We start from the raw sequence: 71,758 nt of genomic DNA, 5'->3' as shown, positions 1-71,758 counted from the left end.
AGTGTCTGAGGATGATGCTGTGAACAACTCACATCCTTGGTAGATGAGGCATGAAATGGGTCCCTGAACAGATGATTTGGCTTTCACACTGGGAAAGCATCGCACCAGATCCATGCAGTGGCTCGGTCAGGTGGGGCCAACAGTGTGGAAAGAAATTTCCTCTCTGCAGGCTGTGCTGCAAGAAGCCCCATGAGAAGCTGGGTACAGGACTGCTCTGGCCCATTCCCTGCAGCAGTTTTATGGGTCCCCACTGTGAGGATATTATGGGAGACAGTGTCAAAAGCCTTGCTGAAGTCGAGGTGGACAACATCCACTGCTCTCCCCTCATCTACTCAGCTGGTCATCCCATCATAGAAGGCCATCAGATTGGTCAAGCATGATTTCCCCTTGGTGAATCCATGTTGACTACTCCTGATAACCTTTTCTTCCTTCACTTGTTTAGAGATGACATCCAGAATGAGCTGTTTCATCACCTTTCCAGGGATGGAGGAGCTTTTTCAGTCTGAGGATGAGAAGGCTGCCCAATAGGTGGAGATGAAGCCAGACCCTAAACAGTGGTGCACGAAGAACAGCAATAGTTCAAGAAGAGGCATCAGAGACGCAGCCATTCCTCTGGAGAAGCAGAAGACCACAGATCTGACAGGAAGAAGTGCTGGTCTTCAGCATTAAGGCCCCTTCTAGCTTCTTTATTAGTTCTTTTCAAGATTGAGCAATAAAAAAAAAAATAAAAACCTGAATGCTAATGAAGACAGGCTTTATTACTTTTTCTCTATTACTCTTTTTTGATCTACTTGAGTCAACCTTAGGCATTCTTTTCAAGTAACCAACACTTAAAAAAACAATGAGCCTATATTAATTTGACAATTGCTTTATAATTAATCAGAACGACATGTACAAAAATCATAATATTTCTATAAAAGGTCATTACCAACTCATTTGAATTGCATGTCTGGATGTAGTGTATGGTTACCTTATCTGAAGCCTTCCTCAACTACCTCAGTTATCTAAATTGGCACACATTCGTTTCACTAACAGATGGAAAAACCTCTGCAAATGAACACAAGCTATCAAAGATATCCAAGTGCCTTTCTGCTTCTTCACTCTAAGAAGTTTAGACCCAGCCAGGGGCCTTGTAATACATGGGAATAATCAAATTCATGTTTTAAAAAACTGGTATTCAGGTTTTAGTAAAGATACTTATAAGTTATTTGTGTAAATAGAAAAACCTTGTTGAGTTGTTCTTTAAAACTTTTGAACCAAGAAACACTAATACACATGAAAGCATTTTTTTCTCTTAACTAGCAATCTCTCTCCTTTGGTGTGAGGACTTGGCTGAAGTTTGGGTGTCTACTGGTGTGGTTACACTATGATGGATAGTAAAACTGCATACACCAGAGTGCATAGCTGAGAAGTACTCTCAGCTATGTATGGGGAAAGGCAGGACCCATGTGGGGGTTTTTTGAGATTTGGTACTAGAGATCACCCTGCCATTATTTTTTCCTAAAATATAATCCAACCTGCATGACCTGGAGGAAAGATCTTTAACTAGTGTTTTCAAGAGGCCAAGTGGAAAAAGAAGCAAGAAGTGTCCTAAGTGGAGAATCAGTAGCATTTTAATCCTAGGCAGAAAAGAGTTGCAGCCACAGAGCAGGAAGACCGCAGAAGGCAATGGAGAATGAACGTATAAATGTTTGCATACATCCACTGCCTTCACTGGGCAGTGCCAATGTGGCTGAGGTGTGGTACATCCAAGGTATCCAACCTACAAGTGTTCTCAGCATCATTGACTTTCCCTCAGTTGTGAGAAGGAGCCAGGGCCATTCAGCACCAAGGAACATCTGCTGCTTCCTAATCTGTTTCTCTACATCTGCTTTGTCTGCCAAAAGAGCCAAGCTCTTCTTTGTGGGCTGAGTGTGACACCCAAGTTGTGACTAAGAGCCTCCGTCTTGAGTGTGACAGGATCAGCTACCTCCAACTCATACAATTTCACCTCAAAAGACTGGAGGAGAAAACAAGTCAAGAAAGGGGCTTTTTTCCCCCCAAGACACTGTGCAGTTAATGAAGTCCATGACTGGCTTTTTCCACCTCTCACTGCAGCCAGTTCACAGGTCTTAAGGCAAGGTAAGTCAGAAAGCAGCGGAGAAGGCGTCAGAAGGCAGGGGAAAAGGCATCAGAAGGAGTCACTGACCATGACGGTGCCAGAAATTTCAGGTTCATGTGTTGAATCATGGGTCATGCTGGTGTGAAGGCTTCTGGGAAAAAAAAAAGAAAGTGTTTATTTCCAGAGATGAGAACACAATGAAACACTGCTTAAATAAACCACTCTTTCCACCCCAAGTCTCCTATCCAACACACTTTCTAAGAGCTCACCAAAAGAAGCAGTTTCTGAAATGTTTCCAGAAGGGCATGCGCCATCTTTCTACTTTTTTACTTCAACTGTTCAACGCATCCACCGTTCCCTGAGCTGGCTAACGTGGGGATACACTTCCCTGGTATTCTAGGGACAAATTAGCTAGGACTGGTGTTACTTGGACTTCCAGGCTAACAGCCACAGCTTTTTGTGAGGGCTTTGCTACACAGAGCTGGACTGCTGAGTTGGACCCACAGCACGCTGCGTGATGAAACAGCAAATCACCTGCACTGCACCTCCAGAAGTTTTTCATAAACAGAAACACATTTCTCTCTTTGCCTTCTTCCAATACATCGATGAATTTTCTGTGAGCGTGTAACCAGAGCTGTCTGAAGTGATTGGTAATAGCAGCCTGGAGTAATGGGGGGAAAAACAGCTTTTATTCTCCTCGCATAAAATGTCAAAACATGGATGAGACTGGCTGAACATCCAGAAATTCTTTCCATCCGATCACTGGATTTGCCAGCCATTCTAGGATGTCTTTTTCAAAAAATGAAGACGACTTACAAAATTGTCTAGCTTGAGTAAATACAGATACTCTTTCCAATAGGAGGGGTGAGTTTATTTTGGAGTTTTAAATTATCTGTTTTTAAAGTCTTGTATTTAGCGATTGCTTTTCATTCCAAAATAGTCGAAGATACTTTATGTCATAGCAAAAGGTCCCCAAAATTGTCTTCTTTGTTTGTTTAAATGAGACGTTATCTTATTCTTAGCATTTCATATAATCCTTTTGGAGTCCATTTGATCTTTTCCAAGTTGCTGATCGTATAAAATTCCAAAATGTTTAAACAGAGGCCAGCAACAGCACAAGGATTAATAAATGAATTATGACTGGCCAGCTTTATGGGCAAAGCAAAGTGCCCATTTGGGTATTTTTTTTTTCTTATGTAGGGAAAAGGAACGGGCAAAAAAAGTTGATTATCCTTGCAGAGGACAACTGGTGAAATTCTAACTTTCATGGTAAATGGTTCTTTAGCAATGAAACCCAGAAGTGGAAAAATAAGTGATGTACACCCTTCAAAGATTTACCAAAACCTCTCTGTTTAAAATTTGTGTGCATGTCTGTGACAATCAGAATGAAAACTGGTATGTATGATTACTTACTGAATTTGATGTTGCATATAGCAGCTACACATGGTGGTGACAAAAATCTGTCAGATTTCTCTGCTCTGTATTCACATTCATCAAAAAACTTAGGAAAAACCAGAAGAGCATTTGGAGAGTCTGTGCTATGCATGCTTAGCAAATTTGAAGCTTGAACAAGCAGAGATGTTGCCAAAGAGAACAAAAGCTGCTGCATACATATATATATACATGCTGCACATACATGCTGCACTGAATGAGCAAAAAATGTCTGCCATCTGGAGAAGTCATAGATGGAAAGTGTTTGTGTGCTGAAAAAGCCATAAAATAGGAAATCTGACATCGTTTTTCCTGCCTTTGACAGTGCAGTTTGTCAATGTGTCCTTTGTTGGGAATGTGTTTTAGTATTGAGAAGACACCCAACCTTTGAAGCCCTCATCTTAAAGTTATTGCCTGCATTCTGCTAAATGCAACCAAAGAGCCCAGCTTGAACCCAAAGGAAAACCTCACCCCTCCTAAGCAGTCACCAAACCCTCAGAGTAGTTCCTCTGGTTAAACCAAGCCTGTCCTTCTACTTCGTTGTGCCCATCATCTTTTAATGCTCACCAGGATCACGTCAACGCTTAAAACCATCAGTCATCACCAAGCAGTATGTCGTATTCAGCAGCACCTCTGCACTGGGTCCTGCTCAGCTCAGCTTAGCAGGTGACATGTGGTTTGACTCAGCCTGGGCTGCCACCGGTTTGGCAGAGGTGTAGTTCCCGTGGTGGAACACACTCCTGTTTTGCCCTCACGAGAGACTGGATCACTGCATCAAGCAGCTTAGGAACTGAAGTACTGTTGGCCTGAGACTCCTGCTTCCGGTGTCAGTCTCCCACCTCATGGTGGGCTGCACCAGTCAACCTCTGAAACTTTCCAGACTTCAAAGCTGTGGGAAGCCAAGGCTGGACCAGATGAGAAGCCTGGTCAGTGGGAGGAAACATCACTGCTTTGTCAGCCTAGCTGGAGGCTTCAGGCCAGGACAGAAGGCCTAACAGTGAGTTACCGTGTGGGACAAGAGGAGTTGCAGAAGAAGAAGACCCCATGACGGGAGCACAGGAGAGGCCAAACATCAAGAATCTCATGCTTTTAGATTCACCAGAGAAGGGAGATGCCTAATAGAAAATAAGGGTATTTATTTTTGCTAAGTTACTCTTTGCCGGTTTGTTACAAATATTTTCTATAACAGGAACTTTAGTGCATATAGTGTATATGGTATATCATATAGGTCCTTTGTCCCCTGCTTCCCCAGATGCAGTTTGGAGCCTTAGGATAAAAAGTCAACCAAATGCAAATGTAGCATTAGCTGCTTTTATTCAGTCCTTCCCAAAGAAATGAGGTGGCCGCTTCAAGCATGCTATTTTTTGTCAGAAGACAGATTTACAAAGGCAAGGTTTACCTCAGATGACCTTAGACTAAAGATGAAACCCACTCCAATCTGCCCTTCAACTTTGTAGCAGCAGATTTCTATATGAGTAAACAAGCCAGCATCCAGGTTTTGACAGACAGAGAATTATTTCAGAGTGTTACAGGACACTGCTTTGTGCGTAGAGACTATCTAACCTGAGTACTTAAAATAAACTTATGTTTCTAAGATTTAGTATTAGCAACTTTTCCATAGGAAAGGTGATATTTCTACTGGCAATTTCCAATTGCAAATAAAATACTACAGCTGGAAAAATGTACATACCGGAATTCACAGAATTCCCATGAAAACAAGAGAGGAAGTCTTCTCCTAGTTTGAAGCTGTATGTGGAAAAGACATTAGATACTGTCATAATCTGAATTGAAGCCCGATATCTTTACCCTGTGATTAATGTGGAAAAACAATGACTTAACGGGTAAAAATAATGTCTATATGAGCAGTCTTCAGCTTTTTATTTCAGCTTCTTAGAATGTGGAACTTCAGGTACTGCAGTAGAGCACATCACCGGAAAAATCAGCCTAGAAATGCTACTGTTTAAAGAGACTATCCTAGGGAAACATAAAATCTGCTTGCTTTGCTTGCTTTTCTTTCCTTTCCTTTCTTCACAGCAGGATTTTAAGGTCATTGAGATCACAAGGAAAGAGAGATAACACAGAATTTTTTTGGTATGGTTAAGATTTAGATACTTACATAAGTCCTCAATAAAGATCCAGATTTTGAGATGGCAAGCCAAATCCAAACCTTCTCACGTCCATCCACGATGCAGGTGGCAGTCAGTATCTCACACAATAAATTGCCAGAAGAAAGTCCACTTATTCACATTCTGCTTTGATTTTATTTCCCAACAATCTCAGAAGAAATACAGACATTCTGATCTCACGTAAGGGAGTACGCGCTCTATGCTGCATGAACTTTGCGAGTAAGAGCTGGAGTCCAACCAGCAATCCTATTTAGTAACCATCAGTCAAAACCAATTGATTTCAGGAGGTTTTTCAGTCGTATATTTGGATCCTGTGGATTCTGCAAACTCCTGGTTAGCAAGAGCAGTGAAATTAAATGCATAATACTCTGGGGGCTAGAAGAACACAAAACTGCCGTGGCAAGTAAACAGAAGCAATTGTGCACCAAACACACTAAGCTCTGGAAGGCAGGGCTGCTTGCAGACTGCTTTTTTTTCGGTCTCAGTAGAAACCATGGGCATCTTGGAGGGGCTGACATTCCCTGGAGTCTGCAAGTAACAGTGCCCTCGAATGCCGGACGCCCAGCACTGGCAGAGAGGCAGCAGCAGAAGCTGAGGGTACTGCATTGTTGCCAAAACTGGTTTTAATTGCTCCAATTACAGAACAAGAAACAAGTCCAGGTACCATTGAAGCCAAAGGTAAATCATTGGGTTTGGCCCTACAGATCTATTTTCTCACTATTAAGTTGTCACTTTTCAGAAAATGGAGATTGCTTTTAGCGATATTCTAATTTCTCAGCAACGTGCTATTGTTACTTGTTATTTCTAGGCAATTCTACAGTCATGTATGATTCAATTTACAGAATCAAGTATTGGCCCCTGAACAACTTTTAGTTTTGTGCTTAATATCTTTCAGATTTCTCACTGCTTATACTTACAGCTCTTAGTGGTGCTCAGTTAGTTCTTCATGTTTTCCTACGTAACGCCACCCACTGCCATTATCAGCTTACCAGTAAAGACCTAAGGATTATATCATATTCTTCAGTATACCCAGCTGGCTAAAGGAAATTTTCAGCTCAGTTTTCACTGTGAAGAAAAGGTTTTGCTGGATAGCACATGCAATTCCAGATGTGACAAAGTCTGGCACTCAGACTCCTTGACACAAAGAACAGCAAAGTGTTAATAGAATTTGCTGAGTACTCAGCTTTAAAAGGAATTGGGGATTTAGGCCATCCTTTACTGGTAGAAACTCCAGACAAGTGGGCAACTCCCAAAGGTTTTTTGTGAGTTTTTGGTGCCTCGTGACCTATTGAAATTTGCATTTGTATTGCTCTGAGTGAACTTCTGTGGTTCTCATTACAGTTTATGTATAAACTGCACTGTTTGCAGCCAAGGCCTAAAGATGAGAACAAATCTCGGACAAGTTAAAAGTGGCAAAAGGGTAATCTGACCCCAGGGGCGAACAGGAGGAGAGTGACTGGGAACAGGGCTGGTTCAGGTAAATTCTGAACTGCTACCTATTAACCAGGCAGAAGGAAAGCAGACACTGGAAAACAGTCTCCATCAAGCCTGTTAGAAAAGGGACAAGACTACAGATGCTTCATGCTCAGGACAGGCTCTCAAAATTAAACCCATATCAATAAAAACCTGGCTATTCCTTCATCCTGTTTTCTACTCCCTCTACTAAAGCCAATGTCATCTGCAAAGGGTGTCTGGATCTTGAAAAGAGCTTTTGCGGGAGTGAGGTATCCTCCCAGCAGTTTCCACCCTTTAGTCCTGCTCTGCAACTCTATTGTTTTTCAATAGGTAGTTGATTATTAGTTCATAGAATCATAGAATTGTAGGTTGGAAAAGACCTCCAAGATCACCAAGCCCAACTGTCAATCCAACACCACCATGCCTGCTAAACCATGTCCTGAAGTGCCACATCTACACGTCTTTTGAACACCTCCAGGGATGGGGACTCCGCCAACTCCCTGGGCAGCCTGTTTCAATGTCTGACCACTCTTTCAGTACAGAAATTTTTGCTAATATCCAATCTAAATGTCCCCTGATGTAACTTCAACCATTGCCTCTCATCGCTAGTTCGTTGGGAGAAGAGACCAATACCTACCTCACTACACCCTCCTTTCAGGAGAGCAAGAAGGTCTCCCCTCAGCCTCCTCTTCTCCAGACTAAACAGCCCCAGTTCCTTCAGTCGGTCCTTGTAAGACTTGTTCTCTAGACCCCTCACCAGCCTCGTTGCCCTTTCTTTGGACAAGCTCCAGCAACTCAATGTCTTTCATGTAGTGAGGCGCCCAAAACTAAACACAGTACTCACAGTTCTTGGAGTCATAGGCTGTGAGGGGAATGACAGATGAAACATGTATTGCACATATCAGAAATTAACTAATTCTACTCCATTAAAAAACAGGTTTTGAACTTTGCTCAAGCATCTAAGGAGGAAGCAAACAAAATTCATTGAGTGACCAGGGCTCCTGACATACCTGGGAGTTAAAATGTAATGTGAAATACACATCCCAGATGAGTCTCCACAGGACCCCATAAATGGCACCCACTCCTCAGTGCAGCAGCCTGAATTTTGTGTTCACAAGCTCCTAGTTGTTTATCTTTCTTCACAGCCTGTTTCAGCAACAGAGACCCTGAAACACAGAATAACAGTGCAAAAGTGAAAGAAAAAAAAAACAAACAGGCACACCAAAACCGTTAGGAGACACTGTCAGGGACATAGCAATAGAGTTGGTGGAGAATTTGTTATTGAGCTGTGTCAGGCAGCGTGGGGACGGCGAGAAGAGGCTAAAAATTATTTCAAGGCAGAAAAACAACAAAAAGCAGTGCACGGAGTGGGACAGAAAGGAAGAGATGGGAATGTATTGCACTGTTTCTGGGGAGCTAATTATCAGGACTAGACTTGGGCTGTATGTGAGGAGCTACTATTCTAAGAAAAGGCCCACAGTACAATATATGGGAAGCCATACAGGAAAGATGAGAGTAAAGCAGTTCCAAAAGCAGGATACACTGCAGGAAGCAAATCCTCCACATCCATCTCCAGTAACTGTACACATGCAGCAAGCCTGCAGGATTGAGCTCCGATATGCCAGTTCTCACACAGAGGTAGTTCAAAAGAAAGAACAAAAACCCAGACAAGGAATGAGCCACCTTGATGTTATCAGTCCAAGCCTCAGCCCTGCAGCCTTCCCCAGACCCGGCCTCCCTTGCGCAATCCTGCGCTGCTGGATTTTACATCACCTCTTCCTCATCTTCTGCGCAAGAATGAGCTCGAGGCGGTAGGTGCCGCAATGCCGTGCACGTGCATGGCCTCCCTCCTCGCAGGCAGGCGCCGATCGCGGCAGCCACGCCAAGCAGGTAGCTACACACCAAGAGTCACGAGACAGAGGCGTCAGGAAACAAAACATTTCGTGTCACACCCCATTATTTTTCTCTCAGTGCCTCAAGAAAAATGCCTGTACCTTCAAACAGCGTTGTTCAGTTTCAGTGTCAGGCCATCTCAAACAGCACTGAAATGTCATGGGGCAAACAGACCCGCTGGCTTGAAGAAATCTTCACTCTGCTGATACTTTCTCTCTGTATTCTGCTGCACAAAGTTTTTTAACAGAAATCTTTCCACTCTTCCCCTGCTGGCCAGGTCCTGATGATATATACTGATCCCTCGCCCATCCTCAGCACACGTTTCCTGTTAGCTTGAGATACGAAATGCTAATCATCCATCAGCTTTGGAGTATGACGGGGTCTCCTTCGTCCTGGTGAGGAGGTGTGAGACGTTTGCTCGCAGCCGCCTGGCCAGCCAGGGAGCACAGAGGACTCCAGGGGTGGAGGAGCGAACACAAACCCATTTTCTACCACCCCACTTGTAGCATTTGCTACCCTAAAATACGTTAGATACTTGTTTGCTCCGGCTGTGAGTGTACAATAAGGAAGAGTTTAAGGACAGCTGGTCCTGCCTTTGGGAAAGAGGATGATGCAGAATACTCTTGCTGGCTCTTCCCATCCCATTTTTCTCCAATAACAGGATTACATGGACTGACAGTTCTTTGCACACTAATAGCACCAACAAGCACCCCCCAACCCTAGAAACAGCCTATATAAAAAGGCTTTTTGCCACTTCAGTTCCTCCCCATCCCACAGTTTTCCAGGAGATTCAGATGTTCCCAGAGATGGGCTTGGACCCCTGGGAGGAGCCGAGCAATCCAGCAGCCCTGCCAGGTACTCGCAGGCTTTGATGTGGTTTCTGTGCACTCCTCAAACCACCCGGCTCATCAGCGGGGAAAATGCTGGTCTGCAGCAGGTCCGCAGCATCACGCAGGAGGGGGCCAAAGGCTTTGGTACTGCTCTGGAAATCCTTCCACAGGCATGATGATTTCTTGCTAGGAAGCTAAAAATCTCCAGGCGGTCTTTGTGACAGCGGGGCTCTGACAGCAGACATCGTTTTGCGGATTATTGCCAAAAATCAGATGCCTGTAAAGCAAGCCGGGAAGTGTCCACTGGGGAAAGAAATCCCCTGCCTTTCATGAAAAGTTAATAAATGTCAGAGAAAAAAATCTGAAGACATAATAATGGCTGTGAGGATTAACTTTCTCTTATGGCAGCAGTGCCAGATTATTTATTTGAGATACATTTTTCTGTTTGTGGCTTGGGGTTTTTCTTTTTCTATATAAATAGATAATCAAGGGTTTATGAATAAAAGGCACACTGGGAAAAAAAATCAATTTGACACACAAAATTAAATTTCAGTGTCAAAAAGCTTGGATTTAACACAGAAGGAAAAGGAGTATTTCATGCAGGGATCTGCTGCAGAAAGGAGGAAACACATCGAACTAATCTAGGAGAAGTAAATAGGGAGGAAGTTTGGGCCATAAGAGATTAATGAGGCACACACACTTGCTCTTGCTTTGCCCCCAGACATATGAGCTGAATGTTTTACAGCTTTCAAGGTGAATAGAAAGTGGTAGAACAGCGGAGAAACTTCAAGAAGAGTTTTCACTCATCACCCTCCCGGGACTCTTTCCCTTGGGGACGAGAAAGGCTATATATGCCAACTCTGCAGACAATATGCTAACTCTGCAGTTTTTGGTGATGAGCAGAGGAAGTCCCTACAGATGGCTTCATTGGCACATGCTTCCTTCCTTTGAGCAGTGAAGAGGACTTGGTTTCACACAGAAGCCATTGAACTGCGACTGAACAGGCCTTAGCTAAGCTGCCTTTTAAATCACATAATTAAAAGTGGCAAAGAAAAACTTAAAAGGCATGACCTAGTCTTTATGTGTGCACAACCTCATGGGTGCACACATACACACGTGCACATGCTGCCAGAAAAAACTGCTATTTCAAAACAAATTTACCACACAGCTCCAGATACATATTTAACTGTGAAATGTCAAAAGACTTTATATATTTATTGTTCTGGAAATCACATTTTTTAATTTCTACATTGACCTTTTTTTTAAAAGAGCTGAAGCATATTTAAAATAATTTGTTCTGTTTCAGATGGAATAATATGCCTCAAATGAAGCTAAGTTAAAATGAATTCTGTGATTATCATTAAATCCGCTGTTTCAGTACCGATTTTTCCTCATCCCCAGCCCCCTCTACTCTTTTTCAAGCGTGCTCACCTGAACCAATTTCTGTCCCATCCACCATCTCAGATTTTGTCCCAGAACTAAAAAATGCTTTCCTGACTGAGTTCTCAACTTATTCACCATCCCTACTCATGACAGGGACCAGCCATAACCAGGGGTCCCCCCAAGAGTGTCTGAGACCCCTGGCTCTGCAGCATGGCAGCCCACCTCCGACTCCTTTGGTCACTCTCTTTCCCTGCATACAAGGGGATGTTTACAAGGGGATGTTCTGGTTTATTTGAAGTCCATAGCTGGGTGCCCAGGTGGGAGGAGATGTGTTTGAATTGCTCTGGTCACTATCGGAAATCTGGGCATCCTGAGAGCACCACGGGCAATGGGGGCAGCTGCCGGAGTGCAGTGTGGGCCAGGCACGAAGAAAGAGTGGACTTGTTGATACGGTCAGTGTAAAGAAAAGAGCCTGGACATGCCTACCTGCAAACCCTGTCCACCTTAGGTCCCATCATAAGCACTGTATGAAATCCCATAACCCGTATTCCCACCAAGTAACACCTGGTTTATTCCTACAGCTGCACCAAAATCCAGCTCTCCTTCATAAACAGAAAACTGGAATAATCTAGCTCTCTTGTAAAAAAGATTTCGTAAGCCACTTTTCTCCTGGTGCACATCCAGCAAATTAGGTGTGCATCATGGCTGCCACCCAGGTCAAGGCCAGCTGCTTGGTGACTCTTTGCCTGGCCACACTCCTTGCAGGCTCTTTTTGCCAGTGTCCTGCGAGGGCTGTAGACACTGAGGATGGATTCTGCCCACGAAGCTTTGGGGTGAATAGAAGTAAACAACAAAAAAGCAAGCTGTACTCTCTATTGAAGCCTCCTTCAGACCCAAAGGCACGGGGCCGGAGGCTTCCCGCAGCCCATGTGCTTTTCACTCTCATCTGTCCAAAGAAGAAAGTAGAAATGACATCAACCCCACAGTATGCAGGAAGGAGCCTGAGCCATGACCTATCACTGGTCTTCAGGAAAGACAGCTTAGACCAGCAGGAGCAGGACATTTCCTGTGATGGACTGGCCAGACCTCTGATTAGTGAAGCAGTTTCTTCCCAAGAAATCAGTGGGTGTTTAAGATTTGCCAATTTTTGCTTTTACTACGTCTAGGAAAAAATGGATCTAAAATTACTGGTGCAAAATAAATACATCCAAGCCCAACCATTCTGAATAAGAATATAAGAGCAATATTTGAAATACTTTTCACAAAAAGTTATCATTCTGGTCTTTCTTGGCATGTTTTTCAAACTATACCTAAAAAATGGACTCATTTAGAAATCCATAATGCCTTTCAGAGAGTAAATAAAATTCTTATCTGAGTAAGTTACTATATTTGTTGCCAAGCTCTCAGGCAAAATGTCCACTAATGTTTGTCACAACACCAGACACATGAGCCAAACTTTTGCCGATGCACTACATGATAATTTGGTGGTGGGGGGGGTTGGAATTATATATTAAAGAAATACCTCCTACTAGCCAGCTATCGTACTGTGAAGAGCTTCACAAAGGAGATCACCCACAGGCTGTCGTCCGTCGTGACAGGCAGCACGGTACAGTGCGATAGCCTGGAAAGGAGTTCGCCTTTAGAACTGGGGAGTTCCAGCCCCAGTTCTAAATTTCTTGCCTTTTGTGGGTTTAAGCCAGATGTGGAGTCACCGAGCTTCTGACGGGTGTTTCATAACCCCTGAAAACACAGGGTGATGATGGAAACACAGACTACCCCGTAACCACAGCACATGGCTCTCGCGGGCGCCGCCGTAGTCACAGGCTTACAGCTGAGTTTCAAATTATTCTATTGAATTACAGAAAGGGCTGTTATTAGGCCCCCCTCCCCTCGACCTCATTATGTGCAGCGGTTTGCCATCATTAAACCCGCTTTCTAACAACTTTTGTCTATAAACTGCTTAGCATATCAAGATTTTTCCAAACGCTGCAATTTGATATATTCAGGAGGTAATACACGTTCAGTACGACTGTGTGTCCCAGGATAATGGTTTCCTCCTGTCAGTTTACGGCTGGGACATTGTGGATTTGTGACAGCAAGCATTTTAGGGAGCTGGATACACTGGCCAGCTGGTAGAGGTAGTCCTGCAGGGTGGAGTTAATCTTTGCTCGTTAAGAAAATTCCTGAGCCTGATGCATTTGACTGGTAGCCAGGCTACCTTAAAAAAACAAGCAGTGTTGTATCATCTTCATAAAAATAAAAAGGAATAAACCCAGTCAAGGACACCCACCCATTTTGGGGAAGCTCAGTTTCAAGAGATGCTAAGTATGGGCTCATCTTCTTCAGCGAGTTTGCAAACTCTGGCTCCGCAGCCACTTAGTGTTCCTGCATGTTACTCCACATTTGTTTCATTTCACCTCCTGAAGTGATTGCAATTCAAGATGGAGGGGAGAGAAATGCACCTGTTTCTGCACTGACTATTGAGAAAGAGGACCGATTTCAGTTCTCAGTGACAGAAATGTATTGCATCAAGCACACAGCTGCCTACGAGAGCAAGTGAGTTCAGTTCTTCACAAAGACAAGAAGAGATTTTGGCATGACAGTCTTAGCAAGTAAACGAATTTACAGAATTCTATAATATTTCATGAAAACTGCCTCTTTGGGAACACTTTTTGCAGTGTATATCCCATTTCTTTGAAAAACGAGAGCTTGTCTTAAGCAAATGAGTTGACTTACTGTAAGACAGCTAAAGCAAAAGAATAAGCTCATTGAACTCCCCATGCGGAGAAGCTCGACGGGAAGGGACTCGCACGGGGGTGTTTGCACAGTGCCTGGTACAATGGGTCCTAACCTGGTCATGCCCTTTGGTTGCTATCACAGAGCAAACATTCGACAACAAAGAACTAGCAAGTACTGCTAGGGTCAAGCTCAGCTACCGAATCTGCATTGTGTGCTCCCTGCATGCCTCCGCGAGCGCCGAGGCAGCTGCTGCCGCTGCATCCAAAGGCCGGCTAAAGCCAAGGGAAAAATCTCCCATTGGCCCTACCAGCTTCTGCTCAGGTGTCTGGTGCGTTGGCCAGCATTTCATCGGATGCTTCCTGTCATTCATGGACATTCCCACTGCTGTGGGACGACATTTCTGGGATGATGGAAGATCTTTGTCCCATAGGAAAGACTCCCACACAAATATCTTCAGTGTCCAAAAAGTGAGCTCTTTATATAGGTATTCTAGAATGTCTGCTAGGCACCTGTGTGCTGCTTACAGAGAACGCCCTCTGAGTAGCCAAAGAGCACAGTTTCAAGAGTAATTCCATGTGCTTTGGTCAGTAATGTGCACCCACGACAACTGAAAAGCAGGTAACGAACCAGGTGATCTGCAACAGCTATGACGGCTGCCCACAAAACTCCAGAAAACAAAATTTTCACATTCAATACTGAGCCAGTACTGGGTGTGCATTTCACAGAAACATTGCCAGTAGCTCCTCACCAGCATCTGAAGCCCTTTTTTCTCTCTTCTTAGCAGATAACCTCTCGGACGGTACCAGTCCAGCCCTGCAGAGGCCCTGCTGCCTTGTGGGTTGTCTTCATGCAAGCAACTGCCTGATTCAAGGCACATGCTGCATTCCTCATTTGCATATAAAATACAGATATTCTTCTCAGGGTCAGAGAATGGCCAGTGACAAGCAGCATCTGTAAGACCCTGGAGACAAACCTGGGGCTGTCTAAGTTCAGGTGAAATTTGATTAGTTTCAAGTTCTTGGGACTTCTATGATTTTTGAATAACTTTATGAAATGTGGCATGTGTAAAGACCAATGGCAGCTGCAAGAAAGCAGCTGCTGCTCCCCAAGCATCTAGCACACAGCACGAATGCCTCTGCATAGCCCCACAGGGGTCCATAACTTCAGCAAAACAGGCAAGAATGAGTTTGGCAGACTAGAAAATCCTGCCTTAAATACTTGACATTGTTGGTGACAGAGGGTTGGGAAGAAATAAAAAGCACGTTGGAAAGCTCCATCTAAAAAAAAAAATGTGTGATTCAGTTTTACAGCTCCATGAAAAACACGAAAGAGCAGTTCACAGCTGGCGAGAAGGAAGGCCCAAGCTCTTGGTTTCACTTCCGCCACTGGCTGACATTTATAGGGTTACTTGTAAACAGCACTTACATAAATCAGTCAAGTCACAGTTCGCACCACTACTGCAAAGCAGAGAACTATCATGCACTACTTGTTTCCTAAATGACAAAGCCTGAAGTGAGGAACAAGAGATGTATATGATTCTCCAGTGGGTAGTTTAGCCCAAGGCCAAGTGTCTGGTTTGCAACGAGTACTAACCGCCTGCTACAACCCAAATAAAAGCCTTCAAGCTGAGGAAGAGCTTCTTTACTAGTCTGGATGCTGACATTTTTAATAAGTACCTTGCAGTGCGTTTTCCCCTGATTTAATCATCCTTTTTATTCTGCTGAATTTTTAATCCTTTTAACTGTTGTTCTGCACTCTTGAGATGTCCAGGTAGCTGCTTGTGCAAGCCTGTATGCATTATTGCCCCTGTCAAGAACTGCTAGTGCAGAACTTGAAGAGTTTCTGAAGAGCATTTCACAGCACACCTAGGACCCCTGTTTACACAGAGATGTTCCACACCTCTTGCTGAACCTCACCTAATGACCCAGCTAGCATGGACCTTACGTCTCAGTGGCTCTCAAACACCAGGGACCAGCAGGATTTCTGATAGCCTGAAGAGCACGTGGTGCTTGTCCCTCCACTTCTGCTGCAAGAACCAGGATGAGAAGGCAGCAGAGAAGCAAGCACAGGACAGCAATGCAGAAGTGAGAGCAAGAGAAAATACTCAAGAACAAAAGATTTAAAAAAAAAAAATACCGTGGCTTTACTTTTTCCTCAAAGCATGAGTTAAATTAAGAACGGTTGCAATTACAGAAAGATTTCCTTGCAATTATTTTTCCACATCAGAATGTGCTGCAGGAACTCCATGGATGCCTTGGATTGAGGAAATGACCCAGGCAAGGGAGTCACAGCTAAAACGAAGGCTATATGCAGCCACTGTGGATACGAGAGTGTTCTTCAAGCACACGTTCTCAAAGGAACACATACCCTGAGAGGAAATCGCTGCAGAGCCATGTCTGTCTCCCTCAGGAACGCCTGCCTTCCTGCTCCAGGCACTGCTTATCACCTTCGTTCAAATGGCAGAGAGGTAACCAGACACGCACACTGACAAGGATGAGCTAGATGTCTCCAAAACACATTCATTGTCTACTGTCTTTAGCTATGATTTTAGAAGTGATTCTGTTCCACACCCTCCAGGAGAGGAGCTAAAAAGAAAGCCTGTGTAGATTAGATACAGAGACTTTCACTTTTTAAAAGTCCTGGCTGTACCAGATTTCTCCATTTTCAGAATGACAATAATCAGGAGAGTTGCTCACCCAGAAGGGTTGTTCACCCCCAAGTCCAACAGAAGGCAAAGTCTGTTTGAGCACACTATCCTCTCAAAAAGCAGGAATTTACACCCTACAAGCCATTATGGGAACCTAATGGATGTTTTTACTGTGGAGACTATTTCTGCTTTGCACACTATATTTAGGTGTGTATTTAGGATGTAGTTTTTCACCCAAGCAACGCAAAAGGAAAATATTCTGGTGTGTACTTCAGCCTGAAGAAGAGAAGGCTGCGAGGGGACCTTATAAATGCTTACAAATATCTGAAGGGTGGGTGTCAAGAGGATGGGGCCAAACTCTTTTCAGTGGTGCCCAGCAACAGGACAAGGGGCAATGGGCACAAACTGAGGCACAGGAAGTTCCGTCTGAACATGAGAAAGAACTTCTTCCCTCTGAGGGTGACAGAGCCCTGGAACAGGCTGCCCAGGGAGGTTGTGGAGTCTCCTTCTCTGGAGATATTCAAGACCCGCCTGGACAAGGTCCTCTACAACCTACTGTAGGTGACCCTGCTTCGGCAGGAGGGTTGGACTAGATGACCCACAGAGGTCCCTTCCAACCCCTACCATTCTGTGATTCTGTGATTCTGTGATTGCACATCCTGATGAGAAAGTAGCCTCATGAAGCAGTGGAATTGTGCATCCACAAAACAATCATTCTAACAGCCTAAGGCTGTGTAGATGTGTAGGAGATGAGTTTTATCAGGCCTTTGAAGGGTTAGCATTTCTTCTCCAAAGTGTCGATTCTGATTTCGTGCTCTTGCTTCTTACATGCGGACTAAAGCCCCGCATGCAGAGCTGCTGCTGACACACTTCTGTAGATACCTAGTGGATTGCTGCAAAACCACACCAGCTCCAATGCAACGGTGCATGGCTATAGACTGTCCTTTACCCAAGTGCATATGGCCATGTGCACCGATTTTTCCTAAAAATGTATAAATAGAAGGGAGGACAATGCCTGGTGGCGGCTGCAGGAAGGCATGATCATATCCACACAAACACTTGGGAGCAAGGCGCACACGGCTGTGCTACAGCAATCTCTGCAGAGGTTCAGTGGGCGTTTCCCAACAGCAGGTTTATAAAACTGAACTCAGTATTATTAATTTATTGCCTTCCAGGGACTGCAGATACATTTACTAGAGGATATAGGATTGATTTAGCCTACACTCAGCTTCGTTCCGGGGCAAAGTGGTTCCTGGGGATTTTTTTTTTTTTTAAATGCAATAAAATAAAAATCTGTTGCTGCAGCCAAGAGAAACAGCAGACTATTGCTTATCTTCACAAGTGACAGCTTCCCTGATCAGACTCATTTTAGCAGGGCAAACACGAGTTTAAGAGTTGAGCCATTTCTCCTCTCTCGCTTTAATCTTTCAGCATGTCCTCCAGGTTTCCACGGTGTTGTTGCGCAGATGATTCCCATTCTCACACCTTGCTTTTGCCCTCCCTCTTCCTCAGTCCTGAACGCTCCTCCCTCCTTAAAAACACAACCTACTGAACTGCAGTGTTCAGCCGGCTGCATCCCCATCATACTCCTCCTTGGTTTGGGAAGGAAGACTTGCAACGCTCCAGGTACTCAAAAAAATGCCCCAAAACTCAAGCAGAGAGACTGGAATTAACTCGCTCCAAAGAATAAGAGCATCCATCCGGGCTTGGATTTTGAGAGATGAGCAAAGGCATTTGGATTTAGCTGGTTTCCAATCCCTCGATTTCCATCTGCGTCTTTGGGCGTTGCAGCCACCTCTGTCAGACTGCCTGAAATATTTTATAACCGAGCAAGTTAACGGGAGGAAACATTCGTCCACATCCCCCTCCCTTTCCTGGCAGTAACGTGGGAGGAAAGGCGATGCCGCACGGGCAGGGATGCCAAGCGCATCCCCGTCTCCCAGCCGGGCTGGCCGGCGGTCCCGTCCCGTGCCCAGCAGGTTTCAAAAGAGGTTCTGTGCAAGAAGGCACCCGGCAAGGGGGCTGCCCCTGTGCCTGGAGAAACGAGCGGCCCCAGCAGCTTGTTTGTTTGCTTGCCTTTACAGGGGAATACAGGTTCACTCATCACTACAATAAGCACATTCACACTCCTGCCCAGCCGGTGTGAGCCTTCCAAGCCCAGCGCCCGCGTATGAATGAGCCTAGTAAGAGCCACACACTGCAGAGTCAATGTTTTTCAAATCTGGGTCAGTCTGAGGCACCCTAGATGAAGAAGTATTGCCACGAGCATTGTAAATTAATATTTTATATTCCCTTGAAGTGCCTTTTGAGGAAATTGGCCTTCATTACAGAGGCATCTCCCCTGTAAACACAAGCAAACAGAAAATACCTCTGCCGACAAGGACAGCATTGTAGGGCAGGGAAGGAGAGTAAACGTGGAATCTGCGGGAAGAAATGGACCAATTCAGGGGCTGTGTCAGATGGGCATGTGCATCCCCGCTCCCCAGCAGCCCCTGAGCTGCGGTACCCCCCACACCCATCCGCTACAGTGGGCCCTGCCTTTGCACCCCGGGAGCAGCACCCCCAGACCTCCCGAAACAGCAAAGGGGGAGGCATCGGCCCCTACTGAACACAGCTCAGGGGCATAAGGACCCTCACATTACCGCCAGCACGGCGGTTCGCGACGCACAAGCCATGGGCATCATGCAAAGATCCCGGTCCCAGTATCTAAACTGGGAAGGCAGCAGGAGCGCGGGGCTGCTGCGGCGCTGCTTCAGATTTTGGTTTTCAAATTTCAGACCACTTGCACGGCCCGACCAGCGCGAGGGCAAGTATTTTTGGCACTGGCTGGGGAGGTTCCTCCGCAGCGGAGAGCAGCCAGTCCAACCCGGCTGGCACAAGGCAGGGCTTCTCAAAACGTCGGAAAGCGGCCGAACATCGCTCTTCTCAGAAAAGCGCTGCCCTTGTCCTTCTTTCACGAAAGCGAACTCGGTATTCATTAGGAGCAGGCCAGAGCTATTTCAGACACGGAAGACAGCAGACACAAATCAATAGAAAAAAATAACTTCTTTTTATTTACAAAAAAAAATCCAAATATTGGATGCTGTAAACAAAATTCACAATCTGTTCCCTCTAGAGTCTGTTTTCCATCAGCTCTTTCTCTGTCTGTGACAAAGCCTATAGTCAAAATGTTCCAAAAGAGCAATCCAAGGAGCAGTTTGCTGCAACAGGATGCCTTGCAGAAGGCAACAGTTGTAAGGAAATCTGAGGGAAAGCAAATCTACACAGACTCCTACAGACTGCAGGAGCCTGCGGTGCTTTAGCCAAGCTGTCTTGAAATTTGCAGGCTTCTTTTTTTTTTTTTTTACCATTTATTTTGTTAGCAAACCATTATTACAACAGCAAAACAGTACACTGATTTTCTTTCTTGCAAGGGAAACTCTCTGCATAAAGAAAACCATATAAAAGAATATATTCAAATAGGAGCTGAATATGCAATTACAGTTTTTCCTTTTCTGTGCAGTTTTATCTAACACACTTCATTTTCTCAATTAAAAAAAAAAAGCTTTCTTTTTGAACTGGTAGAGCTTCTGACATGATGTAAACCAAGCATTTAGTAAGAGGTGTTTAGAAGATTTGTGTGAAGGCCTTTGTGCAAGACAAAAAAATATTTTAAGTGCAACAAGAGAAACTAGAAAAATATCATCTTTTTGGTCTTCTAACTTCTATTTTTAGAAAAAATGTTCTTGCATTTGGGAGGACAGCTACATCTGGGGGGGGGAAATTCCATTTCAAAGCTCTCGGTTGTTTCAGGATCGCTGCTTTTGACCAAGTTTAGCGCCCTGTTGGTCAGCAGTAAATTCAGCTGCAGCACAAACAGCTTTACTGTAATCAGGTCAATGTTTTTAATCAGTTCAGCTCTTTAAAAGGGGCACTGTCTCTTGTAGCACAGGTTCTAACCTTACATCTGATTGGATGGGAAAACGAAGTCCACAAAGCGAGAACACGGCCGTTAACTTTAAAAGTACCACTGTGCTGAAGGTGGGGGGGGAAAACAGTCAAAAAAAAGTCAGACTTTATGGAGGGGAAGGTGTGCAAACCGCAGAAATAAACCAGCTTTGAAAAGGGGTTCTTATTTTACTCTTGGCCTGAACTCATGCCTTCTTCCCACCTCTAACACCAGGCACCTTTCAAGCTACCAGTCACAGATAAAACACAGCTCCACCAGTTCCACCACTTGATCATTAACATATGCAAAACAGATCCAAAATACCTATATAATATATATAAAAACATATTATATATGTATCAAAATGCAAACGCTGAAAGGTGCAGTTTAGCTCAGAGCCCTGTCGCATGCACTACAAGGTAACTAGCTGCTGTCAATCATAAAAAAAAAAAACACACACACAATAAAATTTGAGCTGAGAGGAAGCAAATCAAAACTTTCAAGCAATGGGAAAAAAAAAAAGGGGGGGGTCCTTCAAAGGAAAAAACGCATCGTGTCATGTACTATCAGCGTTCTGCGGTTGTGGCACAGCTATAGATTCTCAAACCCTTTTAAAGAGCGGATGACTCATTTATTTGCTGCAAATAGTTGTGGCCGGAGAAGACATACCACATTACCAGCTGATCCCATTTCCCCAGCCCGCCCGGTAGCTTCCGCTAGCAAACCCTGCCAGGAGCTGGGGGGCAAGGGGAACCAGCGGGCAGGGAGGAGACCTGGTGGGGACCAAGGGATGGAGAAGCCCAGGCGGAGGGGACCCGGTGGGGACCAGGGGATGGAGAAGCCCAGCCGGAGCCCGCGGCCAGCGCTGGAGGAAGGCAGGTGGGGACCAGGTCTGCGAGTCGACGCCGGGAACGGCGGTGAACCAGCCCTTAGGTTTCCTGAAGGACTCACAGGGAAGGTGCTCCAGTAAACAAACCGGGTTCCTCTTAAATCACCTCCAGAGCGAAAAGTACAAAGCGCGACAAAAATAGATGTACCTCGCTCGCTGCGTGGGGACGGCACACGGCCGGGACACGAGCCTTCTCCCTCTCCCCTGCCTCCTCCAGCGCCAGACCCTGCCGGCAACCAGGCAGTGCACAGCCACTTTTCGCTCAAAAACCTGAATTCCCTTTTGTTTCGGGACATTTTTTTGCTTTTCTTTCACTATTTTTTTTCCTTCCGTACGAAAAAGCGAAATATTAAAGTCAAGTGTCACTTAGTCATTAGGTTTTCAAAGCCCAACAAAGAATTTAACACCTTCAGAGATGGCACTGAAGTGAAAATAACAGCGGAGGTTGATTTTTTTTTTCCCCCCTGCTGGTCTTTCGGGAGAGGAAATGAAAGTGAATAGTTATTGTTCCAATGTAAAGTGATTCCATTTAAATAAAGTACAGTACTGAAATTGTAAATGCAGTGTGACAACCAGATCAAAGATGTTTAATATTTGCATAAAAATATATATATATAATATATATATAAAATATAATTTTAAGCAATCGTGCAACACTCTTAAAAAGGGTTCATTTCACATTTGCTAAATTCTAGTGGTCCTGGAATGCATAACGCATTCTATTAAAAATACTCCTTTAAATATTAACAATTAGTGTTCAGATCACCAACTAATACAATATCCTTTAGCTGTCAGGGGGGTTCAATAAACCTATCTTTGATCCACGTTCCACTGAATTACACATCATGGAGGTATGCAGTCACAACATTAGTGGGTTAAATGTCAAAATGGCATTACAGTACAAAATAGTTCAAAAAAAAAAAATCAGCTAGTCATATGTTTCTCCATCTGTGGAATTATTATGGCTCACAAGCAACCCACTGAATTACTGTAATCCTTGTTCTTGCAACCAAAGACATTATCTGAATCCCACCTCAATCCTGACTGGTTCATTTACTCCAAATTTCTCAGATGTGGGTTCAAAATTCACTGCAAGGCCCACTGTCCTATGACAACCTGCTGCAAACTGGAAAACACATAGTACTTTATTTAAACATTCCTTAATTGCTACATTTTCCTAGACCACATTAATATATATTGTGTGTGTATATATATAGATATACACCTATAACTTGTACATATATACACACACAAACATATATACACACATACACACACGTACCTAGGATAATAGCACACCGACATAACATTAACTCTATACAGGTATTTGCCAAGAAAAAAAAAAAATAGGGCATCTCCTCCACCACTTATTCACAAGCTTATGGGTTTTTTTTGTTTTTAATCCTTGTGTCCCTGATAAAACAAAATGCATGGTTAAACCACAAAACTATATTTTTTTTCTCACTTCAAATTTTATGAAGGCATCAGGCACTTTTGATTACTGTTGGTGTGTACAAATATAGCAACATCTTTCTTTTATATATATATATATATATATATATACTCTACTGTCTCTTCTTTGCTCGGATAACTTATTTGTGAAATCTTTGGTCCTTGAGTATGTTCTGTTTGCCGCAGCTGGTTTTCCTGCATTCTCACATTTTTAAAATGTGAGACATGCACACAGCTGGAAAGAATGGACTTTGTCATCTTACGTGTTTCTGTTTTTATAACTGTACCAATCCACTACTGTTCATTTGGAGCAAGCTGTTCCCGGTAAAGCATTCTAGTCAAGCAAGCTATACATTCTACACGGTCAATTCATAGACGGCACTTGCTGCAAGCCCCAAATGCAGTAATTCCAATATACATTTTTATTCAGCTTATCTCTGCTTTACGCCTCTAACTTTTAATTCCTGAATATATATAGAGCACTGTTTTTTTGTGAATTTTTTTCTTTTTTGTTGTTTTTTTGTTTGTTTTGTTTCTTTCATATTCTCCCTTTTGCAGATCCCATTCTAGAGTAAGAATAGAAATAAAAGAAAAAAAGGCTTTCCCACCTTCTCTATGCCAAAGCTATGGGAGCAGGTACTGCCAACCCATATTGTCATCAAGCATTCCTCCCTCGCTTATTTCAGGGGAAGCTGGTTGCTTTTAATGACAGGCCTCTTGTGCTCTGGGGTAGCATCCAATTATTTTGGGGTTCTTTCTCGATCATGCTGCAGTTGTGTATTAGAAGAACCACAAGCTTTCTCCCAAGCTTGAAAACTAGAGCAGATCATCATTGCACAAAACGCCCCATTTCAAGGGGACGCGTCGCCCCTTCCTACGTCTCAGCAAACGTTCTCCCCATCGGGTCTACTAATTGCGGTCCTTAATTACAGGGCAGCCAGGTAGAGTACGTGTGCTGCTGGCAAGGGAACACCGTCTGAACCTGGGCAATATAGTAATTGCTGAAGTTGGCATCTGCTACGTACGGGGCTGGCTGGTAGTAGCAGGTGACATTGGCCACATTGGGGATGATATTTTGCTCGGCCAGGACCCGGATGGCCAGCATGGTGATCAGATTCAGAGTCTGTCTCCTCTCATGCCCCATCAGGCACACTGTGCTCTCATTCACCACACCGTGAAGGGTCATGAGATAGTCATACTTGCGGTCCTCTAATCCCACAAAGTGGTTCTGCAAGTAGGACTCCAGCTTCCTCTGCTGTTCTCCGATGTCTGAGAAGTCAATGAAAAACCTCGAGCACATGTATCTCTGCAGGGACTTAATCTCGGATTCGGAGGCAGCCCTAAAGCCCCTTACCAAAAGGTTGCAGTACTTCAGAAGACCACCTCCTCTGATCTCTTCTGGGTTTCTGGTGGCAATTATCTTGTTGCAGAGGTGATCAAAGGCTTCCTGGAAATCCCCATAGACGCTCTCACCAATGATAGTCGGGTGAAAAGTTTCAGTCATCGGATTCTCTGAGCACTCATAAAAAAGCAGCAGGGAGTCCAGCTTGATTTGAAAGGAATCGACGCTGAATTCAAACTGCCGCCTCAGAGAGTCCACAAATTTCAGCTCCACGTTTTTGCCACTGTTGTTGGACAGGGAGATGAGACTCCATCGGTCTGAATCATTGCATACTTTTACCATTTTCTGCACATAAGCCTCCTATAAGCGGAAAGACAAAAATGAGCAAACGAAGACACAGACGCAAGACATCTCCCCTTTGCTGCATCCGTTCGCACCCCCACCTCCACCCCGTCCTTGTCGTAAAAGATGTCACGGAGCCTGCAGATACAAACCGGAGGAGAAATGCCCAACCTAAGCGCCCGGGACCGCGTCGCGCGAGGGGAGCGCATGGCAACGCTGCTTCTTTCAGCCACTTCTGAACACATCTCCAGACGGAGCCCACAGCACACACGCCAAGCATCCGCACACAAAAGGTCAAGGCTACAGTCAGACATGAAATCTTTTTTTTTTTTCGGTTTCCGCTTCCCTATCACTTCCCCACAACAAAAAAAAAAAACAAAACCAAAAACAACAAACTTCGCAAGCGCTCGCTCCCCTCAGCCCCGCTCTCTCTGTGCGGGTTCCACAAACCCACCCCACCTTCCAAGAAACCCCTCCAAACCAGAAACCCTCCGCAGCCCCCGGGCATCCAGCCCGGCCCGGTGACCCGGGGGGGCCGTCTGCGGGGGGAGACCCCACGCCCCTCGGCTGGGGCACCCGGCGGACCCCGCAGCTCGGGGTGCTTCCCCCGGCCCCGCAGGTGCCACAGCCAGCCCGGCTCCCCGCGGCCCCCCGAGGGGCCGAGCTGGGACGCCGGCAGCCCCCCGCACACCCCCGCCCCGGGTACAGCAGCGCTCCCGGCGAACCAGGCCGGGGGGAGCGAGGGAGGCAGGGGAGCCCCGGCCGGGAAACGCAAAAACCCCGCGGGTCTCGGGGTGCGCGGGGGAGCCGCGTCCCTCAGACCCCCCTCCGTCCCCCGAGGGGAAGGTGCCCGCTCCAGGGCGGGTTTACCTTGAGGGTGAGCGGCGTGATCTTCTCCTTGTTCACCCCCTCGGGCAAGAAATCCAAGAGGCAGTCCAAGACCACGTCCTTCACAGTCTGAAACTCGGCTTCCCCTTTCAGGTCGGCGCAGAAGATGAGGTCCAAGTCCTTGTAGCCCAGGCCGCTGTCCTGGTGGAGGACGTGGCTGGCGGCCGAGCCGTTGAGCCGCACGTCCCGCAGGCCGATGCCCTTCTCCTCCAGCCGGCCCCGCACCACCGTGACGATCTGGCGGGGCCGCATGGCCAGCGTGGGGAAGTTGCCGCGGCCGTGGATGGGGATGGTCTCGCCCAGGATGCGGTCCAGCCGCTGCACTTGCTCCCAGCTCAGCACGTTGCAGCCGGCGCTCCCGCAGCCCCCCGCGTACGCCCCGCCGGCCTTCTCCTCGTCCGCCATGGTGCGCGGCCGCCGCCTCCCCGGGCTGGGTGGCCCCGCTCCGGCTGCTCGCCCCGCCGGGGCCCCGCTCCCTCCGCGCCTGCCGAAAGAGGGGGAAAGGCCGGCGGTCAGCACACGGCGGCGGAGCTGCGCTCCCCCCGCTCCCCTCCCCGCAGCCGCCCGGCGCCCACCGCCCCTTCCAGCGCCGAAGGGAGGAGGAGAGGGGGGGGAAACACACACGCACCCCTACTGAGCAAATTAAAGGGGGGGGGGGGGGAAATAGGAGAAAAAAAAAGGGGGGGGAAAAAGACCCGTGCGGGGGCCGGAGCAGCCCCGCGGTGCCGGGGAAGGCGCCCGACCTGCAGAGCCGCCGCTCTCCGCGCCCCCGCCGGGGCAGAGCCCGCCCCGCGCCGCCCCGCTCGCCGCCGCCGCCGGCCGCCGCCGCTGTCTCCCGGAGCGCCGGTGGTTCTGCCCGGGAAAGGTCCCCGGTAGTTTTTTATACGGGGTTTCTCCGTTCTTCCGGGGCTCCGAGTCACGGCGCCCGCGTCCCGCCCCCTCCATCTGCATGGCCGGCCTCGCCGGTGCCCCCGGCACGCCCACGCCCCGCGCACCCACGGGCCGCCCCGCCGGCTCCCCCCGCACCCCCCGGGTCCGTCCCACGCCGCGGCACGGCAACGGCACGGCAACGGCGCGGCCCCGCGGGAAAACCCGCGCAGCGCACCCCCCCCCCACGTGTTTTTGCCGCTCGCCCACGGGGGGAGGCAACAAGTGCAACCCCCCTCCGTGCACCTGGGACCCCCCCCCCTCGCCGGGCTTCCCGGTGACCCCGGCGGAGCCGGACTCGGCGGCAGCGCGGCGGGGCTGGGCGCGGGCCCGCGGATCCGCTCCGGGCCGCCCGGCCCCTGCCCGCGATTTTCAAACCCGCCCGCGGCAGCGCAACCTCGGCGGCCGCGGAGCGGGGAGCGCACCGCGTGCGGCGGACCCGTACCGCATCGACACACACTTATTTTTATTTCCACTTAATCATTCTAATGTTTCACGTAACGACGACGGGTGTCCCCGCTCCTTCGTCACCTGTCCAAGCGCCCAGTGCGAGCATCGTTTGACACCGCCCGAGCGCAGCCCCGCACCCCGCGCCGCTTGCGCGGAGACAAGCGCGGACGCGCGGCGGGGGGGGGGGGGGGGGTGTTGCGTCACCGCTCTCAGCTTTGTGACGCGCGGCGGGAGGGCCCAATGGGGGTGCGCGGCGGCGTGACGCGACGCCTCCGAAACCAGGCCCTTCGCGGGGGGGGGGGGGGGGCGGTGTATGAAGGAGCCCGACGGGGCTTACCCCCCCCCCCCCCACGCTTTAGCACCCCCCAAGACCTCCCGCTGGGGGGGCGAGCTCTGCCCCGCCCGGCACGGGGAAACCCCTGGCCCTGGCAGCCGGCAGGGTTTACCCCCCCCCCCCAAACCCCCGGAGGTCCCGCTAGGCGCTCAGTGCCCCCCTCCCGCCCGCCGGCGGGAACAGGCGGGAACCCCCCCGCCCCCCCCCCCCGCGCCGCCTCGGGGCGCAGCCGTGTGGCAAGGGCGCCCCCTGCCGGGCGCCAGGCGCGCTCCCGGGGGGGGCACGGCGGCAGAAGCGCTTCTCTCGGACATTGGCGGGGGGCTTTGGGGTCTTTTTTGGGGCGGGGGGGGTGTTAAGCTTGGGTTCAGCGGCCGCGCTCCCCGTTCGTTCGTCACCGCGGCGGAGCGGCGCGATGTAACGCTGCTGCAACGCCCCTCGCGGGAAGCCGCTCCCGCCGCGGGGCTTTGCGGAGGGAGCACGGCCAGACCGGCCCGGCCCGGCCCTCACCGCACTCCCCCGCACCCCACCTCCGCACAGGTACCCGGGGATCGCCCCCCCCCCCCCTTTGGAAGAAGGGGGGAGAGCGTCCCCGATCAGAACCGGTGCGTTTACACTTTCTGAGCTCGGAAAGGTGCGCAGGGTGTTAATTGTCACACTGTTTGTACAAATTAAAAATTACTTGCGTTGATGTGCAATTCTTCTCACTTCCCTAATTAATGGACGCTAGACAGAGAGTGCACTTTTTTGCTTTATACACTGTCTGTGTATAGGGGGAAATAGAACTTTGTCAGCACCGCCCTTTATGTAGAGCACACATATACTCTATTTTTTTTTGCTCTTCTGCCCTACTTGAACATGAAAGCCCATGTTGCTTTAAGTAAGTAGAAATCATTAAGAACTGTAGCCAGAAATTGGATTATGGTGAATTACTCTGCAAGAAATTTAGGAATATAGAATCATAGAATCATAGAATGGGTAACAGTTGGAAGGGAGCTTAAAGATCATCTGGTTCCAACCCCCCTGCCATAAGCAGGGACATCTTCCACCAGACCAGGTTGCTCAGAGCTCCATCCAACCTGGCCTTGAACACTTCCAGCGAGGGGGCAGCCACAGCTTCTCTGGGCAACCTGTGCCAGTGCTTCACCACCCTCCTGGTGAAGAATTTCTTCCTCATATCTAACCTAAATCTGCCTTCTTTTAGTTTAAAGCCATTCCCCCTTGTCCTGTCACTACACACTGTTGTGAAAAGTCCCTCTCCATCCTTCCTGTAGGCCCCTTCAGATACTGGAAGGCTGCTATAAGGTCCCCCCGGAGCCTTCTCTTCTCCAGGCTGAACAGCCCCAGCTCCCTCAGCCTGTCCTCGTAGGAGAGGTACTCCAGCTCTCTTATCATCTTCGTGGCCCTCCTCTGGACCCGCTCCAACACATCCATGTCCTTCTTATGTTGGGGGCTCCAGAGCTGGATGCAGTACTCCAGGTGGGGTCTCACAGGATCAGGGTAAAATATTTGCATGAGTTACAGAGGTCATTCCAATTATGACTGATAGTGGTAATGCTGCTGCTAATAAAAGCACTAATTCAGCTCGTGAGCATGCGCCGTCCCTATAATGACACATACATATTTTTGGAAGGAAAAGGTTTTTTTTTCAACTTGTCAATGTGAGCAGCAATTCTTTGATGGAATTTTTGATCATATTACTCACGCAGGTTGTTTGTGGTGCCCAAGAAATTAATAGGAACGCGAGATGTGCGGTGTGAATCATGCCTTTCTGTGTGTTTGCACAATATTGTTCAATTAGTCCCTTCACCTCACCCACACTCCCAGTTCTGCTCCAGCACAAATGAAGATACACAGCAATAAATGTGTTTCTGTATGCATTTGTGTGTATTTGTCTGATAAAGCCCTCAGTGTCAACTGTTTGTTCAGCTCAGCCGCGTATCAGAGAGCGCATTCTCTAGGTGAATTCTGCAGAGTTTAAGAATTATCAGTATTTTCTTGACTGAACTGCATGTCCCTTGACTGTAACATCATTTGGCCTCCCTTCTGTCCACGACATGGTGCCTAAAACAGGAACATGCTCTTTTTGGCAGAGAAAAAATTGAAAAACTGTGACTCTTCGGCTGTGTCTGTGCTAGGAATTGGTGCCCATTTCATGCTCGGCTGGAGCAAAACTTCCAGCTGAGTTTTCTTCCGAGAGGAATCGAGTCTGTATGCCACAGCTGCTCTGGCAGCACAGCCAACATGTGGCACCTACGGAGAATCGGGGATTTACTCCTGAGCAGCGACACTACTTCAGTCCAAAGGCTAGTGTTGACTCAGCCAGAGGTGTTTGTTTTTCTTAATAAGCATCAGTACTTCCATCATCACTAGGTATTAAAAGCAGTGGCCTTCTGTCTCCCATTGACTTGGCAGTGACAAAGATGTCTAGTCTGAAAAACTCCCTCAGAAAACGTGGAAAAAAGACGCAGAGCAATTTTGTCACAGTTGTGTCATGAAAAATTTAGCAATATCATTCATCCTGTCTTCCATTTCTTTCTAATCCTTCTATCACGGGCAGTTACTCACAGTGCAGAGAGAAATGGCCGGTACCGTCACGATGGCTTTTCCTGTCTCCCCTCGACAGCATGAAGAATGAAAATAAGATGTTCAATACACCAAAAAAGCGATAGGCTGCAGCAAGGCAGACGTCAAGAGGCTCCATTTGCGGCGGGTGGCTGCGCAGCGTGCCAAGCACGGAGGAGCAGGCACAGGGCTACAGCAGCCTCACACCCTCCGGCCTCCAGCACAGGAGCTCTCTCACGACGTCTCTGCCTAATAACGCCGCGGCGTGGCTGGCTTGGCCTGTCTCGTGTAGAGTCCAAGGGCAACCAAAGCGTTAAAAATGAGATCTTGACCTGATTTGTTGTTCTCTGCCTGCTGGAGACAGAAAGACATCGCTGGGCAGCAATCACCGGGAAACTTCTTTATGTTGTTCACTGTGTTGCCGCACAATTGTCTTGCTGGAAACAGCAGCTACATGAGCGAAGAATGCTCCTAGCTGTCCTTCACCCAGAGAGCGCGTGAATGTCTCAGCTTATCTCCAGATACAAATTTCTGGAGGATTCAGGCTGACGTTTCCTTTTCCATCCCTCTCCGCCACCTCGCACGCAGCTGCTCGGGGCAGCCGCTGGCTCCGTCCCGCTCTCCTCGCAGCGCGGCTGGGCAACCCTCCGGCTCTGCTCTGCGGGGCACTACCCTGGACCGGAGGGCAGGGAGGTGCCGAGGAGCCACCAGCCAACAGGAGAGAAGTTCAGAAAACTCTGGACTTGGATGGGAAATGCTGTGAATTAACTCAAGGTTGCCAGATCCAAACACAGCCCAACCTTACCCTTGCTCACCCACACGTACGCACACACATGCACCCAAGAAATGAGTTTCATGAAAACAGCCCATGGTAAATGGAGACTTGCTGGAAGTAACACGGATCCCCAAAATGACTGGTACTGCTATTCACAACAGCGCAAAACAAAGTACTTTCAAAATGAACTTGAAGACCTTGTCCATACCAGACATACTTGCAGTCCTTTCCAAATCTTGATTCATTCGTATCTTTCTTTGGAACTAGTCTGGGCAAAGTTTGAGCACAGGTGTGGAAGCAGAGCTCAAAGACTGGTTTTCTCGTGTTTTTTTTTTTGTTGTTGTTGGGTTTTGTTTTGTTTTGTTTTTCCTCACAGGAGTACTCAAGTCTGATTTTAAAACTCTTTTCAAAGACCTTGCCTTTCTCTTGTATGCAAGCACAAAGTAGTCTTCTGATACCTTGATATTCTATACTTCACGCTGATTTATTTCTAAAATTTATTTCCGTGCTTGACATTACCAAAAATTATTACATTTCATAATGGAATAATCTATAGTAGGAATTCTTACTGGAATTAACACGAACTGCTGGAGTAGTCAATGCTAAGGTTCCTTGAGTAAAATGAAAATCAGGGCTATCTAGAAAATGATCTTTCACAGATAAAGAAATGATATCTTTGTGCTTTCAAAGTACTACTGTTCTATTAGCTTTATTTTCCTTCTGCCAGTTTCTACTGGAAAGATGTTTTACTCATCCTGGGAAAAATGTCAATGTTTGGACTAAATGCTCTGTTGTTTTGAAAAGGTGCAGTTTAAAGTAAGCCAAATTATCAGATTTTTCTGATGAGCCTGCCAGTAGCTTTTTGCAATTCTGCTGAGACAGTGTGTGTTAAATGAAATAGCAGTATTCAACACGTGCATGGCTGCAACAACCACAGGCCAAGTCAAGAGATCAGGGCACCAAACTGTTCATCCACCGAAAGACATCTCCCTGCCTCATCTAGGGAGTTCATAGTCTAAACAGACCAGTGAACAGCAGCATCTTCAATTAGATAAACCCACCAGCATTTTCTCCCGGAGGAAGGAGCATTAGGGTCACCTCCTGAGCAGGACTTTTCGGAGCTGGGGCTGTAGTGAGAGGCAGGGGACGGCGGAGGCACCAGCAAGCCTCATGTCTCCTCCGTGCCGGGCAGGCGGCTGTCCCAAGCAGTAAGGCATGGGGTGCTGCGGTCCTGGCAAACCTCTCTTGTCTAGTTCACCTGCATAAAAAATATTCGGTTGTGGCTTATGCTCAGATACTGTTGTGGTTTAGCCTATATTGGCCCATGGGATCTAAATGCGATGATTAAAATGAACTGTGTGAGATCCAGATATTCCTAATCATATGGCAGCCAAGAGTAAGACTTTTTTTTTCTCAGAGAGACTACGTTTTTCATTGATATGTAGGAGAGTTTAAAGCTTCAGAATTTCTATCCACATAGGAAAGACAAGCCCCCAGTGTTTCATGACTCATGCATTCATGCAATCCCAGTTGCTTATGGCTGGTAGGATTTTATGCCAATTTTACTTTTCTATGTTTTGTTTATTGTACAATGCATTAAGCTCGTGCGGGAATACTCCAGTGGATTTCAGCGCTCTGCCTTTTATTCAGGGGAGATAGAGAAAGGCATCGTTTCTGATTTAAACACACTGTCCTGCTTTTGGAACAGAGAACTGCAATGTGAAAATGCACAATGTGAACCAACAGAAATTGGGTTACCATTCATTCAAACAGAATTGGTTTCACAGATTCAAAGCCATAATTTAGTTTCACCTACTACAAAACAAAAGCCATTTTGCCAAGAAGTTTCAAGACTATGACTCCTGGTGGAGTCAGGGCACCTTTCAGTCTTGATTAAAGTCTGTAAATGCTGGAAATTAACTGAATTACTGCAGAAAATTTGTTCCATTACCTAACTACCTTCACAGTTGAAAATGTGCATAATGTTCCCAGTCAGAGGGCATGTTTGCACAGAACGGGAGTGTTTGCATTGAATTTAGAATCACAGAATCACAGAATCCTAGAACGCTTTGGGTTGGAAGGGACCCTTAGAGGCCATTTAGTCCAACCCCCCTGAAGTGAGCAGGGACATCTTCAACTAGACCAGGTTGCTCAGAGCCCTGTCCAACCTGACCTTGAGTGTTTCCGGGGGTGGGGCATCTACCACCTCTCTGGGCAACCTGTGCCAGTGTTTCACCACCCTCACTGTAAAAAATGTCTTCCTTCTGTGCAGTCTAAATCTACCCTCTTTGAGTTTAAAACCATTACCCCTTGTGCTATCACAACAGGCCCTGCTAAAAAGTTTGTCCCCGTCTTTCTTATGAGCCCCCTTTAAGTATTAAATGGTTGCAATAAGGTCTCCCTGTAGCCTTCTCTTCTCCAGGCTGAACAGCCCCAACTCTCTCAGTCTTCCTTCATAGGACAATTTAGTTGCTGTACACTGAAATGATGTGTATATTCCCAGGACGCAATTCTTAGCAACTATCAAAAAGTGAGATACACACATTCAGCGCTCGTCCTGTTTAAAACTGCCTGTTGGAGTAATACTTACAAATGTCTGGGCAGAGGCACAGTGTAAATTCCTCATCTGGCACCCCCCGCTGCTTTGCATCTCACCCAAGACTACTGAAGATGGCGGGCTGCTGTGGAGGAATGTTACATGTCTCTAGCTGCTCCCAGGGAGGCAAAATCCGTTCACATACATCAACAGCCAGTACATAACCATTGCACATACTAGAGAAGATTTTGATCATCTAGAGTTTTATGGATGCTCTGGGCCTTTGGCCTAGAGGCGAAGAATCAAAGTGCCTTGAAGATGAAAAAATGAAATCCAACATTTTTAGGGCTGTGCAAAAGGGAACACAATCAAATCACTTTGCAGCAATGGACCAAAAGGATGTAAGAGCCGTTTTCCAGGGAAGCGAAGAGCTGGAAGGAACCACAGTCCATTTGTGCATGTTAGGAGAGACAGGTTGGGTTTCTGATGGCCTCACTATGCCACCATTTGAAAATCAGAGTTTGTGTCAGACATCTTAGCAAGCAATAACTTTTCTGGTGCCCAGGGGATGCCACCACCCTGGGCTGATGTGCACTGGTACCCTGCATGAATCCTGGTGCTATCTTGGCTTTTCCAAAATTGCAAGAAGTAAGTAGGAATCTGTTCTTAATCTTAATATGATTTGCATGTCTTTCATTATCCAGTCAAATTGTTACCCAAAAAATAAAAGGTCATCCCTTTCTTCTTTGTTTCCTTAATCATTTTTTTTCCCCCACCATAGATGCTTTCAGCTCTCCACATGCTAACAATGGCAGCTGGAGCAAGGACCTGGTTTGGAACCGCGCTGCTGTCACAAACGAGAAACGTACTTTGCCAAAGCACCAACCTGCAACCCTACTTGTTGCTTTCATGGGTCTTCTTTTCCTGTGTGGGAAACCTTGCTCCTCCACACCCTGCACCGCTTTGGTAGGCTAGATTCAAAGAGCAAAACACTGTCAGAGAAGAGCATTTAGTCAGAGTACAGAGAAAAAAGGAACTAGGCAATTTATCAACTACATTTCCAAGCAAAAGTAAGGTATTTTTAAAAAAACAGCTTTTTTTTCCAAATTAGAAAGGGGAGCATGTTATGAGTGCAAAAAAAGTCAGGTGTTTTTTCCCATGCAAGATTTTTCCTCCAGGAATGTGAAAATGGTACGGATCGGTGCCCAAAGCAGGTTATTACGTAGCAGTACGCCCCACCACCACCTCGCTGGGAAAGGCAGAGAGCCCCTTATGCCGAGGAGAAGACTCCAATCTGTGCTGCCACTGCTCTCGCTGAGACCCCACAGCATCCCAGACGGAGCCAGCGGCATCAAGGGCCATCGCCTCCCACAGCTGCAAGTTGCCACTGGTCTTTGTGCGAGGCAAGGCAGGGACCCTGGGGCTCCAGCCCTTCCTCGGCATCACTGGAGCATCGCCAGCACGATTTGCTGCTGGGAGGGATGTGCAGCTGCACGGCAGCGGCTGCCGCCCAGTTTGAGCTCAGAGAGGGCTACAAACTCCTGCTGTGCAGGGCTGAAAGTTGCTGCTTCCCTGAGGAGGAGTTGCTGGAGCAGAGCAGTCTTCTCTGGGCTCTGCCCCTGAGCCCAGGATGGGTCTCACCTCGGAAATCAAGCGAGACCAAGGAGCCGGGAGCATTTTCCTGACTGGGAAAGGGCCAGACCAGCTCCTGCTCCCAGCTCTGGCTGAGTTTGGAGCTGAGCTGCTGTCCTCCTTCTCAAGAGGCAGAAGCAGCCCTCCCTTCAGAGCAACAGCTTCGGCTCCTCGGTCCTGCTGACTTCAGCAGTAGCCCAGCTGAGCTCTGAACTGTAAGCTGGCTTTGTGCATGGGTAAAAATAGTGAGGCATGAATAACATTAACACCAAAATAAGGGCAACTGTCACATTTTTGTTCTTTCTTTTTTTCCTACTGTGAAGCCCTCACAAGGGGCGGAGACTAGAAATCCAAGTGCAAAAACTCTCTTAGCCACAGCACTGCACGACCCTTTCAGCTCTCATTTGTTCCTGGACAGGCTCCTTGGGCATGCGAAGCTTCAGGTGGCTTCTGCTAAGGAATAAGGAGGAGGCATCCCAGAGTGTAACCTCAGCCCACCACTGGGATCGCAGGAAGGAGCCGAACTGGGGATGGAGATGCCCTTTCCAGCTCTGGTGTTTAAATGTTCCCCATCACAGTGGAAAGCTTCTAAGACAGCTCATCTGAGCCAAAATGTGGAGAACAGTTTGTGAAATTTCATCCTTTTGAAATAGAGCCCTGAGCTTGCCGCCTACTCCTACCCAAACCTAATCTTATCTTGAGCAACAGCCTCAGCTCCCTCCCAGTCCAGAGTTGGACACCATCTCCTCCTCACATCTTTTCCCGACATTCAGGAATTTGTTTGTGGTTGTACGGCTGTGCATCTCAAAGTGCCGTCGAGTGTTACAGTCCTGTGAGGTGACCTGGTAAATGAAATCAGAGTGAATGGCAAGCTAATATTATTAGTCCATGTCTTGCTCCTCTGCTGAGGACCATTCTTGCTTTTTCAAATTAAGCCCCAGAGGTTCTTATTTGCCAGCGTACCATTTGTTTCCTTTGCCACTGAATTCCAAATAATGCTTTGCCCAGGAGACCTGTTGTCCTAATGCAGAGCTTCAAAGAAAGATTTATATTCCACGTGCCAAATGCCACTGTCATTCCCACTAGATTAACAGAGGAAGGATTTCGACTTTAGATGTACAGAATTTTGTGAAGAGAAAATCTGTGCTTTGACGCAGAACGCCCCACAAGCAACACTGGATTATTTCTTGAGGTGGACACAGAAGTTCTCTGTTCAAGAAGCTTGATTCCCCACCAGTCTCTTCCCAACAATCCCAGGATATTGTTTGGGGTAGGAGCCCTGTGTCTCTGATCAGTCCACTGATGAGGCAACCTCTTCCGAAAAAGCCTCCCGTGGTAGGCATCGCTCCACCAGCCATCCAACACGGTATTTCACAGCAAGGAAGGAGCGGTGCGTTATCCCTTTTGCTCTGATTACATCACACTGTGCGCCTGCTTGAGGCATCTTTCTAGGATGGCCAATATCCACCGCATAATTCACGGCACTTTCTTGCTCTGAAAAATCGCACCTTGATTGCTGTTAAATAGCACATGCCCAATAAATGTTTTTGTTTCATGCATCATTCCAGCATCTGTCTTTGATTATATCACCTGTGTAAGCAAACCAGTAACATTTTGAAAGCAGCAGATCCCCTGCAGGCGAAGTGACTTCGTTCTCTTGTTAATTGAAGCGTGCTACTTTTCGTCACTTGCTACCTTCCTCACCTAAATTTCAGTCTCGCAGAAGCTGCGCATTTTATGACGAACCACCCTCACCCTGGATGTGCCCAGACACCAAACGAGCCCCAAGCCCTGCTGTGCTAGTCCTGTGAAGAGGCAGGAGCACAGGGCATCCCCACTGACCTCACGGCAAGTCAGACAGAAAGCCCAAAGCAAGGCAGCAGAGCGGGTGAGCGGGCAGACAGAGGAGGAAGCCCTGAGGCTCAGGAGAGCGGGTTGACCAACGAGGCGGTCGCCAGGAGCAGAGGAAACCCAAATCTATCTCAGGAAAATGTCAAGGCCGCTTCTGCTTTGACGGCAGCTGCCACTGATCTGCCAGCTTTTGTCTCTGGCTGCCTCCTCCTACGTTCCCTCTCCCACAGGTGACATGCCGGGGACTGGGAGGGAAGTGCCAGGAGGCTCCTCGCTGCCAGCAGCTACGCTGCCAGCAGCTACGCTGCTCAATGGTAGTTGCCTCCAGTTGCTTACGTGCCTGCGTACTAACAGCACAGGATTATCCCATGCCCTGCAAAACACCACACCCCGTGAAAGCACAAAACTAGGGATGAGCAAAACCGCGCTCTGCCAGTGACGGCATGGAAGTAGTGGGTCAAAAAATAGCCTGGAAACGATTTTGCCATTTTGCCCCTAATACACTGTAATCCTGAGCTGATTTGTTTTTAAGGAGTTCTGGCGTTGCGCCAAAGGGCTGCATTTTCCAGAGATGAGCTATCCATTTCCTCTGGTCTTTTTAACATGGCTGCAGCTGAACTTTTAAGCCAGATCATCCCAATCTGCCAGGCATGAGATTATTGCTGGTGCGCAAAATGTGGCAAAGAATTAAAAATAACCGTGCCAGTAGATGTGAAGTCGGTTAGTTTAAAGCTTAGTTAGAGGTTTATGTGTCATTTGCGAGCACTTGAGTTCCAGAATAGGCTGTTCAGTAAGTCTGTGCTGTAGGGGGACACGCACTACAGATCTGACTCCTTTGCTTTTCACGGGTCATCTTAGGATACAGAAGCATGAAAAAACACCCAGGCACTCATTTTAGAACTGAATTGGTCGCTGCTTTAACTGCACATGATGAAAGCCAGTAGCGTTCTTGAATATACTTAGCTCAGCTTAGCTCAGAGTGATTGTATTGTGCACGTGTCAGGCTGCAACAATACCGTGCAGCACAGCAAGCGCGTGGTCCACAAAGGCAGAAGTGATTGACGCCAGCCACGCTAAAAAGGTGCAGGTGATGTTTCAAAGATCTAATTTCCTATTGGCTTACTTACTTTTGTAAAGTGCATTTTTTTAAACGTGAGCATTTGTGGCTAAGGAATTAGTTAAGAAAGGAGAGATCTTCAATCAGCCATCCAAGAGGAAGAAAGCAAAGTTCCAGGGTAAAAAAAGAGCATGTTCTTCCTCCCAAACCTTATCATTTTTAACACGAACACAATTTGTTTCTTACTTTTTCCAGAATATGTGTGGTTCTTCCCTTTTATCGCTGGGCAAAAGCCACAGATTTAAGTGCAGTTCATAACCCTGCTGTGCCTACCAGTGAGGAAGGCGTTTGCAGCCCTCAGACACAGCCAGACAAACGACAGTCACACAGCAGCAGAAGCTGTTCACATATCCTAAGCCGCTCTTATTCAGTTTCTCTTTTTCTCGTGTGTGTGGTTTTATTCCTGCATAAAGAAATGGGACTTTCTATGGTCTTTCAGTGCAAATTACATCCAGAAGGAGATTTGCTTCACATACCTCTTGTGCTGTTGAAAAGAGGCTCTTTAAACTAATTTTGGATGCTTTAGAATACATTAACAATTCATCACAAAGCAAGTGTAATTTCATGTATCATTTTGCATTCAGATATTAGTAGCTTTTCTTCACATTAAAAGAATTTTCACATTATGGCCTGCTGCCAACCCAGTTAAAAAGCTCTTCCTTAACTTTTGCTTTTAATTATACCTGCCTGAGGCTTGTGCCTGGCCTGTGCTTGGAGCCGGTGGTTACTGTTTAGCAGGCAGTGGTCCTTTAGAGGGGAAATGAGGGATGTTTAGCTGTTAGAAACAGTTTAAAGTGGAGCTGATGTCCTAGTTTCGTCCTTCTCACTTAATAATTGCCCATTTTGTTCCTCTTGCTAGCTAATGTACGTCTTCTTTTGGTGGCTGAGATGCCCAAAGTGTTAAAACTGACTGTCCTGCTCACCCTGAATTGTACAAATGGAGCATTCGCCATTAAATGTCTGACAGTTCCCCCCTCCCGCCCCCCCGCTGCATCTGAAATATGCACAAAGAATTTGCTATTCTGATACTAAGGAGAGGAACAAACTGCTGGTGGTTTGTTTGTTGTTGGTGTCCAACGGGCAAAAAAATGCCCCTAGGAGAGGACTCAGGATTTCATAAACTTTCTGCTTAGATTATTTCACTTCTAATTCTTTCTCTAATTCTTTAGGTTTTAAGGTCTTCCCCCAACCCTGGTCCTCCCCACCCTGAGCAGAGTGAACACCCATCTTTACAGCCCCTGACGGTTCCTGCCAGAACCCTCGAAGCGGCATCTGCCCAAGTTTTGCTTGAGGCCGCGTGCCGCAGCTGAGGTGGTCGGGGTGCTAGCAGCTCCCAGCAGAAAAGCAAGCTGGGTGGGTGACACAGGAGCCACACAGGTGGGTTATTGCAAGTAGCTCAGGTGAAAATACATCCATTGTTCAGCAGTCCCCAGAATGGCTAATCTTGTTCTCCCATGCCAACAGCTGTCCCATTGCATGTGTACTTTTCATAGATGTAGCTCTGCAAATTTCATGTGGTACGTAAATAGCAGTAAAAATAAGGCCATTTATCAACACCTCCTTCTCCTTCCTCCTCCCCCTCCCTGTCCTGCTGCCAAGACATGCCTGTTGGCAGGGTGAACCCTGCCTGTCATAGACTTTGTCCACTTCACTCCAGACCAAACAATAAAGTAGTGAAAGGCATAATGGTGGTGAGCAGTTAAAGGCAAAAAGAAAAAGGAGGTAAAAAAAAAAAAAGAGAAGCAGCTATAAACCTATTGGTGCATGTATAGCCCACCCAACATGGACTAGAACCACCAAATACATTTTCTGCTGTCTGGTTTCCAGTTATTGAGTGCCATACCCTTTATGGACTCGCAGGTATTTTCCACAAGGGCTCACCTTCTATTATATTTAATGTAACCTGTTGATTTCAAAACTTGACATAGAAAAGGTCCCTCTGGGGCCTCACAATTATAGCAAGCTGTGCAATCTCGATATCAGCTGTTTTGACAGAGGCTTCCTGCCGTGCAGTGGGTTCAGTTCTGTCGGGCTGTTGCTGTTATGGAGTAAAACAAGGACCATGTGTGAAAATATACCGTTGGCTTCATCTGTCTCTCTCATCAGCAGTCACACCAACTCTGGGCTTGGGTTTCTGACAAGACACCTGGAGTCTGGAGTGCCAAAAAGTAGTGCCTGGCTGGGCAGGAAGATTTGGGAGCTGTGTAGTTTGAAAGCCATTTGGGTGCTGGAAAAACTCTGATTGCCCATGTCATGGGGGAACACTGAAGAACAAGACGGCATTAGTGTGCTGACCTCTTTTTCTGCTCTTCTACCTTCCTGCTCATGTACTGTAGGTCAAAGTTGGCCGGAGGGTTGTCATTCATAACAGTAATCTGGTGCCAATCCTGTAAAAACTTCCTTTTAACAGAGATAAGATAATGCGGGCTAACAGTTCTTTAACTAAATAGGATTAATTAGCAGGAAGCTGGCTGCTTAATTCACCATTGACCTGCAAAACCTGGTAAGAATGAGGTCGCTGGACATAATAGAGCTACTTAGGAGTTTAGGTCAAACTCCAGTAACAGAAAACATCATTTAAAGGTCACTCTGATAGAACAAAATTCTGGGGTAAGAAAATATTGCTTATTGAGGAGAGATCTGATCTTTAAAAGAGTGTGCTCTGTATACTCAAAAGTGTATGGCTTCCAAAACAAACAATTGCAACATCTAAGCATTCAATCAGTGGACACCAGACTTTGACATTCAAACCCATCAAGCTTTCATATCCTTTCCCCCAAAATTTGTTATATAAAGCTCATTTTTTTGTGACCTTAAGATCTCACAGGAGTGTCACATTACGAGAATATTGTTCGTGTTTCAGTGCATAAGAACCAGCACTTCTCTATGCATATCCTGAGTAATCATCTTGATTAAATGAAGTTTGTTTAAGGACTAGAAAAATAGATATAGCACATATATTTCTATAGCTCCCCGATTTCCCTCCAGCTTCTACCTACTTTTTTACTTGTTGGTTTTTTTTTTTTTCTGACAGCAGCTGTTTGCAAATGACAGTTTCTATTACTAATGCACATGTGCATCTGTATCATTTCTGCCAAAACTAAGTTCCCGTTTTCCCCCAGGAATCTCTGATTTCTTCCCCAAAATTAAGTCCTGTCTCTTCCCCATATTAAGTCAGGAAAAACGGGCAGCGCTTCAACTGATTTACCTATTATAGTGTACACCATCTTCCAAAGATCTCAGTCCAGAACCATTTAAAGATCAGAAATATCACCTGAAGCCACTCTCAGGAGATAAATGAACCTATTTTAAAGCGTTATCGTCATGTGAAAACCAGACACAACATCTGAGGTATGGAACAGTCAAAAAAATGTATTGATTTTGGTGTATCAGGTCAATTTGTGTTTCTGCTTGCAAAGCACAGGGATGAATGGTTACCCCTTAACTACCCATTTGGGAACAAAAAGATTTTCCTCTTTAATTTTCCCCCACCTTTTATTATTCCCTCCATCTTCAAAGCCTTCATGTAGTAACTGGCTAGTGTCCCGCTTTACTTGCCAAGGAAGCTTGAACATGTTCCTTCAAATGGCCAAAAAGGTCGTTATGGTTTGAAAGAAAACATTTCTTCTACCCAGGAGCTCAGCACACCATGTCCCCATTTCTCCAGCCTGCTGCCAATACTGAGAAGCGAGATCGCTTTTCAAGCCCACAGCTCAATAACGAATAGTTTTGTGTGTCTACTACAAAAGATCAGGAAGCCAGACCCACATTTTTATTTAATACGTGGAGCCAGATTCTCAGCTGGTATAAGCTGAAGCAGCTCTACTGGTGTGAAGAAAAATACACTGATTAACACCTGCCAAAGTTCTGCTCTGCATATTATGTTTGCGGAGTAAATGGCATAAATCATGGAAACTGTACACATTTTTTCCATCTTGAGACATTCTTCCTCCAGTACACCCTGGGAAAACATTGTTGCCTTTGCTAAAGTGCTAAGGATTCAATTAAAAAAAAAAAAGTAGAGCCAAAATGCTTCCATAAAACTCCAAAGCTTTTCTAGCACCATTCATTACAATTACCTCCACAGCCACAGAGACAATGGGATGAATAGTTGAATAGTTCCTCGTCTACAGTTTTTGTCTCCTGTCCAGTATTGCTTTAATATGTCAAAACTGGATGCATGTGTGGAGGGAGGGATGCATGCACACACACACGATAGACTCTCCCTCACACTGCGCATCTCTCTCTTTCTCTCTGGTATAAAGGGCTCAGGCTACTGGAATTCCCATCAGTTTGGTCTATCCAAATGGCCAGATGATTCATTGTTAGAAAAGAAAGAAAATCTAAACTTTGCCTGTCTTAGGGAACAGTACATTTAAAAAATGTTGCGCATAGAAAAAAACCCCGCATTGCTAACTGTTGTTGAGTTAATCCATTTTCCAGAGTAACAGCATAGAAACTACATAGCTGCGCTTTTAAACAGGTGATGTCAAGGGTTATTAGAACTGAAAATTGATGTCGCTTGTTAGTCTTACGCTGAAGTTCATATCTTCAGCAGTCTGCCGCTCATACAGCATTTTGGAGTACGGATGTAGCTTTATAAATATGAATGCTACTCGGTGGCAAATTATTAATGCTTTGATTCGATTTTTTTTTAAAGTAGACATGCAAATTGCTGCAACATTTGCAGTGAGTAAACAAGTATTCCCACGCTGCGAGAGAAGATAGGAATATGTACAAAGTGATAGCACAGACAGTTTACTTTGAACCTCAGATGAAATAAGCGATTTTACTGTTTAATAGATATCTGAACTGGCAAAATGAGGAGAAAGAAGGAAAGGAAAGGCAGGGCAAGGGTAATTTGGAGAAAGACTGTGAATGGTCTTTCCAGTCACTCTGGCCTGCTTGGGACAGGGGAAGAAGGAAGCAAAGCCAGAAAGGGATTATCCTCATGCTGCTACAGTCTGCCCACAAGCAGAGAAACCCCTTCCAACAAACAGTGTGTCGAAATGGATACAATCCCAGGATTTCCAGTTGCTACACACATATCTGTCATCCTAATTAAAAAAAACCAAAACCAAGTAAACTGGCAAAGACAAGAAGTCTCACTGCTCTAGATGAATCCTCCCCAGCATGCTCCAGTTGCTCGGGCTATGGCTGGGTAAGTGTTAGTAGCCTCAGAGAACATCCAGGCTACGCCAGATGTGAAACCAATCGTAGCTGAGGACCAGGAACTCAGAAGCAACTGAAGACTACTGACATGCCTAGTTCATGCAGCGCCTCATGTTCAAACTGATCGCTTGCCTAATTCCCACTGGCATCAGTAGGACTCAAACAGCTGGTGATTGATTTTGTCCATCCCAGCAAGTTCGTCCATGATGATCTGGGCCTTGCACACTGAATTTCTATCGTCCAGGGGAGGATTATACCCCAAGCTGCAGCCAGCACTGGTAAACCGGATCACCTAATGGGAGACCTCCTGCCAGTGTCACCCAGCCTCCCTGGATGCTTCTCGTCGTGGTCAAACAGCTGTACAGGCTCCACAAAAGCACAGATGTCTGTCTTCCCCAGTCATGGCCCATGCTTCACGGCTGCCCTCTTCGTGCCCCAAGAAGGGATATCCATCCCCAGCTCCTCCCAGGCACTGTCAGGGCACGTACGCAGTAACCACATACTTAATGTCCAAGAAGACCTGGTGGGAAGTTTGGACCTCTGTGGTGGTTTAACTTCAGAGACACACACAGCCATTTGAAGGTCCCTGCTCCAGCTCTCTCACATCCAGCTCTATTTTTTTTTTCTTCCCTGCTGCCCAGGAGATAGTACGTTTGTCGACTCTGTCAGCAGCAAGGTTTTATTTTGCTCTTTTGTTCTTCCGCCTCGTTACCCAGCTCATCTGTTTTCCTCCTGCCGTTTCTTTGCCCTCGTGAACTCAGGAGCCTGGAAATAACGCTTATTTCAAAAGTGGTGGTACAGCCATCAGCTGAAAGCAAACTTTTTTTCCAAGCCTTGAACAGCAAACATTGCGGGGGAGTGCTTGTTACCGTAACAGGTTGTGTGGAAAAACACAGCAGTGCTGCTTGCACCTCCCCACAGTCTTCCTCGGATTTGATAAACCAGGACTGTACTTCATCTAAGACCCATAAAATGGGTAAACAGGGTTCTTTATCAAATCGAAATGAAGGGGGACATTTTAGAGAGTAGACCATACAGCTAAAGGGACTGTAGGGAAGAAAAGAACCCTGCTAGCTTAAAACCATCTAGCTTAAAAGACAGAAATTCTTGCAGCAGGCTGCTACTATCCAATCTGCAAGACATAACCTCATTAGTCAGCATGTTGCCACTTACGAGCAAATGAATGAAAATAGAAACAAAATCAAGTTTCAAAAGAGAAGTCCTGAAAATAGGTGTGTGATGTACCCCTCTGGTCATGCGCTTGCAGCTTGTAGGATCAGTTCTTTCCCAACACCTTGAACGTGAGAAACCCCAGTGATGAAAGGTCATCAGAACACACAAACCCTTAAGACGTTGGCTGACATATATCATTCTTACTTTAGACTTCTGTTTACTTGCTTTTTTTTAGCTAGAGATACAAGTTGGAAAGAAATAAGCTTCACAAGTTATCACACCCGGGAGAATAACAAAGACCTGATCTCATGCGCAGGAGCAGCCCTGGGTTTTGACTGTAAGGTATTTGACTAAATATAGTTTATTTAACCTCGAGGACCTTACATGAAGGTGCTCTGTGTTCTGCTGCAGCAATGGAAAAGTAAACATTGTTACTTTATTAAAACCATTTATTCCAGCCAGTGTCTTTCCTTAGGGTGTAAATGACCCATACCCTCCAGACATCACTTCTTGCACATGCACACGGAGTTTGCACTTGCACAGCAAGTGTTTTTATTTGAAAGAGAGATTTCCCCAAAATCCAGGGCTGCTACGGCAGGTCCACAGAGTACTCTGTGCCTGCTCCTCCCCGCTTACAGATAGGATCCAAAGCACACCACAACCAACGCGTGACTTTCTAGCCACTCTGTTGAGCTTTAGATCAGGGTATCTGCACCTTCATCTCTTTGGCTCCCCAGTGAATTTGGCACTAGACCTACCCAAAAATGGATACAGGCTGATTGGTTGGACTAGATGACCCACAGAGGTCCCTTCCAACCCTTACCATTCTGTGATTCTGTGATTCTGTGATTGCAGCTTGCATGGTCTTGGCTTAGAGCAGCCATCTTTGCCATGCCAATATTTAGCTACTCTTAGCTTACTGGGGGAGTTTGCTGCTGATGGCATTTTTACTGATAAATGTTTGCTGTTAGGAACAGCATGGTTCTCAGGAGCTGGCTTCCTGAGCTACGAAACGTCTGCAGGGTCAGAAGAGCTCTAACAGGGATTGCTGCTTCTCAGGGGTGCAACCAGACTTGGGACTATGTGAAGACAGCAATGGGGAAGGGAGGTGGCAGGGAGGGAAGAAGGGATGGCAGGGAGGGAAAGCGTAATCCCGACCGTGTTCATTCCCCTGCTCGCTTATTGCTTTCTGGACAGCTTTTCTGTAACTGGAGTTCTGTCGTACCAGCGAGGTCACAGAATCACAGAATCACAGAATAGTAGGGGTTGGAAGGGACCTCGGTGGGTCATCTAGTCCAAACCCCCTGCCGAAGCAGGGTCACCTACAGCAGGCTGCACAGGACCTTGTCCAGGCGGGTCTTGAATATCTCCAGAGAAGGAGACTCCACAACCTCCCTGGGCAGCCTGTTCCAGTGCTCCGTCACCCTCAGAGGGAAGAAGTTCTTCCTCATGTTCAGATGGAACTTCCTATTCTTCAGTTTGTGCCCATTGCCCCTTCTCCTGTCGCTGGATACCACTGAAAGGAGTCTGGCCCCATCCTCTTGACACCACTCTCACTGGTCTCTCTGTCCCAGTGCCAGAGAAGTGCTAACATTAGTAGATGACGGTTCTTTTTTGCATTGTGTGTGCCATAAATAATACAAAGACATGTTACCATGTTCTGCGACTGAGTCTGTCCATTTGCTGTTGCTGTTGTACCTTTTTCCTGAACCAGAAAGCAGCAAGCTTTGGCTGGATTTGTGGTTTAGGAGACAGATAAGACCCACAGCAGTACGGTCGGCGTTCGGGCTGTGCCCAGCATCGGTACGTGCTGCTCCAGCCCAGATAGAGGTTCGAGCACTTCAGCAGCTGTCTTCTGGGACACCACTAGCACCTTGGTACTCGTGACTCTGAGCAGTACAGTGCTGGTAACTTTTATGCCTTTTCCATCAAATTTTCTTAGCCTCCACATGTGATGGAGCACAGTCAAATGTAGACCATATTTCCATGCCAGGTCGTTAATCCATTCCTTCCTTGGCCCGGTAAGGTGCATATACAATGCCATTACAGTATCTGTGTATCCAAAAGTGCTTTGCCTTTAGTCTCCATGGTGAGTTTTCCAACCAAGGTAACACTCAGTTCCACGTGAGTGGTCCTTCAGCCATCAGGCAGAGCTGTCCTCGATGGGAGTGAGCAGAACTCTCTTTTATGCCTCCAGTCTCAACCTTTCCTTGGCAGGCAGCACAGAAAATGTGGCTTTGATTTTTTTTTCCCCCACAAAATCTTAAATGCCAAAATAAATTCTAGAAAAAGTTAAATCTGAAAGGCTCTGAAGGGCTGACAAAGCTGCTGTCTCTTATCTTCTCCTCGCCCCCAGAAAGGCAAGACCTGAAATTTTACATCGGATGCCAGAATCAGTTTTATTCAAGAGAAATCCTTTGGCTGAGTGAAAAATGCAAAATCAGACAGTTTTCTGCATGAGAAAATGCGAATCATAGCTGCCTTTATTGCTCATTCTGTTTATAAAAACTGCTGGGCCAAGATTTATTTTTAATGAACTCTGATCAGTCACAGCCAGTGATTTCATAATTCATGTTAGTACTGTAGATGTTAGTACTGTAGGCATTTGTTGCACAGCAAACAGCTCATTTTCTTATTTTCTGGAAGGTTTTCTTTTTTTTTTATCTGACTTGAAATTGGTCACACAGACCTCTGTGAGATTTTTCAGGCTAAGTATTTTCGTTCCCATGGATAGAGGCCTTATGTCAAAACCCTTTATTGTCACCAAAGACAAAAAAAAAACCCTCTTGCTTGTATTCTGCTAAGTCCTTTCCTTTTTTTTTTATTGTTTACTGTGCCCTGACGTCCTGCCTCACTAAATCATACTTCATCCTTCTGTTTTCTCTAATATGAATGTGTGTGTAAGAGAAAGAACATAATTTACAGATGGGTAAAGATAACACATAAATCAAACTCTATGCCAAAACAGAGACAATCATAATGAAAGTTGTAGAACCACGTGTATGCACCATATTTTCTTTCTTTATTTATTTTTTTTTAAAGGAGCTGAAGCAGAAATCAATGTACTTAGTCTTTAACCAAAAAAGCTAAAATGCCTTAAAAGCCTTTTGGTGGAACTGGAGCTTTTGGACTGGCTGTTAGAATGGCAAACTGCATATATTAAAGAGTGCCAGCACAAAAAATGAACACTACTCCCCATATTTTTCTTGGTTTTTGTTGTTGATTTTTCCCTCATAAGTATTTTATATTTCAGAAACACAATAAATGACTCATCAGGCAACGCACTTCAGAGCAATCGTATGCTTCAGGTGGTCTAAGCAAAGCTATAATCAGCCATAAATAGGCTGACTGTTGTGTATTTTGCTTAATGATATGGATAACCCCTTCAAAGAAATCAAACAGAGGCTTTATCAGCTTGGAGATACATGTACTTTAGGGTTTGTAACTCGGTCAGATCTTAGGCAGACAAACAAATTCTTCGTCTGTCCCACGACTGTGGAGTCTGGCTGAGGATTTTCTTCAGGCTTCTCTGTTGTGGAGCAGTGCAGAAGGGCTGCACAGCAGTGCTGGGGGCTGACACGAGGCCAGCGCCTGGCCAGCGGCACCACAGCCCCGGCGCTGCAGCCAGCTCCTTCGCTCTCTCCCTGTGTTCCCCGGGATCCAGGGGAGTGAAACCACTCGTTCCGGAGGGGTGTTTACTTTGGGTTTCTGAAACAATTTGAAAGCAGCTGCTTGAAGACGACTGAACAAAGTATTGCAAAAATGGCTTCGGACCAGTGCAGTGCTGGCACCAGGTGCCCATTTAGGACCTGGCTGCAGGCGCTGGTGGAGCAGTGGTGGTAGCCCCTGGCTCAGGACTGATGGCCAGCTGCCAGGCTTTGCTCACAGCCCAGGTAGTCCTACCTTAGTACCCTCCTCCTCTCCCAGGCAGCTATCAAAGGGACTTCGCTCTTTCAAGAAATCAATTGTACTACAAATCTGCACAAAGCACTGCTAGAAGAGGAGATTCTTGCCAAGCCTCTTCTACTTCTATTCTCTTGCCTCCTCCTGGCATGATATATCCTCGTGTTACTTGGGAAACCATGGCAATTGGATAGTCCAGTACAACAACTGCTGTATTTTAGTCATTCCTCACACCTTTTTCCCTTGTTTACTGTCTTGGTGTCTGGGCTGAGTCTGCCTGCACAGCAGACAGCAGTGGTATCTACGGTATAACAAAAGGGGGACAGGATTCGCACTTAGGTTTCATCTCTTTGTCTACTCGGAGGCTGAATTGTAGCCAAGATACGAATCCAGAGCATGTTGAAAGTTTAATCTCCTCTGTCCTCACAGTTCAGTCAAATACCTGTTTGCATCACCATAGACTTCAGCATTAATAATGTCGACCAGTTCTGCAAGATAATGGGTATCCACCAGTAATCTGAGTAAACTCTCAGTGAATGTAACGGCAGTCCCGGCCTCCCTACGAGGAGCCTGGCTTCAGCTAAGCCTCAAGCAGTGATTTGTCCCCTCTGCATCTGTGAAGATGGACTGGAGTGACATTCAGAGTGGAGTGAAGTTTCCAGCTTGCCTCTGAGCTATGCTGGAGGTACAGCCACCTTGTTAGTGGGCTGGGTTGCACTCCTCCTTCGACATCTGACCATCACCCTGAGATGCACAGAAACATGGACTGCCCAGCCCAAACCCAGGTGTCTGGCATTTTTAGCTCGCGATTTGGGATTTGTACTAGTTGAAGTTTATCTCATACTACCAGAACTGTTGGTTCCTGCTACGTAACTTTAAAAAGCAAATCAAACTTACAAAAAAATTAAAACACTTAAAATCCCATGTAACACCAGTATTTGCCTAGCAAAACGTTATTAAATAGATATATCCATCTATCTAAAACACTAATACTTGCTTTTACGTAGCAGTATTCTAGCACTTCAGAGATTTGAAAAATAAAAAAAAGTTGGCAGCAAAATTAGTGGTGGTGCTTGTGCTACAGAGAATAACGACTCTGTTTTCAGACAACAAATCAGAGGCATTCCTGTTTTGCTTTTTAACATCAGTGCATAAGGAGATCATTTGATATGGGAATACTTACACCTGGCCAAAGTTCTGATTATTTCTTGCTTTGCTCTTACAAAACATAATTATCTGTCAGACACAGAATTTTTCTGCCTTTCTTTTCTAAGATGTTTCGTGCTGACTCTTGAGGAAAAATCCACAATTTTCTCTTAATTTTTAGTGTCTTTCAGAGACAACTGTTTTCTTGTTAAAATATTAAAATAAACACTATAAATTTCAGCCTGAGAATCATAAATCATAGAATCATAGAATCATAGGTTGGAAAAGACCTCCAAGATCATCAAGCCCAACCGTCAACGCCACACCACCATGCCTACTGAATCATATCCTGACGTGCCATATCTACACGTTTTTTTGAACACCTCCAGGGATGGTGACTCCACCACCTCCCTGGGCAGCCTATTCCAATGTCTGACCACTCTTTCAGTAAACAAATTTTTCCTAATATCCAATCTAAGCCTCCCCTGATGCAACTTGAGGCCAATTTCTCTCATGCTATCGCTAGTTACCTGGGAGAAGAGACCAACACCTACCTCACTACAACCTCCTTTCAGGTAGTTGTAGAGAGCAATAAGGTCCCCCCTCAGCTTCCTCTTCTCCAGACTAAACAGCCCCAGCTCACTCCACCGCTCCTCATAAGACTTGTTCTCTAGACCCCTCCCCAGCCTCGTTGCCCTTCTCTGGACATGGTCCAGCAACTCAATGTCCTTGTAGTCAAGGGGCCTAAAACTGAACACAGTACTCCAGGTGCGGCCTCAGCAGTGCCGAGTACAGGGGCACAGTCACCTCCCTACTCTTGCTGGTCACACTATTCCAAGTTACTCGGAGTGCCAGATCTGCAGCTGTAGCCACAGTGTGACCAGATGTCCAGGGGCAAAAAAGAGGACAACTGCTTCTGCTTAGCGGGATTCCAGGACTGACACTACACCAGCGCTCCTGCAAAGCCAGTCAATATATGACCAGAATAAAAACCACTGCTGTTTTAGGCACTCCTTTTCTCCAAGAATAGCCTAAGTCTAACAGCGTAGAGCCGCTGAGAAGGAGTAATGCCAACGGAATCGTTTCCGACGCACACACAGAACGTCATTGCCGAGTTAAGGGATAGCCCTCCTAAACCTCTTCTCACATGGGTAAGTCCCTCGTCACTTAGGTAATCCCATTAACTTCCTCAGAGATCCAAACTCCCAGGCAAAGAGCCTGGAGTGTTTATACCTATGGTAATTTTTCAAGATGGGAAAGGGAGGAAGATTATAGGAGTTTTTAGGGAATACAAGCCATCAGGTGGACAGCAGCCTCTGTATTGGAAACATGGACTTTGCCACTTCTCTCAAAGCTGGTGGTGGCTTTGACGAGAACTAAACCCTGCTTGGCAAGTACTATGTCTGATTCAGTGAGAGAAAGGCCAGAAATGAGGAAGAACCTTGTCCTATGAGAGTGTCATCGGTTTTGTATTCCAGGGTTCATGGTTCTCTATTGTCTGAGATAGAGAAAGCTTTCGGATATGGACTCAGGCCAAGCCAGAAACCCCAGTTCTCACTCAGATGCTCAGCTTTATTTAGAGAACAGAAGAGGAGCTCATAAACTTTTCAATAAAACCCAACTGAATTTTAAATGTGTAACAAACCAGCTGAGTCTTGGATGGTTTGGAAAGTAACAATCTCAAATCTGAAAGTATTTTATATGAAACATGCAGATCTTTTTAAAACAAACAATACAATAAATTCAACACTGAAGTTGTTGAGCTACTTAATAGACCTAACTTCCTCCTCTATTAAATGGACTGTTTACATGGGACAATTAACCTGAGACTATGCAAAGAAGAAAAATTTAAAAAAGGGCAAAACTGCTTTCTCCTTTCCCCAATTTTTCAAAGCATTTCTTGTGAGTGTTATGGAAATCCATAGGAACTGACACAACTGTTTTAATGCTCCCCACTGCCTTCTTGTCTTCACTTTTGCAAATTGACTTGCTGCTCTATTATTTGCCTCTTAATATCACAAGTGACATTAATTAAGGCTTTAGGTTCCCCTGCTCGCCAAGTTTAACAAACAAGCATACAGACTAGAAGCTCATTTGCTCAAAGGGGCACATTTTCCCGTTCAAAGCCAAATTTCAGGCTGATCCACTGTGAAAACACTAAAAAGAGCAGTTTTACAATGGAAATCTGAACGCTGGGTGTTTTTTCTGTATACTACAATGATAATTCACAGTCTTGTTCTTTCTCAGCTTCAGTCTTAACTCTTATTTTTACAACAATCAGACAAGTTCCATAGGACTGCAAGGCAACAAACATAATTTATTAGTGGCTTGATCCTAGAAACCTCATTCAGTCAGAACTCCTACTGTTCCCTTGGAGATTTTGTCAAGAGAGGATTCAGGACAGAGTATGAAGATTTTCTCAAAGCACAGGGCTGAGCAGTCTTCATAGCATAAGTGGTGGTCACCAGCAGATCTGGCTAAGAATGAGCTTATCGCTAAGGGGTGTCTCATCAGAAACCACGTGCCCCAGTTTCAAAAAGGAAAGGAAGCTCTAAGGTGGCATTAGTGGTCAGAAAAGAAGGACAAACCACCTGGACCAGGGTAATAGACTGGCACCGGAAGCCCTGAACTTCAGTGCTGGAGACCATAGGCTCCTGCTCCTCACCAGGCAGAAAAAAGGCCGTGGAATGACTTCAAGCATCCTATGCAAGCCCAAAACTCTGGCTATTAATGAGTTTGATCTCTTAACATATTACTTGAGCTTCTTTCATCACAATGCAGAAAGGGCCTATGGTGTTGCCATTCACTGGAGGCAGCATGCCTTCAGTCCAGGGTTTAGGTGCCTCTTGTACAAACGAAGCAGCAAAGAAAATTTTGAGGTGTATTGGGGACTCCCCCTTGCAATGGCCTTTTTTGATGCCTTCAAAGCATTTTGCCCTTGGCATAACAGCACAATTTGTAACAGGGGTCAGAGGGGCTGGATTTCTGAAATTATTTTCATTGAAGGAATATACTGACACTGTAGAAATGAGAACCGTGAGATAATTCAGTCTTATTAAAAATCCACACATTTCAGTAAGTGTACAAACATTTTGACTGTAACTGGCAACATTTCTTTTGGAACAGATAGGCAATGCCAGTGTGCAGAACAGCAGTGCCCCTTCACAAGTGATTTTCTGCTGCCATAAATTAACTTCCCTTCTCCTCTCTCCATTACAAATATTAATCTGGGTGGTTCTAAAAAGCCCAACAGATAATTCTGCTTGACAAATAACTCTAGGAAAGCCTGACAAAATTATGGTAATGTAGCCTCGTTGAGTGACATAGCAGTTTAGCTGTGATGTTTCTGAATCAGTATTTATGTATTTCGGTCAGGAACAGTGCAATAGATGGTCAAGCAGAAATGGTTTCAGCAGGCTATAGATTGCTTGAGCTGTATGTGTGGTGTGCTAGTGAGACAGCAGACCCAAGAGGCCTTTCTGAATTTTTGTTTGACACGGGTAGATAATGAATGCTGGGAGTATAAGGCACCAGCTCATCTCTGAAACAACACAACATCACAGCCTCAAGCTGAAAAGCGTTTTACCATTCCCAAATGAACTTCTACAGTTCAGCACGCTGTCCCCTAAACCTGCCTTGTCACCCTTTGTCAGATTAGGCAGTTGTATAAAGTGTAACACAGAAACAGGCTGGATAAAATACAACTGGTATCTAAAAACAACCAGCAGCCTTTTCTTGTGCACTTGTCCAGCGGAGCTCAGGGAGAGCCTCCGGAAATGAAAGAGCAGAGCAACAGCCGCCTCCTCTTTGGCGTGGGGCTGCCCTGGGCAGTTTTGCTTTCCACGTCCCAGTTTGCTTGTGCAGAAGCCAGAAGGACTGGTGATCGGTGTCTCACCCCACATGGAGACACAGACAGAGGACGCTTTCAGTACAGCTGCCAACATGTGCAAATAGTTGACAGGCAAGAAAATACTGTTCTTTGCTCATGCTCCCTTTCAGCCACAGAGAATTGATCTTGTTGGCCAGGCTGCTTGCTAAGCATGGACACTTAGATCTAGACAGAGAGGCAGAAGATTACTGATATGCAAAAATTCAGTGCAGGACCTTACTAGGTCTTAATCCCTTCACCTGTTTTTGAAATAAATATTCCTTTCTTTGTTCCTTTTCCTGTACTTAATTATAGTTTTTCTTGTCACACCTAGGCTAATTCTGCTTAAATATTTATTTTCTTGTTTGCCTTGCACAATATGTTAGATACGTGGAAGAAGTAATATATGAAATAAAACCCAATAAAATATTTTTTTAAGGATGATTGAGGGCTTTCCCTCTCCGCTGAGCTTTAGTATCAAATGAGTGTAATTCACTGCCTCTGCACTCAGCATCTTCAAAGCAACTTGTGAATAAGTAGATTCCTCTCTCTTCCCAATATAATGATGCAGGAAATTTAATTTAATGGAAGTTATTCTGTGAAAGACAGATTATAGCCCATGAAGTTTGCTTGGCAGTGTTGTCATCACCAAGTTGTACTAGCGTAACTTTGCAGTTGGGCCTGAAATCCATCACTAGCTGGAGACAATGACAAAATCAGGGTTAAAGAGCATCAGGGCATTTAATCTGTTTCCTAGCATTTTAATATAGATATGATCTTATAGTACCCGGACAGTCAATCTATTGAAAATCCGGTGGTAATCACAGAATACTGAGAAAAGTGGTGATTATACTGTCTCAACATCTTAGTCTGTGGGCAAAGCCTAGTTAAAACTGATGAATCTGAAAGTCTGGCAATTTTGAGGGAAAGCTACATTTTGTTTGGGGAAAGTGCAAGCTCAGGAGCTAACGCACAAGCTGCAGTTTCAAACCAGTGAAATCATAATTGGGAGGCAGGAGTTTCTGCAGTTGACGGCAGGAATTGCCACACTCTCACACAGAGAGAGGAGATGAAGCACAGAGAAGCAGCTGCTTCGAAAGGGACTGTAGGATATTTAGGTCAGTAGTCATCCACTTAATATTTTAGATGAAGAAAGCAAAAAGAAATGTGCGTTTCATCTTTCTGCTGGCAAAATATGTACCTATAAAATGGTTGTCTGGGTTCCTGAGACCTGTAATCACATCACAGTTGATAAACACCAGCTAATGAACTGGCCCCATAGGAACAGAAGAGCCAAGACACCTCTAACTCCTGGAGGTCCCTACTTAATCCCAGTTTGCGGCCTGCGACAGAGCACAAAAGAACACCCAGTTGTAAGAAAATCTGCCCTAGATTTTTAGCAATTACTAATGAATCCACACACTAAATCTGAGCCCTGTATCGGTGAGCTTGGTTTTTACAGGGTGATCGGTGCTCCCTAACAATGAACTATCTTTCAAGTGCCCCAAGCTGAACACCAAACACTGTCAGTCAGTTCTAAACTATAATGCAAACAAGTAAAACAGATGCTTGCACAGATGGCTGCATATATGTGTGCATGTGCTTGCAGACCCTTACTTAGAGTGAATTTATAATGTGTTCATACGGAGTCAAGTAATTTGGTCATATGGGAGACTCACAACAAGACAATGATTGTTTAAATTAAATGTGAACTACACAAACGCTGTCAGCTAATTCTGAACAGCTACAGTATTGGCTAAAATAATTGTTTGAGGATTAGGAGGATTAGCTGTTGATATTCGGTATAAACAGATCACAGCAACAATGCAAATGCTCAGAGGGCTTTGCTCCAACACACACTCCTGCTGTGGCTGCAAAGTGTATACAGAGCACAAGGTCTAGAAAATACATGCAGAGGCAATGGCGATCAATGGCTGGATGCTGGATTTCTCTTCTAACAGGACACTGGTATCCTGAGTAGGTGTTATTCACCTCCTCACTTTTTTTTCAGTCTTTCTTAGGCTGGTATGGCAACGCAGGAAGACAGCATGTCAATAAACCTGTGCTAGATATGTATTCAGCCACATCTACTCCACCTAAACCTCATTATCTGCAAGGCTTCAGACTGGACAGTGAGCAGAAGGCAGCCCTGTCCGGCTGCAAAGCGCTGCACTTGGTTTGTGCTGCAGAAGCCACAAGCAAGGACCACCTCGGAGGTGGCCCAACGCCTCTCTGGATCTGTTCACATACATGCACCTTTCCGTAAAAAAGCTAAATCCTTAGAGCTAAAGTGCCTGTGTACAGAAAGGGTCTCTTTCTTGTTTGATCTTACAAGATATTAATTACAGAGAATAAATGCAAACAACCCGCACCATATTTAGGGTATTTGTTGTTAGCTTTAGCCTCTCTGAAATGCCTGGAGCCTGGTTGTTTTTGGCACAGGTCTGTGGTGCAGCACTGCATGGGTGAAGAACCTGTCCGAGCCCGAGACGTCTTGTAGGAGTACATTTCCTCCATAAGAAGCACATACAACAAAGCACAGAGGATTGCAGCTACTCACATGAAAACTTAATGAGCTCTGAGGGGCATCCATTTTTAATAAAATACCAATGTCTGTGCTCTCAAGTAGGCAGAAAGTAATTTTATTTCTTTTTAGAATGTTGTGGTAATTATAGAGAGGTTTCTTGGCTTGGGATTTGTCTTTAAAAGCCAGTTGATCTCCACTGTTTTCTCCCGTCTGGTTAGATTATCTTTTATTGCGTAAGGGTACATAAAAATTTGAAAAACAAATGGAAATTCATCTATTAGCACAGTTAGAAAAAAGAAAGCAACACAAACCCTGGATGTGTTAAGCATCTTTTTCATCAGTCCACCCTCTTGTGTTGGACTGTGACCAATGAAATAATACAGTACATCAATCTTTTTCAAAAACAATGTAATTCTTGCAATGTCTAGATGGCTTCTGGGATTTGAGACTATTTACTACAGTTTCTAAAATGTTAAGATGATGTTTATGTAAATGAAAATATTTATCTAGGTTACTGCTGTCAAGTACCCGCTGAGAAACATTTTGCATTTATAGATGACCTTAAGCAACAATAGCAGCAGAAATTACCAGCAGCCAGCATTTGGGATAAGCATGAAACACTACATAAATCTCAAAAACAATAGTCCAGATTCTGCTGTTAGGGACCACCTGGTGCTCTTAGTTACACAGCTTTAATTCCCATTGGAAACACAGCATTTTGCCCTTGGATTGTAACGTTCAACCACAGAAACCAAACTATAGCAGCTTTCTTGACAAATAGAAATGCTGTTTCATGTCATCAGTGACAAGTTTTACAGAAAGTTGCTGTCTATCCATTCAGACAGAGTTGAGGAACCTTCTGCAGTATGTCAGTATATCAGAATTATCCAATAAAACCAAGAAAATAAATTAATGTCAGCTTACCTTGCCTGGACTACAGGACTGTAGGTCACATGAAATAAAGTTGTGACTGTTTTCAGACTAAAGGATGGGGTTTCATAAGCCTTATAAAAGGATTTACCTGGATGGAAAGAATAAAAGCAGTTCATCTAAGCATTTTAAGTGGACTAGCAAAACTTCATTAAAACAGTAAACGAACAGTGTGTTCAGAATTAGAGCAAGTCTTTATTCAATTTAATTGGTTTCGCTTCCAACTGAGCTGTCAACTGATGATAAATAAGGATTTTTTTCCATTTTGCAAAACTTAAAGAGGAAGAAAGCATTTGAGAGCAAGTTATAGGCCGACAGTGCTTTAAGGCTAGCACCCACTTCTGGCACATGCTCTCTGGCTGAAACAATGGAAAGACGTGGAGAGAAATTATGTATACTCATTTGTTTATCAGATAGAACTAATACAATTGCCTTGAGTCTTCTTGGGAAGCGGTGATGTTGTTTTCGTTTCTTTTTGGTCAAGAATAAATCATAGTTTCAAGGTGGTGGTCAGGGAGCTCAAAGCAGCTCATGCACAAAGAGAAGAGAAGAAAGTTTGGAAGCAGAACCTACATGCTCATCTCCATCCTTCCATCACGGAACTGCTCTCTGCAGAGCAATGTGCAAGATCCTCTTTTCCTTTCCTCAAGGCAGGTTTCCACCTTCCTTAACAGACAGCTGCAGAGCTAGATGTGTGTGCATGTGTGTAGCTGCAGGACTGGCCTGCACAGACTTTGCCCTCACCACTTCATGTTTCTCTGCCACCTCTACCAGCACGTGCACTTGCCCAGGCGGGCCAGGTGGGCAAACTGATCAGGTTAAATACAGCCAAAAAAGAAAAGCATGTTTTTTTCTCAGGGCGGTCAGTTCCTCAGCCTGGAATGGACAAGTCCCAAAACATGCTGGTGGCATGGTGGAGTGAGGGAGGGTGGGAGAAGGAGGAGCAGTGGCAGAGGGTGGTGGGGCTGCCTAGGTGGCTGTGCCTGGCATCGGGAGCCTTTTCAGCCCAGCGCCATTCTGTTTTCATCCCAGAGCTCCTATTTATAGCCTCTCATGCCACAACACACTTCCAAGTTTGACATGACACCAAAGATGTCTTTATTCTCTGTATGTATTTGCACAAAGTCATGACACTCACGCCTCTAATTATTATGTGGCACTCCTTGGAGTCCATTCCCTTTGGCTGACAAGTTTCCTGCCAAGGTGATGCATACCAAAAGCATCTCCCACAGCCCTCACGCCAATGTGAGAGAGAGACAGCCTCCGCTGAGCTGTGGAGCACTGTGCTGCCCAGGCACCGCTTCCTCACTTGCCTGGCAACACCTCCTGCCCTAACCTGCAGGCTAGAGACCCTGGCTGTGATCTTGGTAGCCTCAGCCTTTACTGCCCACAATAAGCTGTCCCGGAATAGGTGAGACTAAAGCTACAACAGGTGTGTCAGCACCCGTATCATTACAGGTGCTAGAACATTGACTGTATCATTGCTTCTAGTCATGTGACGAGATTGTAGGGAAAATAATGCTAAAGGTCAGAAAATAGAGTTTCTGCTCATAGCCAACTGCAAATTGAGGTGGTGTTTTGTTTTTTTTTTCCCAAGAAGAAGCTTTTTATATGTTTGTGTGTGTTTTCATATATACGTGCACATATATATAAGTGTATATGTATGTGAATGTGTATGTGACTCCACAGGTATGTGGATGTGCATCTGTGTATGTATATACGTGTGGATGTACAGACATATATGCATTCCCATACAGGCCAACAACCAAAGTAGTTAAATTCACAGTGGTGCCAGAAATTCTTACGAGATTTCTTACAGAGTGTTTTACATTCCCATTTCCATCTATGGACCGTTCCTCTAGCACCATAAACTGTTTGCTTCCCCTAAAATACGAGGAGTATATACACCATAAAAAGTGCATCATAGGTGTTGTCAGATGACCAGAAAACTTGAAGCCTAGAAGAAAATAGAAGTGTAAAGCCATTTTTCATGCCCAGGACATTTTCACTGGATTAAAAATAGTTGGTTTTGACTCTTCAAATAAACTGTCTTGCTGAGACTGTCATTTTCTGAGAAAATGTCACACTCAGAAAGAAGGCGTTTTACATAAAAGTTCTGGAGTTGGGAAATACATTTTTCAGTTATTAAACAATCCTGACTGAACATATTCATTGCCACGAGGGTGGTCAAGCAATGTGGCAGGCTGCCTGGAGCGGCTGTGGAGTCTCCATCCCTGAGGGTTTTCAAAACTGGCCTGAGCATGGCCCTGAGCAATCTCCTGCCTTGAGTGGGAGGCTGGACAAGCCCACCTTGCATTTTCTGTACGAGCCTGTGATTTTCAGCTAGCTACCACACAGAGGAAGCCTGCAGTTTATGCTGGTCATATGGCAGGCTTTTAGGGTTTCTAAAGTGATGAGCTCTTTCTGCAGTCCTCAGTAGTGACCAGAATATTTTTAAGCTTTCAAAAGATCCTGACAGATTCCTGTCCTCAGTTGTCATCTAATCCTGTCTTTAGCCATGTCCAATTTATTATTTTATGGCTAGCAGCAGGCTGAAGGATGAGGACCTGACCAAAGTGGTCCAAGCTTTTGTAGCTCTCAGTCTCACTGAGGCACATGGATAGGGAGCTGGCGGCAAGCCCCTCCGAAGCAAATTCAGCCCCTTCAACATCCTGTTTCGGAACAGAGACAGAATCACAAGCGCTGCTTGGTCCTTCTTCTGCTCTCACAAATCTCTGGATGTCAACTGTGAGACCTCATTCACCCCTCTCCAGCCTGATTTATCATATTTGTGACACCGTGGTCAGCGAAACTCACTCCTCAAATGCCCCAAATTGAGCCCAGAAGACCGCAAGGATAGCTGCAGGGAGCACCTGAAGGTCTGGCACCTCGTTGGGTCCATCGGGAGGATTTTTGAGGCCAACCCGCTGCCGAAAGGCTGAAGCATGTGTGGTACATACCTCGGCCACTCTTCACATTTTTCTTGATACTGTTCTGGTTTCCATCTCTTGCCGTCTTTTCACTTCAACATTTCCCATCTTTCATGTTCCACTTGTGCAAATAAACAAGACATAGCATTAACACTAACTCATTTAGCAAAGTTGTAGCCTTGGCAAAAAGGGCCATTTTCAAAGGGAGCTGGCAGCAAAATAAACCTGGGAGAAAATAAAAGGAGACCACTACCTTTTTCTCTGAGCTGCTGAAGCTGTCTGATCTTACTGGAGCTAATTTTTGTCCAGAAAAGGAAAAGGAAAGTCGAATGCAAGGTGGCATGGCTGTTTACCTAGAAACTGTACACCTCACAAGAAGAAAATCATCTAATTCGAAGTAGGAAAAGTCTGATATTATTCAGACATCATGGTATTGAAGAAACATGCATTCACAAGGGAAGTGATGAGAACGTATGAGCAGCCCATTGCCAGCCTCTAACTGCTATTTGTTCTGTGCTGCTCCAACAAGAAATCAAATTGTTTGGTAACAGCCAAGAAAAGCCTGGCTTGCATGTCACCATATAAGCAGGAAATTCCAGTAATGAAAATATGATCCTGCAGTAAAAAAAAACCAAACAGAGAAAATAAGAAAAAATATTTGCAGTTCTGAGGAAGGAAGAAGAACTATACAGAATTGCAACACCTTCCTTGCACCTGTTAAACGCAGTAGCAAAATCATGTAGTACATGACTTTTTTCCCCCTAAGAAACCAATATACTTTAGTTGACAGTGACTGTTTTAATAATGCCTTTTTTTCACATACTCAAAATATTCAGGAAAAACAATTTATGTTGGGGACTAAAAATTCTTTAAATCTGGTCCCAGTCCAGAGACATTTCTGGAAATTTGAACAAGATGCTGTGAAGTATTTCTATCAAGACATATATTTCTTTAACGTTTTCTTTCTTTTGTTTTCATATTCACAACTTAAAACATGGCAATTTTTTTAGCATAAAATTTCTCTCCTATGCCTATACACTTTCATGGACAAATAAATCAACTCCTTATAAGTGATTTAAAAATTGATTTTTTATGTATAGCAGAGTAGTAGGTTAGAAATATTCAAAACTAATAATGGTTATGATGGCCATATGAAGGTAGCTATTTTAGAAGTTTTCTGTGTCAGAAAAAAAATGTTTTTCCGGATACCAATGCAGAGACGCCACCATGAAATATTTTTATTCTTCTGTAAAGAAAATTTAGGTAAAATAAGCAGAAAAAATAGAACATAACAACTAATTTTTTAAATAAAAAAAATTAGAACAATCACAAAATCACTTTTCAAAAACAATGAAATGTTCAAACATATGCACACTTTCAGGCAAAAAATATTTTGCCGGTAACCTAGTCACAAAATATCATGCCATTCATTGGCATTGAATACAGGCTCTGGTCGATGTTACTGAAATTAAAGTTTCTTTAAGGAACTTGTAAGCACAGGAGATGCTTTTCTTCCTGCAGGACTGAAATATTAGTGGCTATGAGCACAGGATGTACACCTGCACAGAGATAACCTTTTGTCAATAGTAGCATCAAATTGACATGGCCCACGCTCAGTGGAGCATCCCCAGACAGGTGGGTGAGAGGCTGAGCCTCCCTCCCCTCCGTGCTGAACCTGTAAGGGCAAAGCAGTCTGGACCCCTGAACAAAGAGATCTCCCACACAAGCCCCAGAATGCTGCTATTCCCAGCTAAATGTGTCCGTGATGCCGGAGCTGGAACCCTGCTCTTACTACAAACGCCTTGTGAAAACGCCTTCCAGGGGTCAGTACTGGGCCCAGTCTTGTTTAACTTCTTCATCAATGACCTGGATGAAGAGTTAGAATGTACCCTCAGCAAGTTTGCTGATGACACCAAACTGGGAGGTGTGGTAGACGCACCGGAAGGCTGTGCTGCCATTCAGCGTGACCTGGACAGGCTGGAAAGCTGGGCAGAGAGGAAGCTGATGAGGTTCGACAAAGCCAAATGCAGGGTCCTGCACCTGGGGAGGAACAACCCCATGCACCAGTACAGGCTTGGGACGGACCTGCTGGAGTGCAGCTCTGCGGAGAGGGACCTGGGTGTCCTGGTGGACGACAGGTTAACCATGACCCAGCAGTGTGCCCTGGCTGCCAAGAAAGCCAATGGAATCCTGGGGTACATCAAGAAGAGTGTGGCCAGCAGGACAAGGGAGGTTCTTCTTCCCCTCTACACTGCCCTAGTGAGGCCTCATCTGGAGTACTGTGTCCAGTTCTGGGCTCCCCAGTTCAAGAAAGATGAAGAGCTACTGGAGAGAGTCCAGCGGAGGGCTACGAGAATGATGAGGGGACTGGAACATCTCTTCTACGAGGAGAGGCTGAGGGAGCTGAGCTTGTTCAGCCTGAAGAAGAGAAGGCTGCGAGGGGACCTAATAAATGCTTATAAATATCTTAAGGGTGGGTGTCAGGAGGATGGGGCCAAGCTCTTTTCAGTGGTGCCCAGTGACAGGAGAAGGGGCAATGGGCACAAACTGAGGCACAGGAAGTTCCATCTGAACATGAGGAAGAACTTCTTCCCTCTGAGGGTGGCAGAGCACTGGAACAGGCTGCCCAGGGAGGTTGTGGAGTCTCCTTCTCTGAAGATATTCAAGACCCGCCTGGACAAGGTCCTGTGCAGCCTGCTGTAGGTGACCCTGCTTCAGCAGGAGGGTTGGACTAGATGACCCACAGTGGTCCCTTCCAACCCCTACTATTCTGTTATTCTGTGATTCTGTGATTCTCAGTGACCACAAGTGGTAAAGCCCTTAATTTTAAAATTCATCCATAAACCGGGACAGGTTCACCAAGATCAAAACAAAATGCCACAGGAGAGGGAGAGGGGCGTAGATGTCTGGAAAATTAGTCCTTACAGAAGTAAAGAGTTTAAATTCCCCACGGACCGTCTCGCTTTGTGTTTTGAACGCTGTTCACTTAAATTGGTTGCATGGTGTAGTCATATCTGCTATAATTGCAGCAGATTGCAGTTGCCGAAACGTCTCCTGTATGCATACCCTTTTATTATGGCATATATAAGCACAACATTTCCAGTAATTTAGGGGCAGCTACAATCTCCTGTTCCTTAGAAGCTGCCTTCCCTGTAGTAGTTTATGCAGCATCACTGGAGTAATACAAACCGGAGTGAAGTACAGTAGTTACTGTGTTAGAAGTTGATGTTGCTAGCTATAAGATCCTACTTGGCATTTAAAAAACCCCAGCCTGTTAAAACCTGAAAAAGAAATATACAGAACTATACTCAAAATTGAATTAACTCCCCCCCCCACTGTGTTTTTATCTCATTGAACTCTAATCTCAATTTGACAGTTTCTGTCTAGCCCACTAAAGACATGTGATATATGATTTTTCTCAGCATCCTTTGAAGCAATAACTTGTTTTTTTACGAAAAAGCAGGTTCTTTTCCATAGTGTTCTTTCAGAACAACTTGAAAGGTAGTATAATTTATGGGTGAAGAGGCCCAGAGTGAAGAGCCTGAAGCCACCAAATTCTGGTGATCTCAGTGTCACTATTTTTTCCAATATTCAATGTTTTTCAAGATGTACCCTCTACTGGAATTGTCTTTCATTAAAAACAGGTAAATTACCAGCTTTCATGGTTTTGGAAGGACACTTGAGAGTCTGAAGTGACTGCAGAAACCTTGAGGCAATTGATAAAGAAAAAATTATTTTGACTCTCATGAAATCTTAAAGCAATCCGATGATATCTTAAGATAGGCTTCATGAGTTTTGATCTCACACAGCTGGCAGTACTGTATTCTTTCCTTAAGTATGATATGGCTTCTCTTTCTCATTATTTAAATGCAATGTCTTATGCTTCAGTAAAGACTCAGCCCTTAGAGTTACGCAATAGTAAGAAAAATTATTGGCTCCTCCTTCCCCCTCCCCACCATTGCAGACAAAACCTTGAAAATATAAAGCTTAAAAATCATGTTGTGAAGACCAAAACAAAAACCCAAATTAAATACCAAATAGTTTAGTACGGTTTTTTTTAAGAATCTCTCAATACTTATAGTCTTGTGGAGAGGCAGCTTTTGGTTTTTGAACCCACGAGGTGAGCACTACTGCTAGTTAGCACTCAAAGGAGTCATTAGGTTGTTGTTTTTCTTTTACAGTGCCTTGAAAATGGAAAGCACTGTTTGGCAACAGTGCTACATATTGTTCATACTTTTATAATCCTTTATTATTTGTATTACTGTAGAGCCAGTGAGCCAGCAGTAATCACAAGCCTGTTCCTTTAGTTACGACACACAAGCACAAGTGAACCTCTTCCCTAAAGACCCCATGGTCTAAATGGATTGCCCTGGTCAATTCGTTCAATTAAGGGACATTTTGTTTCACTTACCTTTGCTAGAGCAAGGACATCAATTGAATTTTTGACAATGATGACCCAGGAGGCTCAGCAGGGGCCTGACTTTTGGCAGGTGAAGGGAGCCAGCACTCATCCTCCACTGGAAGAGGCTCTTGGCGGTGGCAGAGCTCTTGCTCCAGGTGGGGCTGCCTATAGCAGGGAGAGCACTGGGCTCTGCTGACTGCTAGGGCCCAACACAGCAACATTTACAGGTGCTTTACATACTCTCTGGCTATGCTTTTTGCCATCCTCCAGGGGTGAAGTACACACATGTACAGCATAACCCAGAATATAGCCAAGATGTGGTGGCATCCACCAGCTATTGTGGAAGTGCCCTAGCCTTCTATAGCCTTCAGTGGAGCTTCTCCACTGATTTGGATAGGGCACCCATGACAGTACAAACATAGCACACAACCTTTGTGTCCCAAGCAGAGCTGCCATGCCTTCTCTCCTCCACTGTCCCTTAAAAAGAAATACAACTCAGGAAGTGCAGATAACAGAAAACGGAAAAAAAAAAAACCCCAGATGAAATACTAACCAGAATAAGAACCAACAATGTAATAATGTTATTGATTTCCAGTCTGATCCTAATCAGATTTCGCAAGACCTTACAGCTGCCAGCCATTCACAGACTTTTCAAAGTAGCTCCAAGCCATGCCTAGCTGAAGAGCTAAAAACTACAGAGCCGGTAACACAGGAGCTGCTGGTGGGGACAGTCATCTGCTCAGCTAGGAAGATATTTATTTATAGAAAAGCCTTTGAACTAGACGACTACATTTTAACGTAGTAATAACAAGTTATAGAAATTCAAAGAGTGGTAGGGTGTAACACAGCCATGCATTATATACCCCATTGTGAATGGGCTCTGAGGGAAAGCCTGTAATTTAGGGAGGTTTGAATGGCAAAACCTGGGTCATTGTAACAGATACTTTTTTTTTCGTTATTTTTATGTAGAGTGTGAAAAAGAAAAACTGACCTGAAGAAGTCAGGCAGTATGTGTTTTCATTCAACCTTAGTTAGCTATGAAACCTCCTGGAGCTCAATCTCCCTTGGCCAAATATTTGTTTTAAGATTAATTGTTCACACAGGAACTAAACAGCAACTTGCTGAATGCTAAGCTTTTAAAGGAGATTTCTGTTCCTCCTCAGGAAGTTTTTCTCATGTGTTGCTGGCTCTTTTGTATGTTCTGTCACCTTCGGGAAACCGGATTCAAGCAGAACTAAGGAAATGGCTTTTCTGTTTGTTTGTTCGTTTTTAAAGTTTATCTATGTATGAGTTGTTTTCAGGATTAACATTACAGGAGAGCCTTAGGACTCTGTTCAGAGGTCCCTGTTGTGTTAGATCACCTCACTGCAAGCACTTGGCAGGCAGCATACCCCAGAGCACAGCCAAGGGAGTAAAAGCTGGCCGATCTAATCCCCACAGTGCAGCACCACCTCGAGTAGGTGCCCTGGTCAGGTTGAGAGCTACAGACAAGAACAGAAAAAAACACGAGGAGAGAAGCAGAAGCTCAGGCAGAGAAATCCTGGCTGCCTGGAAGTCAGCAGTGCAGCCCAGCTTCTACAGAGCAAGATTTTTGGCCAGAGTAGGAGTGTGACATGGGCGTGTCACCCAACTCAGGTGGAGAGCAAGGAGCAAAGCCTGCCCTTGCTCCTCATCCAGCCCCCAGTTTTGTCAGACCAATCCTTCAAAAGTGAACCAAACCTAAAATCTAAGCTCCTGGGGCCATGCAGTCAGTTCAGAGCAGGGTATTGTGCTTTGCCTTAGTAACCCGCATCTGAGACCCACATTTTGGCCGGGCATAGACATTCCCCATCTCATTCTAGTCCCCATACCTGCATCTTACATTTCTCTCAAGCAGTTGATTTTTCACTCCCTTTCTTCTCTACGCAGAAGGTATGTATCACAGGCAGTTTCCCTCTTGTAGTCCAAGGCAGTAAATACATAAGCCTCCATGTTTATAGCCATCAAGAGGTGAAGATTACTGTCCAAGGGTTCTGTTGTGGGTGGGCTTCAGTGTACGGCTCTAGCAGCACTAGAGAAAATGTTGCTTCACAAACGTTAAAGAGGAACAACCAGCCAAAGCCAAACCCAAATATTAGAAATCAAGACATGCAAAAGTAAGATTTCAGTAATGCCATAGAGTGCTTCCAGGTTATCATTGCCACATAGGAAATTAAATATGAGCACATGTAGTACAACACTGCTTCCCTGTCATTAAAAATAAATTCTTTTCAAATGAATTTAGAATCTCCCTGTCTCCATCTGCCTATTATTTAATGAAACTCTACCCAGAATAGGTCTAAATTTTATCTGTATGATCAGTCTCAACACTCTTATACTAATTTCCTGTTGATACAGAATAATCATAACTATGAACTGGAACTCTGGTTCGAGAAGAGCAAGATTTTTGTCTGTTTTCCATGTACTATGTTTATAGACTGAACAAATTAGAAAAATAGAAGGAAATGTTGACTTAACCACCACTTGTATTTACTCTTTTTTTTTTCACACAAGAATTCTTCATAGCCCTTGTTCTCTGGCTTCCAACAGACAATTAGTTCCCAAAACTAACATTCAAAATCAGCATAAGAAAATGAGGCTTTATCACCTGAACCCCCAAATAGCGCAAAAATCTCACGCCTTTAAAATGGTGCAGAATAGGCTGTTAGTATCTTTTGCAGTTTTATCAAATCAAGCAGTAAGTAATTTGCGGAATAGTTTAAAATTGCAAACTTCCTTTTTTCTTTTTGTTTTCTTTTTCTTCTGAGGGGGATGCAAAATGGTAGAACTGCATTGAATATCAGAAGAACCAAATGCTGAGGAACCTGGTAAGGTTACCTAGCCATGACACCAATTGAAAGGGGAAACATCACCAGTATCAGGTGTTTTAAATAAAGACAAATATAAGGCATATGCTATGGTGAGCCTGATTCTCATTGACTATGAAACACTTCTTCATTACTCTGCAAAGCAACCTACCTGAAAGGGAATATTAGCATTAAATGAGAATTAGGCTCTCTATTATTGAAACTGAAGCCAAAACCAACTAAACAAACAGAATTCAGACAGAATTCAAATTTCATAGTACATTGTTTCACATAATAACCAGAAACTGATAATTAGCCGCTCTTCCTAGAATCCTGATTAAACCCCCGTGGTGTAGCATATTGGTACTAGCAATCTCTTTAATGGCAAAAAGACTGTATAGATCTAGTAATTGAGTTGAAGGAACGAACCACTGATTCGATTTCACATTCACAAACGCCAATTAAATGAAAAACATGACAAAGCACTGCTATAACTTACATTGCAGCATTAGGGTGGAAAACGAAAAGCAAACTCTGAGTGACAATCAGTGTCTCTGTGGGCTCTAGTGGCAGAATATAAATTGTAATGTCAGATATCTGTTCAGGACTGAAGGCCGCTGTATCCAGATCTGCTACATTGTATGATTTGATTTGTGTTAAAGCACACTTAAATCTTTTTTAGGATCTAAATTAGTAATATTACCATCATTCAGTAATGTCTGAAGATTTTCTAACAGCTAAGTTAATGTGCTTTCACACTCAAACCACAGTCCAGTTTGTGCTCAGTGTGAGTTAAAGACCTTTGCAAATGCAGGCTCTGTCTGTTTTGCCTACAGATCTCTGCTCATGTCCCCCCTATCTCAGTCCAATTTAACACTACGCTAAATACGTTATTCATACAGTTCTTGTACAAACAATTGAATTTGTACTAGCCGTCATTCAGCAAAACTTTTTTCCACCCAATCTCACGTTAATATTGATATTATACAAATACATTATGTGATCAGAAATAAATTTTGACCAACCAGTGCCCTCCAGATGATAATGTCAGTTATTAAAAAGAAAACTTCCAAATAAATTTCTTTTCCCCCACAGCCTTCTGAGATAAAAAAGGGAGAATAGTTGTGCATGCAAAGTGATTTGAATTTGGCATAGCTAAAGACTGAGATTCTCTGTGCAAAATATGGGTTTTATTTAAAAAAGTCATTAGTGCAGCTGTTGAAAGTGTTTAAATAAATCTAATTGCTGCTAAGCTATGTTTTCAGAAAGTAATATTTTGTGGGTACCATTTTCGTCAGAGATCTGTAACAAAGAGATAAATATTATATAAAATATTTATTTTACACTCCAGAGGTTCAAAATTGTGTCAAAATCAGACACAGTTCCTGGCCAAGATCATGACTGGAATTGACTCAAATACCAAAATTGTGCAGCTAAAACCATGCAGCTATTTCCTGGATTTGTGGGTGGATGTGCCAGCCTTTGCCTTTGATATGTTCCAAACAGTCAAGGGTTTTTCCATACTTTCCTGCCATTCCTAGCCTCCCTTTTTGTGGAAAAGGCATGCAAGGAGCATAACATAAAGTGACAATAGAAACAGCAGCTCCAGCCTTGGTATCAGGGGGAGATTGGCTCAGGCACGGGAGGACACTTTGAACAGCACGATAAGCAAGGTTAATCATGCCTAATCAGCTGCACTCACCCACCCCGCTGCAGCACAGAAATCCTGGAAAACCGGGTGCTCCCGACGACGACGCAGGACAAGGAACCTTGTGCCTGTGACTGAATCAGGAATCGAAACCTGTACCATTTCTCTTCATTATCTACAGAGGGAGACCTGCATGACTAGGTTACATTTAGACAGTTAATATTTAACTTCTGAAGTTAGGTGTGACAAAGCCAATCTGAAGTCACTACAGCACACAAAAAAAAGCAAACTGCATCTTCCAGTCTTGGGCTGCATAAAGATAGGGGTGTAGCACCAATAACAACACTCACTTGGAGTATCTAACCGCACCATTGAATTCAACATGTGACCTCTGCATCATTGCCCTGCTTTTGCTTCAAGGTACACAGTTTTACATAAGTTTTGGCCCTGCTCAGGAGAGAAAATGGTAGACGTCTACAGATCTCAGACTGTACTACCACAGTACTCTCTGTAGCACTCTTCTAACTATCCCATCCCAACCATACTTCCACCTCTGCATATGCTCAGTGAGTATAGGTAAACCACCCAAATTTTTTTCCTTAGGCCAAAAGGCCAAAGGGAACTAATACCAGAAGCCCAGCCTTCTGATAATTTGTCAGAGGCAATACAATTTCCTCCAGCAACTCCAGTATCTGATGCAATGACTTGTGCTTGAAATGGAGCATATATCTTCAAAGGTTTAACGTGATATAGGCTTTAATTTATTTGCAGATTATAACATCTGTTAATGGCCCTTTCTTAAAATACCTTGTCTTATATCATGTTTTATTTTGTAAACATTCAGATATCAGATCTTGTCCTGTGACTCTGAAGTTAAAGAACGTTTTACTACTGGGCACGTTTTCCTGATGTGATTATATGCATATATATATACACATACACATCATCAAGGTCAAACTGAGTCTCATCTTTGCACTCAACTCTACAGATTAAAATGGGATCAGAACACCATTGTTGCCAATGCTTTTCACTGAAAATATAAGTTTTTCTCTGCACTTTTCAAACACTTCCAAATTATGTGTATTTTAGGAATACCTGTGAGCATCTGTGTCAAGGTGGAGGAGTATCCCTCCACAAAAAAATCTATAGATGGCTGGGAGGAGAGCAGAGAGAATAAACCTGCTGATCTGAGATATCCACATGTTGTCTTGCCCAGACCCTCAGACATTTTAGATCCTTCTACAGTTCCTTGCAGCTAGTCTTATTGACGATCAGCTATACAACATACCTGAGCACTCTGAATTCCTAGTGTGCGAAGTCCAGCATTCGTTGCTTCAAAGTACTTCTTTACTAGCACTCCCATCCTCACGAACACACAAGAGGCATAAAAGGACATGTAGTGCAGGGCACAATCTTCTTGAAATGATGGCCTTTAACCCTGAAGTAAAATTAAAAGGCTTGAACGCTTGAGGTTTTTTTTGGGGGGGAGGGGCTGTTTTTATTGTTGTTTTTTTAAAGCTCTCTTATAAACCGTATTCAAGTACTACTGGAAAACCTTAAACTGATCCGACCTGTTAGCTAAGAAAGTTCCAGACACTTCATTGAAGGGAGACTATAACGACATTGTTAATTCTCCAGTGAGACCTGTTATTCTGTAACATGTTGATTAGTCATCTGGCAGCCACTCAGTTTGGTCTAATCATCCACAGAATTCAACTGGCACAAGAGCCAAAACACATCTCCTGCGCCTGGCAGTCTTTCAAGACTGCAAGTTGTTTCCAAAAATAACAAGAAAAGAAAAGAAAATTAGACTTATTTAGTACCAACACCAAGATGGAGGTGGGGATAAGTGTGGCTGAAGATTCATTGCACATGATTTCTGCAAATCTTTTCACTTCCATTAACTTTCACCAATGCTTAGCTTTCGTAGGTCCTGGTGGGAAGGTGGGTACAATGAAGGGGTAACTGCCTGAGTGTTTACCATGAGGACAGCTCTCAGCTGAGGCAATTCTGCCATGAAAATGCAACTTAAGCCCTCAGAGTGGGAGCCAGGGGAGAACAGTGCAGTAGCTATATACGGAGAAGCAGGCATGGCAACAGGGCATTCCACTGCACTGCATATGCTTCACTGCTTTCCTGACAACTAAAACGAGGATGTCATGCATGGGCATTGGTGAAGCAAGGTTTATTAAGAAGGAGATTTTTTTTTTTACTGTGTTATCTTTCTTTACTTGACTGCGTTAAAAGCTGACTCAATTTTCAGTTTAAAGACTAATTCAAAAATACAGATTTTTCTCCTTTTATGCTTCTTGAAGTTCATGCATAAATTTTCTATAAGCCCATTTGACGCTATATATGATATGATTTGATATGATATGATATGGCATGACATGACATGACATGACATGAAGATATGAAATGATATGATATGATATGATGATATGATATTCAGGGCTCTGGGGCGACAGGTTAAGGGATCAGAAGCACAAGTACTCTTCTCTATCCCTCCAGTTGCAGGGGAAGATGAGGGAAGAAAGAGGGTGAGTGAACAGATTAATACTTGGCTCCAAGCCTGGTGTCATAGGCAAAATTTGGGGTTCTTTGATCTTGGGTCAGTTTACGTGGCACCAGGCCTGCTGGCAACAGAAGGGGTACACCTGTTGCAAAAGGGGAAGAGGATCCTAGCTCAGGAGTTAACAAGGCTCATTTATAGGGCTTTAAACTAGATTGGAAGGGGGAAAAGGTTAAAACCATGATAGCTAGTGAAAAGCCTGGGGGTGCCAACTCAGCTGTTAGTGGATGATGTGCTAGCAAGGACCTTCACTCTGCTGAGTCAATGAGGGTACAGAACAGGGAGCTGTGCGACAGCAATGGTGCAGCTTCATTGGGGGCTCAGCTCAAACGCCTTCATGCAAATGCAGGTAGCATGGGGAATAAACAAGAGGAGCTAGAGATGCGCGCACATCTGTGGGGCTATGATATCATCAGCATCACAGAGATGTGGTGGGACAGATCCTACGACTGGAGTATTGGCATGGGAGTATACAGGCTCTTTAAGAAAGACAGGGGAGACAAGGAGGAGGTGTTGCCCTCTATGTTAAAGATCAGCTGGAGTGCATGAAGCTCCGCCTGGGAATGGATGAGGAGCCCACGGAGAGCTTATGGGTCAAGATTAAAGGCAAGGCAGAGATGGGTGACATTACAGTGGGAGTCTGCTACAGGCCACCAGACCAGCACGAGCGAGTGGATGAGGCCCTTTATAGGCAGTATGTGGGCCCTCTCTGGAAGGAAGCTGGAGACCTGTCCACCCAGGATGTGGAGAAATCTGAGGTGCTTAATGACTTTTTTGCCTCAGTCTTCAACAGCAAGTACTCTAGCCACACCGCCCAAGTTGCAGCAGGCAAAGGCAGGGACTGGCAGAATGAAGAACCACCCACTGTAGGAGAAGACCAGGTTCGAGACTGCCTAAGGAACCTGAATGTGTGCAAGTCCATGGGGCCTGATGAGATGCATCCGCGGGTCCCGAGGGAACTGGCGGACGAAGTTGCCAAACCACTCTCCATTACATTTGAGAGGTCGTGGCAGTCTGGGGAGGTCCCCACTG

At 45.1% G+C, this 71,758-nt stretch overlaps 1 protein-coding gene and 1 long non-coding RNA gene across 5 annotated transcripts; both read right to left on the bottom strand.

Moving 5' to 3' along the window:
- Positions 1 to 19,635: 19,635 nt before the first annotated feature.
- On the bottom strand, positions 19,636 to 26,223 carry TENT5A (terminal nucleotidyltransferase 5A). The gene is made up of 3 exons (XM_075414460.1): positions 26,190 to 26,223; positions 25,429 to 25,930; positions 19,636 to 24,576 (listed from the first exon to the last, which is right to left on the bottom strand). The coding sequence occupies exons 2-3, from the start codon at positions 25,849 to 25,851 to the stop codon at positions 23,797 to 23,799; spliced, it is 1,203 nt and encodes a 400-aa protein (XP_075270575.1). The 5' UTR covers positions 25,852 to 25,930; positions 26,190 to 26,223; the 3' UTR covers positions 19,636 to 23,796.
- A 2,811-nt stretch (positions 26,224 to 29,034) lies between these two features.
- Positions 29,035 to 68,309, bottom strand: LOC142360600 (uncharacterized). 4 transcript variants are annotated; one of them, XR_012763231.1, is made up of 4 exons: positions 68,209 to 68,309; positions 56,344 to 56,440; positions 31,556 to 34,001; positions 29,035 to 30,461 (listed from the first exon to the last, which is right to left on the bottom strand). It is a non-coding gene; the product is annotated as an uncharacterized LOC142360600 (long non-coding RNA). The 4 variants fall into 4 exon arrangements; XR_012763229.1 differs by having other exon boundaries at positions 29,035 to 31,752; positions 33,085 to 34,001; XR_012763230.1 differs by having other exon boundaries at positions 29,035 to 33,175; positions 33,917 to 34,001.
- Positions 68,310 to 71,758: the final 3,449 nt, after the last annotated feature.

Source organism: Opisthocomus hoazin, chromosome 2 (genome assembly GCF_030867145.1).
Source record: "Opisthocomus hoazin isolate bOpiHoa1 chromosome 2, bOpiHoa1.hap1, whole genome shotgun sequence".
Taxonomy (NCBI): domain Eukaryota; kingdom Metazoa; phylum Chordata; class Aves; order Opisthocomiformes; family Opisthocomidae; genus Opisthocomus; species Opisthocomus hoazin.
Note: the sequence above shows the minus strand (reverse complement) of the source record. Positions and strands in the feature narration are given on the sequence as shown.

What these genes read in the sequence shown, in the direction of transcription:
- TENT5A (XM_075414460.1), bottom strand. Translation starts at nt 25,851, where the DNA reads ATGGCGGACGAGGAGAAGGCCGGCGGGGCGTACGCGGGGGGCTGCGGG. An exon ending in TCACGCCGCTCACCCTCAAG is followed by an intron (nt 24,577 to 25,428) that starts GTAAACCCGCCC and finishes TTCCGCTTATAG; the next exon opens with GAGGCTTATGTGCAGAAAAT.